Source organism: Myotis myotis, unplaced genomic scaffold (genome assembly GCF_014108235.1).
Source record: "Myotis myotis isolate mMyoMyo1 unplaced genomic scaffold, mMyoMyo1.p scaffold_m19_p_3, whole genome shotgun sequence".
Taxonomy (NCBI): domain Eukaryota; kingdom Metazoa; phylum Chordata; class Mammalia; order Chiroptera; family Vespertilionidae; genus Myotis; species Myotis myotis.
In genome coordinates this window covers 147,151,549-147,223,637 of record NW_023416335.1, presented here as the reverse complement: position 1 = coordinate 147,223,637, position 72,089 = coordinate 147,151,549, and the positions used below count along the sequence as shown (strand labels likewise).

At 39.3% G+C, this 72,089-nt stretch overlaps 1 protein-coding gene, 1 long non-coding RNA gene and 1 pseudogene across 8 annotated transcripts; all 3 read left to right on the top strand.

Annotated features, from left to right (window-relative positions):
- Positions 1-7,744: 7,744 nt before the first annotated feature.
- Positions 7,745-14,541, top strand: LOC118650618 (annotated as a pseudogene).
- Positions 14,542-30,884: 16,343 nt separating this feature from the next.
- Positions 30,885-70,928, top strand: CPSF6 (cleavage and polyadenylation specific factor 6). 7 transcript variants are annotated; one of them, XM_036298065.1, is made up of 11 exons: positions 30,885-31,034; positions 43,951-44,160; positions 47,051-47,154; positions 50,834-50,979; positions 51,889-52,062; positions 52,192-52,302; positions 52,752-53,256; positions 54,418-54,533; positions 55,019-55,172; positions 58,648-58,837; positions 66,098-70,928. In XM_036298065.1, the coding sequence occupies exons 1-10, from the start codon at positions 30,975-30,977 to the stop codon at positions 58,832-58,834; spliced, it is 1,767 nt and encodes a 588-aa protein (XP_036153958.1). In that variant the 5' UTR covers positions 30,885-30,974; the 3' UTR covers positions 58,835-58,837; positions 66,098-70,928. The 7 variants fall into 7 exon arrangements, with proteins under 7 accessions (XP_036153958.1, XP_036153955.1, XP_036153956.1 ...); XM_036298062.1 differs by having other exon boundaries at positions 58,645-58,837; XM_036298063.1 differs by lacking the exon at positions 66,098-70,928 and adding an exon at positions 65,849-66,091 and having other exon boundaries at positions 58,645-58,837.
- On the top strand, positions 41,500-43,636 carry LOC118650146. The gene is made up of 2 exons (XR_004965882.1): positions 41,500-42,561; positions 42,965-43,636. It is a non-coding gene; the product is annotated as an uncharacterized LOC118650146 (long non-coding RNA).
- Positions 70,929-72,089: the final 1,161 nt, after the last annotated feature.

Genomic DNA, 72,089 nt, shown 5'->3' with positions numbered 1-72,089 from the left:
ATGGAGAGGGAGAGACAGAGAAATATTGATGTGAAATCGATTATTTACCTCCCACATACACCTGGGGCCAGGGATGGAGCCTGAAACTGAGGTACGTGCCCTTCACTGGAATCGAAACAACGACACTTCATTCTGCGCCAAATTGGCTAGACAGGATCATTCTTTTTGCTCTTTTTAATATATTTTTATTGATTTCAGAGAAGAAGGGAGAGGTAGAGAGAGAAACATCAATGATGAGAGAGAATCATTGATTGGCTGCCTCCTGCATGCCCCACACTGGAGATGTGCCCTTGACCGGAATCGAACCTGGGACCCTTCAGTCTGCAGGCTGACACTCTATCCACTGAGCCAAACCAGCTAGGGCAGTGATGGTGAACCTATGACACGCGTGTCAGAGGTGACACATGAACTCATTTTTTTGGTTGATTTTTCTTTGTTAAATGGCATTTAAATATATAAAATAAATATCAAAAATATAAGTCTTTGTTTTACTATGGTTGCAAATATAAAAAAATTTCTATATATGACATGGCACCAGAGTTAAGTTAGGGTTTTTCAAAATGCTGATATGCCGAGCTCAAAAGGTTCGCCATCTCTGGGCTAGGGCAAGACAAGATCATTCTTAAAGGCTTGTTCTGAGCCTTCAGTAAGTGAACAAATTAAAATCCCCCCACATTTTTATCATAGAGCATAGACAAGATGACTTAGGATGGAAGATTTTCTAAGAAGCTTTTATCAATCACTCACTACAGATGTAGAAAAAGCTGCATAAAGTTCCCAAGAAAAGTCCAGTTTTGAGCAACATTGAAGTCATTCCTAGTTCATGCCTCCATCAGGGGAAATGCAGCCAGATCATCTAATAGTTTCCTGCCAGTCAGAAAGCAGTTAAAAAGAAAGTGTGGGAAGGAGGAAGAACATAGTGCTGCTTTAGACCCCTCAATATAGATATCTGGTTTGCCAGGAGACAGATCTGTCAGAAGACTGATACCAACTCCTGCTGAGATACTAAAATGTAGTTTTGGTTTAAGAACCAATAACTAGGAGTTAATACTGTGCTCAGGAAGCTTAACCTAGAGCAGGGGTGGGCAAACTTTTTGACTCGAGGGCCACAATGGGTTCTTAAACTGGACCGGAGGGCCGGAACAAAAGCATGGATGGAGTGTTTGTGTGAACTAATATAAATTCAAAGTAAACATTACATAAAAGGGTACAGTCTTTTTTTTCAATAGTTTTATTGATTTCAAACGGGCCGTAGTTTGCCCACGGCTGACCTAGAGTCATTCTTGTTTAGGGGTAAAGGCAGAGAAGAAGTATGTTGTTTGAAAAAAAAGAAAACAGCTCTATATTCATTTATTTAAGTTTTCTTTTTTTTTAAATATGTTTTATTGATTTTTTACAGAGAGAAAGGGAGAGAGATAGAGAGTCAGAAACATCGATGAGAGAGAAACATCCATCAGGTGCCTCCTGCACATCTCCCACTGGGGATGTGCCCGCAACCCAGGTACATGCCCTTGACCGGAATCGAACCTGGGACCTTTCAGTCTGCAGGCTGACGCTCTATCCACTGAGCCAAACCGGTTTCGGCCATTTATTTAAGTTTTTAAGTAATGCCTATTTAATTCCAAGAATGTGAGGTCACTAGCAATCTATATATATAAAAGGCTAAACAACTGTCTGACCATCCAACCGGTAGCTATGACATGCAATGACCACCAAGGGGCAGGTGCTCCAACCTGTAGCTATGATGTGCAGTGACCACCAGAGAGCAGACACTCAACGCAGGAGCTGCCGAGCTGTGGTGACTTGGCAGTGGTGGTTCTCAGGTGATACACCTGGAACCAGAGAGGAGGGAGCCCGATTCCAGGGTGCATCACTGGAGAACCACCCTCTCCCAATCCAGGACCCCTCGGGGGATGTCGGAGAGCTGGTTTCGGCCTGATCCCTGCAGGCCAGACCGAGGGACCCTGCTCACTCCGTAGACGCCAGTCAAGCTGCTGCACCCAGGTGTGGACAGCTGGGGAGAGACCTCAGGAGGTTGGCTCCAGGGTGTGTCCAGCTGTCTTGCCCAGTCCCACCCCACCAGCCACCTTTTAATTAATTTCCTTTTAATGTGCACAAATCCGTGCAACGGGGCACTGGTCTATTATATTATTCTTGATAATTGTTTTCATTAGATAATAGTAGAGTGGCTGTGCTTGAATCTCCACTGAAGCTTGTACAAAATAATCGGTACAGAAATCCTCAGCCTGACATACTAGTATTTTAAGGAAGAACTAGGTATAAAATTTAAGTGAAATGCTTAACAAACAGATGGGTCTACATTTTGGAGGAAGTAATTTAGAACAGGCTTTGAATAATTTTTATAGCAGAAAGTCTTTACCTGCTGCTTTATTTAAATTAAACCTTCTAACCAGTTAAAATACATGAGGGGATATTCCTGAGTAATAACGAATGAAGACTTTAGGAACTACAAATTTCAATGTAATCTTAGGATGATGCCAGCAGGAACAGAGGGAGGCCTCCCAGTTGTCATCTGAGATTTGTGCATATCTGTGCTTAGCATAAACAATTATGACTCCAGATCTCTCTTCTTTATTGACTCTGGCAGTAAATACCCATTTCCTACACTGCTCATGAAATTGAATTTTAGGCAGTGGGCTTAAATTTGAGGAGATCCCGTCCAATCCTTCTGCATTCTTTTTACACACCACCGCACCAACCCAAGGAATGATCAGAAGAAAACTAACTAGGATTTTGAGCTCCCAGGATTCCAGCCTCCCACGTGGAGGCACTGAGAGAGTGGGTGCTCCTTAGACCCTCCTTTTTCAGAGGCTCAGAGGGAAATGCACTCCAGTTAGGGTGGGAAGACCAGGAACTCTGCGCTCAGACCTTCTGGACTGGGCGTGGCAGACACTGCTTATTTATTGCTTACCCAACAGTTTCTTGAGAACAGAACCCCCTTTCTCAACAGAAACTTTGCAGGCCAGAAGGGTGTGGCAAGAAATATTCAAAGTGATGAATAGCAAGAACTTATAACCAAGATTACTTTACCCAGCAAAGCTATCATTCAGAACTGAAGGTCAGAGAAAGAGCTTCACTGATAAGAAAAAGCTAAAGGAGTTCATCACCACCAAACCAGGATTATATGAAATGCTGAAAGGTATCCTTTAAGAAGAGGAAGAGGAAGAAAAAGGTAAAGATACAAATTATGAACAACAAATACACATCTATCAACAAGTGAATCTAAAAATCAAGTGAATAAATAATCTGATGTACAGAATAAACTGGTGAATATAATAGAATCAGGGACATAGAAAGGGAGTGGACTGACTATTCTCGGGGGGGAAAGGGGTGTGGGAGATGCGGGAAGAGACTGAACAAAAATCGTACACCTATGGATGAGGACAGTGGGGGGGGGGTAAGGGCAGAGAGTGGGGTGGGAAATGGGTGGAGGGGAGATATGGGGGGGGAAAAAAGAGGAACAACTGTAATAATCTGAACAACAAAGATTTAATAAAAAATTTAAAAAAAGAACAAAACCCCCTAGTGGTCCTTTAAAAAACAAACTAACAAACCTTTTATAGGGGGATAAAACACATACACACCAAAACACGTTTCTCTCTCTCTCTCTCTCTCTCCTGTTAGCATTTGAGTGAGGCAAGTTTTCATAGGGAAACTTGAATCCACTCCAGTTTTTATTTTAAGAATCAATTATTTCACAAACTTTAACATTTTACAAAATACTACGAACCTAAGTACATGGCTTGATGAATTATTGTACATGTATACGCTTGTGTCATCGCCACATAGATCAAGGTATAGAAAATTTCCAGTACCTCTAAAGATTCCCTACCGATTCTTCCCAGTCGGCACCCCAACACCACTATTCTCACTTCTAACATCATTGACTAGTTTTGCCTGTTCTTAAATTTTGTATAGTGAAAGCATACATATATTCTTTTAAATCTGGCTTCTTTCATTCAACTAATAAGATTCATCATGTTGTTGTATGTTCCAGTAGTTTGTTCTTTCTTATTGCTGTGTAGCATTCTATTTTTTTTAAGTATGCCTTCATTGATTTCAGAGAGAGGAATGGAGAGGGAGAGAGAGAGATAGAAACATCAATGATGAGAGAAAATCATTGATTAGTTGCCTCCTGCAGGCCCCCTACTGGAACCGCCCCATGACCTCCTGGTTCATGGGTCGATGCTCAGTTACTGAGCCACACTGGCCAGGCTCTATTTTATGCATACATCACAGTTTATTTATTCTTCTATTGATGGGCATTGAGTCATTTCCACTTTGGCTAATATGAATAAAGCTATGATGAATATTCTTATTTATGCACATTCTTTGTGGACATATATACTCATTTTTCTTGCATAAATTTCCAGAACGAATTGCTATCATGGCATCTGCTGCATTTAGATTTAGCAAAAAATGCTAAATTGATATACAAAGTGGTTACATACCATTTTAAACTCCCATCAGCAATGTATAAGAACCTCAGTTGTAGTGATATTTTGTTGTGATTTAATTTGCATTTACCTAATGAGTAATGATGCTGAACACCTTTTCACGTGCTTATTGGATGTTTGGATATCTTGTTTTGTGAAATGCCTGTTCAAGCCTTATGCACACTTTTAGCTGAGTTGTTCTTTTTGTTATTGTTGTTGTTGCTCTTGTTAATCCTCACCAGAGGGTATTTTTCCATTGATTTTTAGAGAGAGTGGAAGGGAGAGGTAGAGACAGAGAGAAACATCGATGTGAGAGAGAGAGACACATCAATTGGTTGCCTCCCATATGAGCCCTGACCAGGGCCGGGGAGTGAGCCTGCAACCAAGGTACAGGCCCTTGACTGGAGTCAAACCCAGGACCTTTCAGTCCCAGGCCAACACTCTATCCACTGAGCCAAACTAGCCAGGGCTCATTTTTTTTCTTATAGATTTTTAGAAGTTATTTATTTATTTATTTATTAAATAATTAAATCTTTATTGTTCAGATTATTACAGTTGTTCCTCTTTTTTTCCCCCATAGCTCCCCTCCACCCGGTTCCCACCCGCCCTCTGCCCTCACCGCGCCCCCGCCACTGTCCTCATCCATAGGTGCATGATTTTTGTCCAGTCTCTTCCCACATTCCCCCCACCCCATTCCCCCCAAGAATAGTTAGTCCGCTCCCTTTCTATGCCCCTGATTCTATTATAATCACCAGTTTATTCTGTTCATCAGATTATTTATTCACTTGATTTTAGAAGTTATTTATGTATTCTGAACATATCCTTTGTCAGAAATATGTATTGGGAGTATGTTCTCCCAATGTGTAATTTGCCTTTTTATTCTATTAATGGTATCTTTTCTTTTTTTTTTTTTTTAATATATTTCATTGATTTTTTACAGAGAGGAAGGGAGAGGGATAGAGAGTCAGAAACATCTATGAGAGAGAAACATTGATCAGCTGCCTCCTGCACACTCCCCACTGGGGCTGTGCCCACAACCAAGGTACATGCCCTTGACCTGAATCGAACCTGGGACCCTTGAGTCCGCAGGCCAATGCTCTAATTAATGGTATCTTTTAATGAAATAATGTTATTGAAGACCAACTTATCAAGGTTTTTCTTTTTATAGTAATGATTTCTGAGTCCTGGGTAAAAAAAAATTGTTGCCTATCCCAATGTCATGGTACCAGTCAAGTGGGTTTTAACTAGAGAAGCACAACAGCTAGATAATATATAATTGTATTAAGAGCTTTATTGAAAGGAAATGTCTTATGTAATTGGGGGGGGACCTGCTAGACAAGTTCGAAATCTGTAGCACAGGCTGTCAGAAAGGGCATGATAGAACTCTTGGCATGGGTTGAACCTGCTATATGCAGGCAAAATTTCTTCATCAGGAAAGCCTCAGCTTTGCTCTTTTTTTTTTTTTTTAATTAAATCTTTATTGTTCAGATTATTACATTTGTTCCTCTTTTTTCCCCCCATAACTCCCCTCCTCCCAGTTCCCGTCCCACCCTCCGCCCTCACTCCCCACCCACTGTCCTCATCCATAGGTGCACGATTTTTGTCCAGTCTCTTCCCGCATCTCCCACACCCCTTCCCCCCCCAAGAATAGTCAGTCCATTCCCTTTCTATGTCCCTGATTCTATTATAATCACCAGTTCATTCTGTTCATCAGATTATTTATTCACTTGATTCTTAGATTCACTTGTTGATAGATGCATATTTGTTGTTCATAATTTGTATCTTTACCTTTTTCTTCCTCTTCCTCTTCTTAAAGGATACCTTTCAGCATTTCATATAATCCTGGTTTGGTGGTGAAAACCTATTTGAAGAAATAATGACAGAAAACTTCCCCCACCTGGGGAAAGAAATGGACTTACAGGTCCAAGAAGCACGGAGAACCCCAAACAAAAGGAATCCAAAGAGGACCACACCAAGACACATCATAATTAAAATGCCAAGAGCAAAAGACAAAGAGAGAATCTTAAAAGCAGCAAGAGAAAGAAACTCAGTTACCTACAAGGGAATACCCATACGACTGTCAGCTGATTTCTCAACAGAAACTTTGCAGGCCAGAAGGGAATGGCAAGAAATATTCAAAGTGATGAATACCAAGAACCTACAACCAAGATTACTTTATCCAGCAAAGCTATCATTCAGAATTGAAGGTCAGATAAAGAGCTTCACAGATAAGGAAAAGCTTTGCTCTTAAGGCCTTCCTTCCACTGATTGAATCAGACCTAGCTCAATTTTGTAGGACAGTGGTCGGCAAACCGAGGCTCACGAGCCACATGCGGATCTTTGGCCCCTTGAGTGTGGCTCTTCCACAAAATACCACGTGGGGGCGCACACGTACAGTGCGATTGAAACTTCGTGGCCCATGCACAGAAGTCGGTTTTTGGCCTGGGAGAGTCTATTTTGAAGAAGTGGTGTTAGAAGAAGTGGGGGGTGTCAGTCGGTGGGGCGATGGGAGACGCGCCGCTGCAGGCGGGCCGCGGGATACGTGTGCGCGATTCATGTACGAGTTGAGTGAGCCAGTCAGCAGTCTCATTGTGCAGTGGTTAGTGCTAGTTGCGTCCACAAATCGCGTGTGGGTGACAAAAGTAACTACTCGAAGCATAAAGTTACCTGTATTTTTCCAACCAGCTGCAAATCCTACAGGTATTTTTGTCATCAATTTAAGAATTGTAATTATTTTGTGTTGGTGGCTTTATTATTATAAAATGAAACATTTTTTTAGGTGCCCTGTTTGACATGGCTACAAAGAAGAAGCAAAGAAAAACGGAAGACGAAAACCGTGAATGTAAAGTTGAATGGACCGAGACTTTGGCGTTTATTCAAAACTTAAATGGCCTGACCTGTCTTATTTGTCAGGAAAAATTGGCGCATAACAAGAAATCAAATTTGGAGAGACACTTTACAACTAAACACATGTCATTTAGTACTAAATATCCTGTTGGTGATGCAAGGAAGAAAGCAGTTGAGGAACTTCAGAAGAGTCAAGAAAAATCAAGTCTGTATTTAATTACTGGATGCAATCTTCCAACAATGTTAATATTGCAAGTTTTGTGGTTAGTCAAGAGATTGCTAAGAGAGGAAAACCATACACAGACGACAAATACATAAAAAGTTGTTTTATAAATGCATCCGAAGAGCTATTTCGGGATTTTAAGAACAAAGCAGATATTCTAAAAAAAATTAAAGAGTTACCATTGTCTGCTAAAACAGTGAAAGATAGAACAGTCAAAATGTCTTCGAATATAACCAACCAACAAGTCGAAGATCTTAAATTGGTTTCAGCTTTATCAATAGCAGTTGACGACGAGTCTTGTGACATAAATGATACAGTGCAAGTTTCACTTTTTGTATGGTTTATTTCATCTACAGGTCCTAAAGAAGAACTTTTAGGATTATTGCCACTCAAAGGTCAAACACGTGGAGAGGATATAGCAAATGCTGTAATTGAGTGCATTGAAAAATATCATATTCCACTCAATAAAGTTGTCTCAATTTCAACAGACGGGTTGAAAAGTATGACCGGCGTAAGAAACGGGTTTGTTGCTATTTTGAAAGAAAAAAATTAATCATGAGATACTTACTTACCATTGCATCATTCATCAAGAAGCGCTTTGTGCACAGACATTTCCAAAAGAATTTTGCAAAGTTATGGAATTGGTGATTAAGATTATCAACTCCATTATAGCTAAAGCTCTTAATCATCACCAATTTGAAGAATTTTTAGTTGAAATGGAGAGTGAGTACGCAGATCTGCTGCATAACAAGGTACGTTGGTTATCAAGAGGAAACGTTTTGAAACGTTTCGCTTCCTTATTAACAGAAATTAAAGCATTTCTCCTTGAGAAGGGCATTCACTAACCAGAACTAACGAACCATCAGTGGATCCAAAATTTTATTTCATGGTAGACGTTATGTCTCATCTAAATCAGCTTAATCGTAAACTACAGGGGAAAGGAAGCACAATTTTTTTGATGTTAGAAGAAGTTATTTCATTCAAAAACAAATTATCTTTTTGCTCAAGATTTTGAAAGAGAATCTTTGATTCACTTTCCAAGCCTGTTGAAACATCGCCAAGAAAATAATTCTGATATTGACATTTGCTATTTCAAAACAACACTTTTAAATATGAGGGAAGCTTTTCTCAACAGGTTTCAGGAATTCAGAAACAGCAAAGCGACATTAGCCTTTGTTTAAAAACCTCTCAATGCTACTGTAACAGAATTAAATTCTTCTCACTTTAATATTGACATAGGAAACTTTGAAATGCAATTGCTGGATTTAAAAAACAAAGAACTGTGGAGCTCGAAATTTGAACGTCTTTGTGCTGATATAGAAATATTGGAGAAAAACAAATGTGAACTTAGTTCCCAGCACAAGTGGTCTGCTTTGAAAGACCTGGAGAAGGAAGATTTGTTAATTTTTAACACCTGGAATAGTATTCCTGACTCATGTAATCAACTGAAAAAACTAGCATTTGCTGTTCTTTTCTTATTCGGGTCTACATATTTATGCGAACAATCATTTTCAAGCATGAACCTTATCAAGAGTAAATTGAGAAGTTGTCTTATTGATGAGAACCTGGAATCATGCCTAAAATTAAAAACAAAACAAAAAAAACCCCAAAAAATAAAAACACACAAAAAAATTAAAAACAACAACATACAAACCTGACCTACCCAAACTTTCCAAGGAGATGCAAGGCCATTGTTCACATTAGTGTTTGTCAGTCATTGTCATGATTTAATTTTATGGATATTGTAAGGTAAATTATAAGAAATTTAGGAGAACCAAGATGGCGGCATAGGTAAACACCGGAGATTGCTGCCTCGCACAACCACTTCAAAAATACAACTAAAAAACGGAACGGACATCACCCAGAACCACAGGAAGGCTGGCTTAGGGAAAATTCTTCAACTAGAAGGAAAGAGAACAGCATACCGAGACTCAGAGGAGGCGCAGTGCGGAAAATACAAAGGTGCGGAGGTGCGCGCGGAGTGGGCTGGCAGCTGAGGGCGCGGTTGTCCTTTTCAATCGGGAGGAAGTCTCAGGCTCTGAGCTCCAGTTCTGGGCGAGTCTCTAGGGACCCAGACTCAAACGGGAGAAGTGGGACTGTCTGGCATCGGTCGGCACTCGAGGGCAGCTTTCTCTCCGAGGTTTGCAGTGGTTGCTGGGACTCTGAGAGGCAGAGCCTCTGGGGACAGGACTGAGAGCAGCCATAACTGCTCCCTCCGCCTGCCCTGTTGATCCCGTGTGACCCGCCCCGCCCAAGCCCTGCACAGAGCCATTTGCCGGATAGCCTCAGGCAAAGGCTAGATTAGCACCTCCCCAGAGGACAGAAGTTTTCCCACTGCAGACACAGCTGACTCTCACAGCCAGTTGGCTCGGAGGTCAAATCCCCCCAGTATTAACTACAACAATCAAGGCTTAACTACAACAAGACTGCGCACAAAGACCACTAGGGGGTGCACCAAGAAAGCATAAAAAATGCGGAGACTGCCGAAACCGGTTTGGCTCAGTGGATAGAGCGTCGGCCTGCGGACTGAAGGGTCCCAGGTTCGATTCCGGTCAAGGGCATGTACCTGGGTTGCGGGCATATCCCCAGTAGGAGATGTGCAGGAGGCAGCTGATCGGTGTTTCTCTCTCATCGATATTTCTAACTCTCTATCTCTCTCCCTTCGTCTCTGTAAAAAATCAATAAAATATATTTAAAAAAAAAAAAATGCGGAGACAAAGAAACAGGACAAAATTGTCAATGGAAGATATAGAGTTCAGAACCACAATTTTAAGGTCTCTCAAGAACTATCTAGAAGCCGCCGATAAACTTAATGAGATCTACAAGAAATCTAATGAGACCCTCAATGTTATGATAAAGAACCAACTAGAAATTAAGCATACACGGACTGAAATAAAGAATACTATACAGACTCCCAACAGCAGACCAGAGGAGCGCAAGAATCAAGTCAAAGATTTGAAATGCGAAGAAGCAAAAAACACCCAACTGGAAAAGCAAAATGAAAAAAGAATCCGAAAATACGAAGATAGTGTAAGGAGCCTCTGGGACAGCTTCAAGCGTACCAACATCAGAATTATAAGGGTGCCAGAAGATGAGAGAGAGCAAGATATTGAAAACCTATTTGAAGAAATAATGACAGAAAACTTCCCCCACCTGGCGAAAGAAATAGACTTACAAGTCCAGGAAGCGCAGAGAACCCCAAACAAAAGGAATCCAAAGAGGACCACACCAAGACACATCATAATTAAAATGCCAAGAGCAAAAGACAAAGAGAGAATCTTAAAAGCAGCAAGAGAAAGACAGTCAGTTACCTACAAGGGAGTACCCATACGACTGTCAGCTGATTTCTCAACAGAAACCATGCAGGCCAGAAGGGAATGGCAAGGAATATTCAAAGTGATGAATACCAAGAACCTACAACCAAGATTACTTTATCCAGCAAAGCTATCATTCAGAACGGAAGGTCAGATAAAGAGCTTCACAGATAAGGAAAAGCTAAAGGAGTTCATCACCACCAAACCAGTATTATATGAAATGCTGAAAGGTATCCTTTAAGAAGAGGAAGAAGAAGAAAAAGGTAAAGATACAAATTATGAACAACAAATACGCATCTATCAACAAGTGAATCTAAGAATCAAGTGAATAAATAATCTGATGAACAGAATGAACTGGTGATTATAATAGAATCAGGGACATAGAAAGGGAATGGACTGACTATTCTTGGGGGGGAAAGGGGTGTGGGAGATGCGGGAAGAGACTGGACAAAAATCGTGCACCTATGGATGAGGACAGTGGGTGGGGAGTGAGGGCGGAGGGTGGGGTGGGAACTGGGAGGAGGGGAGTTATGGGGGGAAAAAGAGGAACAAATGTAATAATCTGAACAATAAAGATTTAATAATAAAAAAATTGTAAGGAATTTCATTTTATCAATAAATATCGTTATTAAGCATGATATCAAGTTTTATTCAACGTACCTATAGTTTAACTAAGACTTAAAACTTTAAGTAAAGTTTATTAAGTTAATTTTAGGGAACATTGTGGAAAGAAGATGTAGTGTCGAGGATTGAGAAAGGTATGTTGAGATGGTTTGGACATATAGAGAGGATGAATGAAAGGCGATAGACGAAACAAGCATACAAGACGAGTGTGGATGGGAGAGTTGGAAGGGGTTGACCTCAGTGAACTTACCTCAATCAGATTGAGGATGTTTTTAGCAAAGGCCAGCTTAGGAGTACCCTAATTAAATTAATAACAATGTACCTACCTATATAGTTTAAGTTTAAAAAATGTGGCTCTCAAAAGACATTTCAATCGTTGTACTGTTGATATTTGGCTCTGTTGACTAATGAGTTTGCCAACCACTGGGCTAGGATGATTGAATGTGGGAAATACATAAATGCACAGACCCTGTGATGGGAGTTACTATAAACAGTACAAGGAATGGACAGAGGGGGTGTGTGGCTATAGAGAAGAGGTCTATTGAGAGAATAAACCAAACAGATCACCCAGGTTTGGACTATGTGGGGTTTTCAGCCATGGTCCAGTAAGTCACTCTCTCCCAAGGGAAACAAGTGAATAGAGAGAGATTTACACCAGACAATGGCAACAGCTGAACATTTTAATTCTCTAGGGTGCTATATCTCAGAAGAGCATAGGGCAGGAATTCTTGTTCCAACCAGAGTCTGGGTCTAACTCGAGGGAAAGTACCCAATAGCTATGAGAAGAAAGACAGTACACAGGTGACACACTAACTTAGCTATGTGACTCTGAGCAAGTCATGTCCCCCTTCTGAACCCCACCTCCTCCTCTAGCCACCAAGAATTTGGGCCCAATACTTCATAAGAATTTGTTGAATCTTTGGAGATAAATAGACTCACTTTCCAGCCATGAGCTTTGTCTAGAGTGGAGCTATTATTTTTCCCCTTTAAAAGGTCTCTTGAGCTCTAACCAGTTTGGCTCAGCGGATAGAGCGTCGGCCTGTAGACTCAAGGGTCCCAGGTTTGATTCCGGTCAGGGGCATGTATCAGGGGCATGTACCTTGGTTGCGGGCACATCCCCAGTATGGAGTGTGCAGGAGGCAGCTGATCGATGTTTCTCTCTCATCCATGTTTCTAACTCTCTATCGCTCTCCCTTCCTCTCTGTAAAAAATCAATAAAATATATTTTTTTTAAAAAAAGGTCTCTTGAAATACAAGAACATCATTTAAAAGTGAGATCTTGCTGTAGAGGGATATGTTCCAGTATTAGATGAGAAGGAGAATAAAACCACATCCATTTAAAATCTGACAGAGGACCAGGGAGAATAAAACCCTCTTGGTTTAATGACAGGACTAAATTGGGTTCTGTTTCAAGTTGCCATTGAGTTTCTGAGTTCTTTAGAAGGAAGATAAAACAATCTCAAAAGGAATGATGTATATAATCGATTAATTTCCAGAGCATTCACAGATGCCATTTATGTTGCAAGTCTTCCTTCCTGAATTGTTTTCAATTTTCAATTGAGGGGTTATTTTAAAGCAAATAGATGAACCCGGTGAAAGGGAGAAAGAGAGTGAGGAGGGAGTGTGGGAAAGAGAGGCTTTGTAATGACTTCCATGTGAGGACAGCCTGGGACCCCTTTCTCCAACCTCATCTCCTTCCATCCTGTCTTTCACTTTATGGTTGGAACACATCATAATTCCCCAACTTGTACACTATTTCAAGCCTCTGGGGTCTTATTTGGACTGCTCTTTGTCCAAGTGGAGTTCTTTATCCCTCCTTTTGGTACGGATTCAAAACCCTCTGAGAGAGAGAGGAGGAGGGAGAGGAGGAGAGAGAGGAGGAGATGGAAAAACTCCCTGCCTTGCATATGGGAGTGCATGGTATCATGGTGTTTGGTGCTGCAGCAGCCATGTTCTAATAAATACTTAGGGTAGTACCCAGAGAATGACAGAAAGCCAACTCAGAGCCCTGCCATCTGTGAGTTCCTTTATTAACCAATTTTCGAATGGCCTATGTTCATGTTTATTGCGTGACATAATTAAATATCCTATTGTTTAAGCCATACTGGGAGATTCCATTACTTGTAGCCATTTGTATGTAGATTTCTTGCCATGACACCAATGCTCTCTAACACATGTGCCATAACTCATATCAGTGCCTTCCATCATCCAGCTCCAGCCTTAATCTGCCTTTCATCTTAGACACTGAAGACCTCCTCCAGCTCTCTTTCTAACTTGCTTTGGCATTTAATAAACTAAATTGGCCCCTACTCCTTAGGTTATTCTGCCCCAAAGTTTCCACCTCAAAACTTTATCCACCTCAATTTTCCTGCTATGCCCATCTTTCCTGTCCACTTTGATTTCTATCTCCCCAACCCCACATATAACAAGCTCCAAATGAAGAGGTAGGCACTAGATTACGATTATGTAGTGTTTGAACTAGAAGTGGTGCATTTTTTGATGCAAACCCACATGAAATGCAATGTTATGAAGGAGCAAAAAGTAAAGCCTTGTGCAGAAGCCAGACTTCAGAGACTGAAGTGGGTATATAGAAGAGTTCAGGGAATATGTTGTCCCAGAGAAACAGAAAGAGGTAGCTGTCTGACAATTTCCAGTTACCATATGGCCTGACTATACTTAGCTGCAATTGAGTTCCTTGGAAGTTCCCTATCTTCTCATAATAAAACTCTTTAAGCCACATTTGTTTCTTGCAAACAAACCACCTACACTGTGATTTTGCAGCCCCAAAAGAGCCCTTATTCTTTCAAGTGTACAATTGTCTCTGTTAAGGAATGTTACCAAGTGTTTGAAAGTTAAGCCAGGTATCTCTCTGTTAAACACGCTTCCAAGTTGTCCACCAATGTCTTCTGCAGATTCTAACCTAAGATTCTGAAAGCCATTTGCAATCCTTCCTCAGGGTAGGTTCCTAAGTTCCTAGAGTTCCCTTTCTTGGAAAGTTAGGGGAAGCATTTAACTCTTCTGTTTTAATTTGGGCTGTTTTCCCCAAAGCAAAGCCTGGGACAAGGCCTTGAATTAAGGAAGGAGCAAGCAGAGTGACACAGGAGAGGAGGAAAAAGTCAGTAAGTGGTGCACTATTTGGCTTATTACAACTACAGGTGACTGGGGCTCAACCCACTGAAAACCCAGGTAGGATGTGTCTTAGAGTCCACCTACTTTTCCCACTATTAGTTGAGGTTGTGACAAGGGGGTTAATTTCCCTGTACTTTTGGGTTATTCTGAAAAAGGGATGGAGCTCTGTGGCTTCAGAAAAACCTCAGAGGCAGATGGCTGAGAAACAGGGGCACACAATGTGGGGCACTGGCAGTGAGCCTGGGAACTGTTCACCGTCAGCTGAAAACAGAGGTGGGCTGAGAGGATGTGTCAGATATCATCTACTAATCTTCTCTTTGGGGTAAGGGTTTTATCATTAGACCTGACTGTAGGTCCTGAAAATCAGGAATTCTGAAGTATATATGGCAATCCTCTGTGGCAGAGCTATTATCTGCTAACTGAAAATCCCTATTTTCTTCCTGGGTATTCTGCTGGCCTATATTTCCCAGCCTCCTGTGCAGTTAGGAGTGGTCAACTCACTGAGTTCCAACCAATGAAATGTAAGCAGAAATGATGCTATCACTATCAGGCCTGGCCTTTTAAAACCCCTCCCAGGCATACTTCTCTATGTTCTGTCCATTTCTGCTGTCTCAGTGTTGATTCTTAGGTGACCTCTGAAACCACATGTTAAAGATAGCAGAGCCTCTGACAGCCGGGTCCTTGAATAACTGTTCAAACAAAGCCTCTCTTACTCCCTCTCCTCTCATTCCCCCAGTCTCCCCTCACCCCTGGAACTACCCTGCTCTGAGAGAGACAAATAAACTTCATCTATGGTGTTTGGGCCATTATACATTTGGAGGTTATGTTATTACAGGAGCTAGCCTACCCTAATTTACCCACCACAACACCTTACCATTGCCCAGACACAGAGATTGTTTTCCAGGTGTCTCTGAAGTTTAGGAAGACAATTATAAAATTAATATATGGACATGTAAAAAATTAAAAAGTATAGCCCAGCCAGCGTGGCTCAGTGGTTGAGCGTCAACCTAGGAACCAGGAGGTCACGGTTCAATTCCCAGTCAGGGCATGTGCCTGGGTTGTGGGCTTGATCTCCAGTGTGGGGTGTGCAGGAGGCAGCCAATCAGTGATTCTCTCTCATTATTGATGTTTCTATCTCTCTCTCCCTCTCCGTTCCTCTCTGATATCAATAAAAATATAAAAATAAAAATAATTAAAGAGTCTAATCAAAGTAAGTCTCCTGTCTGCCTTCTCACCCAATTTCTAGCTTCACTCCCATTTGGTAACCACTTTTAAACTATTTCTGCCTTTATTTTTCTGACTGCTACCTCTATATAATCTATTCTGTTTTGTCAATATTAAAAAAACATTTAGTGACATCTTACTATGAAAAATGAGTAGTTACTAAAGATTTTTTAACCTAGGAAAGTGAAAAAAGTACTAGGCAGAAGAAATCATGTGGTGGTAAAAAGGACCGCACACCTACTTTAATTATATGAAGCAGCAGCAATGTGAGGCAAACACAAAATTTGAACTCAAATTTGTGTGGAGTTCAGCTTTCCAGTATAGTGCTTATTAATCTTTTAGGATGCTATTGCAAGAGGAAATAATGCCACTGCAGGAATTGCTTATTATTGTTATTATTTATTGATTTTAGAGAGAGAGGAAAAGAGAGAGAAACATCAATTTGTTGTTCCACTTATTTATACATTCATTGTTGATTCTTGTATGTGCCCTGACTAGGGGATTGAACCTGCAATCTTAGCATATGGGGACGATGCTCTAACCAACTGAGCTGTCCATCCAGGGCTTTAAGGTGTTTTGCTATGGGTTCATCTCCAGAAATATTTGTGGGGGTCTTCACATACCACCACACTGCATGGTGGATGCCAATTAATCTTACTGTCAAATCTTATAAATCAAACTATTCTGGAGGTAATCTTTATGGAGCTAAGTGCCTTGGACATCTATTATTAGATAGATATTGGGCTAGAGCAGCGGTTCTCAACTTGTGGGTCGCGACCCCTTTGGGGGTCGAATGACTCTTTCACAGGGGTCGCCTAAGACCATCGGAAAACACATATATAATTACATATTGTTTTTGTGAGTAATCACTATGCTTTAATTATGTTCAATTTGTAACAATGAAATTGGAGGTCACCACAACATGAGGAACTGTATTAAAGGGTCGTGGCATTAGGAAGGTTGAGAACCACTGGGCTAGAGAAAAACAATTCCACTTGAGCCAGCACCTTTTGCTCCAACCAATAGAGGACAGTAAGAGACACAGAGTTGGTTTGCTTTTAGAGTAAGGTAAGTCTTTCTTAGAAACCAAGACAAAGTCAAATTTGAATTGTTGTCAACCTATCAAAGTGTTGGCCAGAAGCCCAGAAGTATATAAAAATCATCTTTCCCAAAGGACAGATCCATCAAAAACAACTTGAGCCAGCTTAGCTCAGTGGTTGAGTGTCCACCTATGAACCAGGAGATCACAGTTCAATTCCTAGTCAGGGCACATGCCCAGGTTGTGTTCTCGATCCCCATTAGAGGGCGTGCAGGAGGCAGCTGATCACTTATTCTCTCTCATCATTGGTGTTCTAGCTCTCTCTCCCTCTCTGAAATCAATAAAAATATGTTTTTAAGAAACTTGAAAAAACATTCAGCAGATTTCTTAAAACATCATAAAATAATACAAATCCCATACTAATTTAGAAATAACTAAGCTACATATTTAGATACACTACTCAACCATCAGGTATCATGAGGAAATTATTGTCCTGTTGGCAAGGTGTTCCTATATGAGGAAAAGAGCTCATTTTCTTGTTCTCCATACTATGTCCAAATTGATTCTTCTGCTGATTCATGTTACTCACTAAACAGATGACATCACCTAAAATCTACCTCAGAGCGTTCTTCTTTAGTGAAACTCTTCTCCTTCATTCTGATTAAATATTCCACTATGGAATTTTTCAGATTGAAAAAAAAATGAACTCCTCACTGACTACTCAGTAATGGAAATTCTCATAAATCCTTAAATTGTATGAATAAATCATGGAGAGAGTCTGTCTTATACCAGATGTGGTACCATGGATCAAAAGATAAATGTTAGGCTTTCAGAGGTGGAAAAGTAAGTCACTTTTTCTATTGCTACTAGATCTTACAATTTAGATACATTTTTATTAACTCCAAGTTTAGGTGGGAGGGTAACATGGGGAGTAGGTAAGGGAAGAAGGAAGATGAGAATATGCCTCAACATCATTCTTTTAAAAAATTTTTTTAAACATCATTCTTTTTTTTTTTAATATATTTTATTGATTTTTTACAGCGAGGAAAGGAGAGGGATAGACAGTTAGAAACATCGATGAGAGAGAAACATCGATCAGTTGCCTCCTGCACAGCCCCCTCCTGGGAATGTGCCCACAACCAAGATACATGGCCTTGACTGGAATCGAACCTGGGACCTTTCAGTCCGCAGGCCGACACTCTATCCACTGAGCCAAACCAGTCAGGGCCCATTCTTTTTTTAAAAAAATTACTCTATTATTTGTTTGTTTTTCAACATTATTCTTAAACTTCAGCCTGTGGGTCGATGCTCAACTACTGAGTCACACCAGCCAGGCACTATCTTTAATTTTTTTATGGTTAAATTGTCTTTTATCTGATATTAATATAACTAAGCCAGCTTTATTTTGGCCTGTACTTACTTTCTACACCTTTTTGTATTCCTTTATTGTTAACCCTTCTCTGAGTCTTGTTTAGGTATGTTTTCTAGAGTACAATTTCAAGATCATATTAACTCTACTCTGACAATTGAAGTCTTTTAATTGGTGAGTTTAATTTGATATGCACTGGGTATGTCCTGAAGTTTTGGACATAAACTACCCTCTTATTTTGTGTTTTCTATTTATACTTTTGTTCTTCTTTCTTTTCTGTTTTCCCAGTTCCTGTTAGATTAACAAAAAATTTGTATCTCCCACCTTTTTTCTCCCAGGTGTGAAGGCTATGTATTACATCTCTCTGACTTTGGAGGTTACCTTTAATTTTTCAAGTAGCATATTTAACATATATAACAACTTAACATATGTTTTTTTTTTCTAACAATGTCTGAAGTTATTCAATAGTTCTATCACAGGCTACTTTCTTTTTAAAAATATATTTTTGTTGATTTTTAGAGAGAGAGGAAGGGCAAAAGATAGAAACGTCAATGTCAGAGTAAACATCAGTTGGCTGCATCCTGCACTCCCCCTGCCAGCCCCCCGCCAGAGATCAAGCCCACGATGCAGGCATGTGCCCTGACCTGGAATCGAACCGGCAGCCTTTCCATGCATGAGACGATGCCCAACCAAGTGAACCACACCAACAAGGACAGCACAGGCTATTTCTATCTATTCTACCATCTTTATTATGCTGGCTTTTGACATCACATTTATTGCCTCATGGTTGCAATATAATTGCAATAAACTTCATTAGGTATCATATTTATATTTTAGGCAGAAAAAAAGGAATGGGGTGGGGAGAAAGGTTATAGCTATTCTATTGATTAAGAAAGTAAAAATTGTCCCATATTCTACTAGCAGGATTCCAACTAGATTGCATTGACCAGAACCAAATTACAATGCTATCCTAGCCACAACAGAAGCTAGGAAAACTAAGGCAACAAAGTGTTTACCAGTAGATGAGGATTCCTTCGCACTTCTGGCAACATTTGAAAATGGCTCAGAAAGAGGGAACAAAATTCATCCCTTCTAACTATGATCTGGAGCAAGTCACTTCCCTGCACTGTAAAATTAACACATTGGATTAGATTATCTTTGTTGATGATGTGTGGTGGTGAAGGCCTGGGTTAGGACAATAATAGTAGAGTAGAAACTATTTGAGAAATATTTAAAGGAAAATGCAACAGGTTTGAGACTGAATGAGCCCAGGCTTTTCAGTAATTTGCATTTTTCTTTTCACTTTTTTCAACCCTTCCTAGTAAATACCTATGTCTCAGTTCCAATTGCTTTTATTCGAAGATTTGTGCGGTATGACCAGCATTACTCTACCACCAGCTGGTTTAGGATTCATTTTTTCTTGTGCAAAAAAAAAAGCGGGGGCGGCGGGGGGTGGGGGGGAGATTTGGATTCATTGGTCCTTTTGGGTCTGAAGTTTATTGGTTTTTAACAATTCCATTCAGCCAGCATTCATTAAATACTTTATACAACTAAGGCATCCTTACAGATGCTATGAGAACATAAAGATGAGAAAATGTGTTTACTTACCTCAAGGGATTCACAGTATAATAGTGTGATACAAGGGTTTATCATCATCATCATCATCACCTATGTCCTTTTTTTCAGGCCTGCTTGCCTCCAAGGTTAATCTTAACATAGTTGGAGCCTAATGCAGAGATAGTTTGTATTTTCACACTAGGAATTTCCATTCCTGGCTCCGTGTATTCCCTTAGAGAAGGGAGGCAGCATATAGAAAAATGAGTGAGTGGGAGCATTAGCTTCATTTTGGGAGAGTCTGTGAAAATCAAGCGGAATTGGGGGTTCAGTAACTTGCTAGTCAGATCCCATGTCCCATAATAGCTTACCTAGCTCTTGAGATGAAACATTTCTTCTTCACTTTGAGTGATGAGGGGACATTTTTAAAAAATTTGTATGTGTCCCTGGCCAGGTAGCTCAGTTGGTTAGAACATCATCCTGATACACCAAGGTTGCAGGTTCAATCTCTGTCTGGTCAGGGCACATACAAAAGTCAACCAATGAATGCATAAATAAGTGGAACAACAAATTGATGTTTATCTCTCTCAAAAATAAAATCATTCAAAAAATTTAAAAAAACAACAACAAAACTATAGCCATCCTGGCCAATGTGGCTCAGTTGGTTGAGCACTGTCCCATGCACCAAGGCGTAGCTGGTTCTATTTCCAGACAGGACACATGCCAGGATTGTGGGCTCTATCCCCAAGAGGAGGCATGCAGGATGCAGCCGATTGATGTTTCTATCTCTCCCCATCCCTTTCTCTCTCTCTAAAAGAATCAATAAAATACATATTTTAAAAAAAAAAACATAGCTGCCAAAAAAAAGAAATAAAGTTTTTATGTGCTCACTATTGAACAATTTAATCATTGAATTGGCCATGTAGAGGCTTGGTAGAGTTCATTCATACATACACTTTAATCTCTTTACTCTTGAGCTAGAATTAAGAACAAGGCAGGTTCTGAAGTAAGCCTAGCCTGGAAGATCCCTTCTCTGGAGCCCCTGGTCTCCAAAAAGGTGTATTAAAGCTTCTTGATCCCACAAATGAACATACAGGGGAAGTAACATTTGCTCAGTTCTACACTTTCTGTGCTAACTAATCTTCGCCCCTCCATATTCTTTCCACCATCTCCACTCTGCTCTCAGCCCAGTGGGAGGACCATATCTTCCCCTCTGAATTCCATTTGAGTTCAACCAATGGGAGGCCCTACTAAGAGATCTAAGATCAATAGCCCTAGCCGGTTTGGTTCAGTGGATAGAGTGTTGGCCTGCGGACTGAAGGGTCTCGGGTTCAATTCTGATCAAGGGCACATGCCTGGGTTTCGGGCTTGATCCCCAGGAGGGGGTGTGCAGGAAGCAGCCAATCAATGATTCTCTCTCATCATTGATGTCTCCATCTCTCTCTCCCTCTCCCTTCCTCTCTGAAATCAATAAAAATATATTTTTAAAAAGGAGTAATATCAGCTCTGGCTAGTGTGGCTTAGTTGGTTGGAGTGGCGTTCCTATACACCAAAAGGTGGCAGGTTCGATTCCTGATCCAGGCATATACCAAGGTTGCAGGTTCAATCCGCATGATAACGTTTAATTTATAAATTAGGCAAGTAAGAGATAAACAATAATAAAACTGAACAATTTAACAATATACTATAGTAAAAGTCATGTGACTGTGGTCTCTCTTAAAATATCTTATTACACTGTATTCACCTTTTCACTTAAAAGAAGCACTTGATGACTTTTCTTTGGCATATCCAAATTGCCAGCATCAATACTCTTGCACTTTGGGGGTCATTGTTAAGTAAAATAAGGGTTACTGAAACACAAGCACTGTTATACCATGACGGTCAATTTGCTGAGATAACTACTACATGACTAAAGGGTGGGGAGTATGTACAGCGTGGATACACTGGGCGAACGGATGATTCACATGGTGGGCTGGACAGAGCAAGACTGTGCGATTTCATCACACTACTGACCACGGTGTGCAATAAAAACTCATGAAGTGTTTATTTCTGGAATTTTAAATTTAATATTTTCATATTGCAGTTGACTGCAGGTAACTGAAACAGCGGGAAGCAAAACCAAAGAGAAAGGGGACTACTATATTCATTTTCTAGGCTTTGTCCGCTGTCTGCCTCTCCTGAGGCTGCCGCTGAGTCAGGTGGCCTGTGTTACAGTTACAGCTTTCTCTCTGAGCTTTAATAACTGGTTGCTCCCGTGGTCCCCTCAGGCTTACCCTACAGTGCTTCAGCATCCCTTCTTTATTAGTTTCTCTTAACCCTGCTCACACCTTCATAACGGTTACTCCACCAAATTCTACTTCATTTTCCCTGTCGAGTGTGCCATTTCCTTCCTGCCAGATTCTGATGGAGACACACCTTTCCAGAGAATGCCAAAGTAATATCTGTGCTTCTAAGAACTACCACCTCCCACATTGTATGTACACTTTCTAATTCAGTCTGATGCTCACAAAGCATTTACCTCAGGGATGGCACATATTACTATATGCTGGCTCCTTTCCATTTCTCTCACAAAAATAGATGGTATTGACCCAATTTATTTATTTTTTTTAAGAGAGAAAGGAAGGGAAAGGGAGACAGGGAGTGGGGAAGAAACATTGATATGAAAGAGAGACATTGATTGGTTGTCTCCAGTATGCACTCTGACTGGGGATCGAGCCTGAAACCTGGGCATGTGCCCTGATTGGGAATTGAACCAGAGACCTCTTGGTTCATGGGTCAATGCTCAACCACTGAGCAACATGGCTGGGCACAACCTTATCTAATATTTAATATAGGAATTGACCTTAGTGTCCTCACTCAGTTCATATGTCAAATGGTTTTATGTCACTAAGGTTTGTGGCAGGCATGACTCTAGGTTTTCTGAGGCCTGATATATCTATATTTTGGGAGCTTTCTTAAAGGGACAAAAATTTATGAATACAAAATATAATGTATGAAGGCAAATTGTTATTTGGAAGATGAAAAGAAACAGGAGTTTAAATTTCCTATGATTTTCTCATAAAGAGAAAAAAGGTATAGTGAGTTGATAATTGTATATGCCTCATTATTTAGTGTTTTCCTGCCAGTAGTCTTCCATTTCATCTAGCCATCAATGAGAACCAAATCTTCCACTTATAATTTTGCCTGGCTCTTTAGACTAATTTCCTAAAGAACAGCATCTGATTTCATAGATTTCAAACGTCGTTTCTCTTCCACTACCCACGTACCTCTAGTGCCTAACATGATTGGACTCACTTAGATCACAATATGAACTCTGGCCTTGCATGTTTGTATCAGAAGCTAAGTAAGTCATAACAGCAGCAATAAAATATTCCTGGAAAGCATTCCTACATTCCTATACTAGGTTGACTAACAATACCTTACACATAAGTATTTTTCCATTACACACAAACTAAATATACCCCTTCATTCCACTTCCACTTCGATCCAAAAATTGGCCAGTATACTCCAACCCCCATCTGACATGAGGCAGGGGTGGATGACAGAAAGGAAAGTGGTGGAAAGGAATAGTGGTCTCAAATAAGTTGTGCAAGGAGCCCATGAAGAGGGGGGGTGGTGGGGGGGCTATGAATCATTAACTTTTTTTGCTTCCCACATAATCCCCCTTGTTGGGGCAACCCAGAGAAAGAGGGGGATTTCTTCCCCAATGGAGAGGATTCTAAAGGGAGTACCTCACACAGGCACTTAACATACTTCACTTGCAGTTTATGCGAGCCCCGTTACATAGGCTTACAGATCTATTTTCTAGCTTTAAGCTAACCATCACAAAATGCCCAAGTGTCTTAAAAAGAAACCTAAGAAACCCTGGTTCATAGCTACTAGTAATAATGTGAGTACAAGTGAAAGATAAGAAAATGGCAGAGCCAATACTATCTACTTCTAGTAGTATGAATTCTTGTTAGCCACATAAGATGAAAATAATGATGATGTAATCAGACCTGACAAGAGTTGGTCCCAAAATTTCAAGAGGTCTATTTGAAAATACACATTTATATCTTCTAAAGATTACATGAGGTTATGATTAGCAAGACATTTAAAAATCTTGTTTATTTCATTCTCTAAAATTTTATATTTGTATGTGTATTCATGGTATGAAAATGTTAATAAAAATACTTCAATAAAGTAATGCCTACATTTACATATGACTACATGTTTATAAATATTATACTAATGGAGGTGAGTATATTTAAAAGTCTTGCCCTACGTGGTTTGACTCAATAGATAGAGCACTCGCCCACGGACTGAAGAGTCCCTCCGTTGCAGGCTCAATTCTCAGCCCCGGTCAGGGCGCATGCGAGAGGCAACAAATTAAATGTGTCTCTCTCACATAGATGTTTCTCTTTGTGTGTCTCTCCCCCTCCTTCCACTCTCTATTAAAAAAAAAAATCAATGGAAAAATATTCTCAAGTGAGGATTAACCAAAAATAGATAGATAGATAAATAAATAAATAAGTAAATGTCTGGGGACCACATGGCTAAACTATAGCCTGTAGTGGGTTAGAACCAAAGTCATGTTCCTACAGAGATTATGGCATTTATTTATTTGGAATAATTTAGAATGATAGCATGTGTTAAATATTTGTGGATTATAAATTTTCTCCAACCATCAGGCCTTTGTCTATGTGTTGTCATCCAATAGCTCAAAGTAACCATCTTTCACTGACAATTTTCTACCCTTTTAAAATTCAGAATAGATTTTGTAAACCATGTTTTTACTCTGTGACCCTTAGACCAGTGGTTCTCAACCTTGGCTGCACATTAGAATCACCTGGGAATCTTTTTTTTTTTTAAATAAATCTTTATTGTTCAGATTATTACAGTTGTTTCCCTTTTTCCCCCCATAGCTCCCCTCCACCCAGTTCCCACCCCATCCTCTGCCCTTACCCCCCTCCCACTGTCCTCATCCATAGGTGTACGCTTTTTGTTGCTGGGTCATACACATGGAAAATGTAGCTATTTCCATCCGCGAGACGTGTCCCTGTGTTCGGCCACACAGGGACCGTTTCAGCCTCACAGCTGGGAATCTTTTTAAAATCCTGATTTCTGGGCTTCATCCTCCAGAAATTCTGTTTCTTTGTTATGGGGTGGGGCCACAACATTAGTAACAAAGAAACAGAATTTCCGGAGGATGAGGCCCAGAAATCAAGATTTTAAAACGATTCCTAGGTGATTCTAATGTGCAGCCAAGGTTGAGAACCACTGCCTTAGACAATCTTGATTGGACTAAGAATAGGCTTCTATAAAGACTAAGTTGCTGCCCTGGCCGATGTGGCTCAGTTAATTGAGCATTGTCCTGTGCACCAAAAGGCTGCCTATTTGAATCTTGGATAGGGCACATGACTGGGTTTTCAGCTCGATTTTCAGGAGGGGGAGGGGCAGGTGGTAGGCAGCCAATCAATGTTTCACTCTCACATTGATGTTTCTCTCTCTCTTACCCCCTCTCCCTTCCTCTCTGAAAAGCAATGAAAAGTTGTTGTTTTTTAAAACTGAGTTGCTTTGCTGAACCGGTTTGGCTCAGTGGATAGAGCGTCAGCCTGCGGACTCAAGGGTCCCGGGTTCGATTCCTTCCGGTCAGGTGCATGTACCTTGGTTGCAGGCACGTCCCCACTGGGGGGCGTGCAGGAGGCAGCTGATCGATCTCTCTCATCGATGTTTCTGACTTTCTATCCCTCTCCCTTCTTCTCTGTAAAAAATCAATAAAATATATTTTTTAAAAAAACTGAGTTGCTCTCTCTTTAGATTTTGTAATTTAAACTAAGACAGATGGCCATTTTCTTGAATGGTGGCAATTTAAACTCTGGAGCATAGCCATGTGCATGAAAAGGAGAGATAGTTCCTCTATACAGAGAAATAGATGTACAGAGAACTTTAGGACATTATTTACCACCTTTCCAACTCTTTTACTCCTCTTTTTAAATATTTTGATTTTATATTGTTTATATTGTTGAAGTGATGCAATTGTGGGAAGGGGGCCACAGCCAAAGAATGTGAACCACCTCTTCCTCTAGAACAGCGGTTCTCAACCTGTGAGTTGAGACCCCTTTGGGGGTCAAATGAACCTTTCACAGGGGTCGCCTAAGACCATCGGAAAACACATATATAATTACATATTGTTCTTGTGATTAATCACTATGCTTTAATTATGTTCAATTTGTAACAATGAAAATACATCCTGCATATCAGATATTTACATTACAATTCATAACAGTAGCAAAATTACAGTTATGAAGTAGCAACAAATGTAATTTTATGGTTGGGGGTCACCACAACATGAAGAACTGTATTAAAGGGTCGCGGCATTAGGAACGTTGACAACCACTGCTCTAGAAGCTGGAAAAGGCAAGAAAATGGACCCCCCTCTAAAGCCTCCAGAAGCAGTGTAGCCCTGCCAACACCTTAATTTTAGCCTAATTCGATCTGTTTTCGACTTCTGATTTCTGGAACTCTTAAGATAATAAATTTATGTTGTTTAAGCCACTAAATTTGTGGTAATTTGTTACAGCAGCAATAGAAAACTAATGCAAGTGGGCTAGAAGGAAATTCCTCTGCAGCTGTCGAATTCCTCCCAAGGCACTTTGGACTTCCAATTCTAGGTAGATTTGAATAATAGAATTTCAGAATTGAGAGGGACCTTCATGGAGGACTTGAGATAAAGAACTTGTCTAAGGTTACTTGGCTAGTCAGTGGTAAAGCCAGGACAAGAACCCAAGCCTCCAATCTTTCATCCATGTGCTTTACTGACTATAAGATGACTATAACAAAAAGGCTAGTATGTAGAAGGTATTCAATAAGTGGTAGAGTTTTTGTTGTCATCATTATGATTATACGTTATTTTGTAATCTATATTTCATTTTTAAAACATTGCCAAGTAAGGAGGTACCATGTGTTAAAGAACCAAAAATTCAAATGAGTAAATTTAAAGACCTAATTGGCTTTATTGAACGATTCATGAATTGGGGAGCATCTCATCTAGTAAACAGAAAGGTGTTCCGAGGAGCCGTATAAAATGGGTGGCTTGTATAGGCAGAAATGGGGTGAGACAAAAAAAAGTTAGAGTGAATTATTTCAGGCAAGGTCACCTCCCCTTAGCAGAAGTAAGAGGATCTCTCAGGCAGATTACCTCATTAGTGCTAACCAAGAAATTCCAGACTGACTTAAAATTCCACTCCTGGAAGAGACTGAAGCTGCAATTAGGTTAGGTATCCAGTCTTGGTAGGACTACAAGTGACTCCATTTGGGGTCTGTTACCACATTCAGAATGCTTTTGCCCTCAGGGGCATATTCAGATTCAAGCAATATGGTTGAGAGGTTGAGCTGCATTTTTGACTTCTAGGAAAACAAGATATGGAGTCTGGGACCTATCAACGGTAGTGACTTTGGTAAACCATGCTTTGGGCTGGTCCTCAGAAGAACAGCACCCTGGGAGGTAAGGGTGAACAAAGCTACATCAACCACGTCCAGGGTTCCCAATCATCTAGATTAGGGTGATCCTGTTTGTTGGTACCCGAAGATCCTGCCAGAAGAAACTGAAAATTATATATATATATATGTCTCCCATAATGTCTCCCATAATTATGTCAAGCACATAGTCAGGTGACAAGACAACATGATAGAGAATCAGCATAAACAACAAATAACTAAAACAAAAAACTAACTATAGACCCAAACATTAAAATAAATAGCAGCCCTAACCGGTTTGGCTCAGTGGATAGAGTGTTGGCCTGCAGACTGAAGGGTCCCAGGTTCGATTCTGGTCAAGGGCATGTACCTTGGTTGCAGGCACATCCCCAGTAGGGGGTGTGCAGGAGGCAGCTGATTGATGTTTCTCTTTCATTGATGTTTCTAACTCTCTATCCCTCTCCCTTCCTCTCTGTAAACAATCAATAAAATATATTAAAAAAATAAAAATAAAAAGCAATACACTTCTAAACATACATAGTGAAAGCCTTGGTGGGTTAGCTCAGTTGGTGGAAGCATCATCCTGATACACCAAGATTGCAGATTCAATCCCCGGTCAGGACACATAGAAGACTCATCCAATGAATACATAATAAGTGGAACAAATCAATGCTTCTCTCTGTATAAAAATCAATAAAGCCCTGGCTGGTGTAGCTCAGTTAGTTGGGCAAAAATAGAATATTGGGTACTAGCTATGGTTATGGAAAATATTAATCATGCTTTGTTAACCATGATTATCTTGTGTTGGTTAAAGAAAGGACATTCTGACCTGGCTGGGAGTTAGTTGTATGTCGCCAGGACCTGGGAGTCAACCTTGGGCCTGGGAATCAACCTTGGAACTTCCCCATGCCTGTAACCCTTACTTCCCCATGTAATCCTTGTCCTACCTTATATAAGCAGCTGGTTTGTGGGGGGCTGTAGAGCAGATTTGTGTGGGTGACCTGCTGCTCTCTCATACGACCAGCAGTATTAGAATAAATGCTCATATATGATTCAACCCTGTCTCTGCTTAATTGGCTCAAGTAGTGACAGGCAGCGCAGACCCATTGATTGTCCAGTTACAGTCCTGTTGCCAGTTCAATTGCAGGTCAGGGCATATGCTGGTTTTGGGCTTGATCCCTAGTTGGGGAGGTAGGAGGGAGAGTACAGGAGGCAGTGGATTGATGTTCTGCTCTCACATCAATGTTTCTCTCGCTCTCTCCCTTCCTTTGTCTCTAAAAAATCAATTTTTAAAAATCAATTAAAAAAACATAGTAGAAGAGCAGAAAACCTAGTTCTAAGAGGAAAAAAAAATCTCAAAAGCAGCTAGAGGGGGAAAAAAACACCTGATGACCTTCAAAGAAACAGTCACACCAACAGCTGATTTTTCAAAGCCAACAACAGAAGTCAGAATTTTGAAATGAGTTTTAAGTGTACTGAAAGAAAGAATAGCCCTAGCCTGTTGTTCAGTGGTTAGAGTGTGGGCCTGCAGACTGAAGTGGCTAAATTCCGGTCCCGGGCAAGTACCTCAGGCTCGGTCTGGTCCCGGGCATTAGGCGGTCTGGTCATGTGAAGGAGGCACCAATCCATGAGACTCTCCCATCAGATGTTTCTCTCTGTCTCTCCCCTTTCCATTTCTCTAAAACAATCAAATAATGTCCTCCAGTGAGGATTAACAAAAACAAAACAAAAACATAAATTGCTTCTGTTGCCGAAACCGGTTTGGCTCAGTGGATAGAGCGTTGGCCTGCGGACTGAAGGGTCCCAGATTTGATTCCGGTCAAGGGCATGTACCTGGGTTGCGGGCACATCCCCAGTAGGAGATGTGCAGGGGGCAGCTGATCGATGTTTCTCTCTCATCGATGTTTCTAACTCTCTCCCTTTCTCTCTGTAAAAAATCAATAAAATATACAAAAAAAAATTGCTTCTGTTATCAAAATCCCCTTCTCTGACCCTTCAGCCATTTTTCACTTGTGACTACTATGGACCCACCAAGAAATCAAGGATAATCTTTTCTCCAATCAGATCAGAAAAATCCCTGTTTCATCTGAAGCAGTGGTTCTCAGCCTTCCGAATGCCGAGACCCTTTAATACAGTTCCTCATGTTGTGGTGACCCCCAATTTCATTGTTACAAATTGAACATAATTAAAGCATAGTGATTAATCACAAAACAATATGTAATTATATATGTGTTTTCCGATGGTCTTAGGGGGCCCCGGTGAAAGGGTCGATGGACCTCCAAAGGGGTCGCGACCCACAGGTTGAGAACTGCTGACTGAAGGTAGCATATGCACAGGTTCTGATGATTGGCCTATGGCCATCTATAATGGGCCATCTTCGTGCCTACCACATTACCATCCTTTATCATAAAGTCCCAGGAAAAAAGAAAATCAGCACAGCATTGCCAAGAAGCAGGAAAGGATAGGTAGGGCATTTTGCATACTACCTCATTCAAAACTACCATCAACTTTGACCTTGGTGAGGTAAATGTGATCACCCCGATTTTAAGGGTTCTGAGACTGAACCTGAGAGAAATGAGGTGACTTGACTGAGGTCATTATAGTCTGGCTAGAAATTGGTATCCAGATCACCAGATTGGTCTCTGTGACGCCAACCACGCTTTCCCCGCCATACCCAGAACAAAATATATCAATTCTATGAATGATTTCTGGCCAGTCGGGATCTTAGGTAAACACACTTTAATTTGGTGGGAAGGAAGGAAAGAAAGAAAGAATGGGGGAAGGTTTCAAACTGCGACAACATCTTTGAGTTAAGTATTGGTGATAACAGCTTCCTTTATGGACCACGATGCCAAACCCCTTCTATTCTGTTAGGCCTCCTCTCCCCCATCCGTACATGGAGGCGTTTGGACCTAAGAACACCCTTCTCCGTGTCATTCCCCGTCCCTCCCCCCACGCCGCCCCCAAGGGGAAGGGGCATTCTAGGGTTCCAGGGAGACGCCCCGGGCCCGGGATGCCTCCCCCTCGTCGGGCGGGCTCTCGGACGACTGCATGCAAGCCAGAGGCATCCGCCCTCCTCCGAGGAAAAATCCACCGCAGACCTAGCCAGGAAAAAGGACAGCGGGCAATGCACGGGGGAAGAGGAGGTGAAAGACCGCGGCGGCAGGAGCTGGGGCTGGGAACATAAATAAACACAATGCACATCACCGCAGCAGCACGCAAATGATTAAAGATGACAACCGTCCCTGGGGACCCCCCAGGGTGGACATGGCAAACGAAACGCTGTTGGTGTGAGCGAGGGAGCAGGGGGAGGACACTGTTCCCGCGCCCCGGCGCTAACACCCCTGGGCTACGCTCTGCACTGAATCGCGGACGGACAATTCCCGCCTTTCTAGGAGTCCTGGCTGTGAACCACGTTAAGGAACATGGTGCAGCCCAAGTACCGCAAAACGTCGGCGTGTGCGGGGCAGCGAGGACACGCCGCCTCCGGAAACAGCCCGGGCGCCCTCCACCGCCCGAGCCCCCCGCAGACACACAAACACACAAAAGAAACCGCCTCGGGCCTCCCAGACGCGGCGTTTCGCTCCCGCCGCCCGCGGCCCGGGCCCCGCCCCCCGCCCGCCGCGGAAGTGACGCAGCGCGCCCCGCCCCCGCCGCTAGTTCGGCTGCTGCTGCCGCTGCGGGTGGACCTGCAGGAGGCGGCGGCGGCGGCGGCGGCGGCCGAGGCCGAGGGAAGATGGCGGACGGTGTGGACCACATAGACATTTACGCGGATGTAGGCGAGGAGTTCAACCAGGTACGTGAGGGCCCGGGCCCCCGCCGCCGAAGCGGGCGGCGCTGCGGCCCAGACGCAGGCCCTGGGCCCGCCGCGGGCTGCGAGCCGGCACCGCTGCAGACCGTGCGCTTTTGCCGCCGTGGGCCGTGCCCCCGACCCCGGCGCGGCGCCCCCCTCGCCCTTCGTTCTACCGCGTCGTTTCGCGGGCCGCGGGGCCGTGCGACCCGCCGCGGGGCCCGGATCGCGGCCGCGGGCCGCAAGGCTGCCGCCCCTGGCTCCTCCCTCGCCGCCGCCTCGCTCCCCATTGTTGGCGGCGGCCTGCGGGCGCTTCCCGCCGCGCTAGGCCCGGACGGGGCCACCGCGTGTGTGCGGCGGGGAAGAGCGGGCCGCCGCCGCGCCCCCTCCCCTGTCGCGGGCCGAGGAGGAAGCCCGGCGAGGCGCGCGCCGCCCGCCGCCCCCCTCCCCGGCCGCGCCGCTCGGGCTCCGATTTCTCTCTTCGCTCCATTTTGTCTCCTGGCCGCGGACGGTCGCCTCATGGAAGGCCGCGTTCACCGCCCTTTGTATCCCGCGCGCCGGGCTTCCCGGGCTCCCCTCGCGTTGGCGGCAGGTTTCGGCGTGGCGCCGGCCTCCCCCTTCCCTCACGCTTGGCGGCGGCGGCTTCGGTGTGGGAGCGTTTGCAACAAGTCCTCTGACTTTTGGACCCGTGGGTCGTGTTCAAAGTCGGTGCGCCAGCGGCGCCCATGGTGGTCGAGGGCTGGCGGCCCGGCCGTTCGTGGCCTTTTCGGTGAAAATATCGGGAAAGATACGCGGTCCGGGCCAACAGGAAGACTTGGAAGCGGGGTGGTTGGATGGAACAAAAAAAGATGGTAGCTCACCAAGAGATCAGAGGAGGGGTTAAAAAACGTTCCCCTGAAATCCTGAAGATATTAAAAATAGCGGGTTGTTAGGTCCCGTTTTTTCCAAACAAAGCAACGTGCGGAATGCCCTCCGAGAGGCCTGCTTTGTGTTTTGCAGGGTTGGAGAAAGGGGGTACACGCTGGCCTGCAGCTGGCGGCGGATTTAGGATGCCCGGTGCCGGGCATCCTTGCAAAAGGTCTCGTTTGTGTTGGGAGTCGTGCCGTTTCAGCTGTAGGCCGGCGGTTCACGTCTCCCCTGCCTCTTAGGTAGTAACACATTTTTGTTTTTTATTGGTTTTGGGGAGTGCTTTATTAGAGCTGGGGACAGTGAAACAAGGGTTTAGGGTAGAAGCAGCAACAGGAGGGAGCCTGGGTGGGCTGGGCTGCTTGGCCTCACTGAGAAGTCGGAGAAAAGGGGGCCTTGGAGACAGGGTCAGGGGGCTCTTCGCCCTGGGCGAGCTGCACTGCCCCTGAGTTGCGAGTCTTGGGGGGGGGGGGGTTCCCTGAGAATTTAGGAGAGGCAGGCCTGCGAGGGAAGAAGGGGGGCAAAGGGAGGGGAGCACGCTGGAGTAACACATTTAAAAAATCAAGTTGTCCCTAACTGCAGTGTATCTAAAAGCTTTATTTTTATGTTTTTCCAAGGCTGTATGAGAAACTTAATAAAATTCTACTGGTTAATGTGTTTGATTTTTTTCCCCCTCCCTCCATTAGGGATCTTATGTGAGAGTTTTTGTTTTTTTTTTAAATTGGGAAAGCTAGAAATCCGTATCCTGTTTTTTTTTGTGTGTGTGTGTTTTTCAGGAATGACTATGTGCCCCTGGTTTCAATATTAGGGAAAATAAATTTTAGTTAACTTAAATGTTTCCTATGTTAAAACTGAATATGCTTAAATGTAAACCATTGTAATCAAACGTTAAGTTTTAAAATTGTTCTTTTTGTTGTGCTTATATTTTGAATATATGATGCCTTAGTTGTCAGTGACTATTATCTTGAGTGCTACACAGGCAGATCTAATGCTTTTAAGGTCAGTAGATAAAGACCTCCAGAAATTTTCCCCCCCTTTTATCATTTAATCCAAAAGCGGGTCATACTTACAAGTAAGGAACAATTAAGTGTTCAAAACTGTCTTTATTAGCTTTTCTTACAAGAGTATACATTTGTCCCGCCTGGTTTGACTTAGCGGTTGAGCATTGATCTATGAACCAAGAGGTCGCCACTTGGATTCCCTGTCAGGGCACATTGCCTGGGTTTGGGGTTGGATCCCCAGCTGGGGGCGTGCAAGAGGCAGCCGATTAGTGATTCTCACCATTGATGTTTCTATCTCTCTGTTTCCCTCTCCCTCTGAATTAAATAAATTTTTTAAAAAGTATACATTTGCTTTGTTTTTCTACACCCAATAAAGAATTGGTGTGCGATTTTAGAAATTGAGCTTTTCTTCAAGGTCTCTTTGAGAAACATATTTTAGACATTCGCAGACTTAATTTGGTTATGGACATTTCTCTAATTCATATAGGATGAAGTGATACTTGTTTATCTCTGCTATAACTAGTGTTAGCTGAGCAGGAGGTAAGAAGAGATTTAAATTTTGTGGCCCTGATGTGGAGCTATTTGATAGTATTATTTTTAAAGTGTAACTCTTGACTTGTACCTACAGCATTTTATCTCACACATAGTTGTATAATTTTATCAGTAAAGTAGTTATACTTTTGAATCAATTAATGGGATTAAATCGAAGCCACAAAGGATAGTTGGTTTGCAACATTTATTCTGTTTTTTAAAATGTTAGTATTATTGACTTTCTTTTCCTGAAATTTTACCAGAATTTTAGGCAACTACAAAATCACTACTGATTTATTTACTTTGCCACTATATTATTAGCTAGTGCCATTATTTGTATTGGTTGCTGTAATAAACTATGATTTATTTTGTTGTAGTTGAGGAAAATGTTTTACTAAGTATAAACAGTCTTGACTATTTTAGCTTTTAAACTGCTGTAAGCATTTACAAATCTTTGTTCTTTAATGGAAGCTGCAGTTTTCATTGAATTTGTGTACTTTAAAATTCTTCATGGTCTATGTATTTCCTATTTCTTCCATTTTAAATAGTCATACTTTTATGAAGCACTTTTTTTTTTTAATGTGTGTATTTTGGAAAAGCACAGTATGAAATGTTAACTGTTAGGAGAAACTTCAATTTGGACGTAGGGTAAGAATAAATTAATGAATCTATAGTAGAGTCCCTTCATCAGAAGAATTTTAGAATAGAGAATAAAGTTGAATGGGAGAAGCACAAGGGACTGGGCTATTCTCTATGCATACTTAAGTTGAAGGTCTTTGGATGTAACCAAATTGAGAACAGTTGCTCCAATGGAAGGAGAATTTGAACTACTTCCAAACCTCTACATTACTTGATTTCGGAGTTGAGAAGAAAGCGGTTTTGTTTTAGCCTGTAGTGTGTATCAGTTGAATTTAAACTGGGATTTGTACTCAAATATAGTGTTACTAACCTAATATTTAATAATTATAGACTTCTATTTTGACTGAAATAATTGAATTTTTAAAAATTCAGTTGCTCAAAATACATTTCCTGAGTTTTTGTTATATGCCAACAAGGAGGGATACAAAGTTTAGATATAGTGCACTGGTGTTACACATAATTGTAACACTGATAGGTTGTGTATTGTAGAATCTACTCCTTCATCTGTAGAATTATTGTTGGTAAGGAAGAGGAAAGTCAACAATACTCTGAACTTTAGGAAAGCTGGTACTGTATGCATTGAAGTAGTGTGTATTTTGCTTTTTTGGGGTCAAAAGCTAATGTAGAATTAAGTTATTGATCTGACTACTGAACTTTAAAATGAAAATGTGCATAGGTAGTGGCCAGGAAAAAAATTCATTTAGAAGTTATGGACCTAGACATCCTTGAAAGTCAGTTTTATTTCATGAATTATTATACTTTATATCCTATATAATAAAAAAAGCCTAATATGCTAAGTATCTTACCATTCAACCAGTCGCTATGATGCGCACTGACCACCAGGGGGAAGATGCTCTGACCAGTAGGTTAGCTTGCTGCTGGGGTCTGGCTGATCGGGACTGGGCAAGATGGCGGGACATGCCCTGGAGCCTTCCTGCAGTCCCTCCCCAGCCCAGATCGTGCGCCCATGGGGTCCCTCTGCCTGGCCTGCGCCCTCACAATCCGGGACCCCTTGGGGGATGTCGGAGAGCCTATTTCAGCCTGATCCCCACAGGCCATGCCTAGGGACCCCACCAGTGCACGGATCCGTGCACTGGGCCTCTAGTTTAATCATAATGTATATTTATTCTAGCCAGTTTTGGAAAATGAGTTTATTAGAGAAATATCAGTGAAACCTTATTTCTGATAAATTTATATGTAATAAAAAACCCTCTAAGATAAGGGTAACTAGGGTAGAAATGTTTAGGGGAGCTAGAACTCTTCTCACTCAATTTTATTATTTATGAGTGTGATCCATTCAACTGCCTATAAATTGTCCACTTTGTGGTTTATGTGGCATGTTTTTAGTAACAAGCTGGCTTCCTTACTATTAGTCGAGCTTTTTACAGGAATTACGAGCTAGTTTTAATATATACTCAGAACATAATTAGACAAGGTCAGAATATGATGTATTTTCTAAAAAGATAAATACATATTGGATTTATCTGATGGGATTTTGTTCCAGCAGTTTTCTTTTTTGGTATAGAATACATTTTTTAAGTGGAAAATATAAATTTTCCCTGCTTATATTTCTGTAAGTGGAAATGACTATTAAATTCCTTTTATTTGTTTATTTATTTTTAAATAGAGGAGCTTTGAAACAAATGGCCTTTGCTGTGCCGTTACTGGTAGTATCATATGCAGGAATGATATTACTACAATTTTAGGACCAGAAGCAGCAGTCTTGGTCCTATCAGGAAGAATGAAGAGTATAGCTGTACTAATTACATAGTACAGCTATACAATGTCATCCAAATAATGGTATTCAGTATATATAGTATATCTGATATTAAGATTTTATGGGAGGTGATTAGGGAAACTATTTCTAAAAATAACTTTGGAGGGAGGGGGTGGTGCTAATGAAAAATGGTCACGAAACATTAAAAAGGAACTGATAAAATTTTGGTTACTTTACTAAGTTAATTTTTAAGTGTTTTCTCTGACTTGGCAGCAACTACTTGTATATCATGTAGAACATAATCTTGAAGTGTAAAATCTCTAGGAGATACCTAGCCTTTAGAATGATTGTAGTGATTTAGAATGCAGGGAATGAAAAAAAAAAATTAGTGCATTTTTTAAAATAAATCCTAAGGGCTGTTAATTCTTGGAAGTTATATATAATGCACAACTCTATTGGTGATTAGCTACTATGAAAAGTTAAGATTGGGCAGCATTTGGTATCAAACAGTCAGGGGGGTAATGTTGATATTTTCTTGTTTTTAAATGTTACTAAAATTTCCTAAAGATGATTGAAAAGATTTTGCATAGTAGCACCTGACATTGTTGACTATTTCTCTTTGACAAAGTAGAAGGCATTCTTTGTTCAAATAGACTTTCAGAACTTTCTTTAATGTATGATAAACATTTTGCATAATTTCAGGATATGCTTGTCGTCTCCCCCCTTTTTTTTTGAGGACAAGGTTTATGAAAAATATATTGGAAAAATTCTATGTTATATCTTATATATCACACTAAATTGTATGGCTTTACTAAATTATTTTTCTTTTTTTAATTTAAATCTTTATTCAGATTATTACAGTTGTTCCTCTTTTTCCCCCCCATAGCTACCCTCCACCCGGTTCCCACCCCCCCCCCGCCCTTACCCCCCCCCACTGTCCTCATCCATAGGTGTACGATTTTTGTCCAGTCTCTTCCCGCATCTCCCACACCCCTTCCCCCCGCCCCGCCCAGAATAGTCAGTCCACTCCCTTTCTATACCCCTGATTTTATTATATTCACCAGTTTATTCTGTTCATCAGATTATTTATTCACTTGATTTTTAGATTCACTTGTTGATAGATGTGTATTTGTTGTTCATAATTTGTATCTTTACCTTTTTCTTCTTCTTCCTCTTCTTAAAGGATACCTTTCAGCATTTCATATAATACTGGTTTGGTGGTGATGAACTCCTTTAGCTTTTCCTTATCTGTGAAGCTCTTTATCTGACCTTCAGTTCTGAATGATAGCTTTGCTGGGTAAAGTAATCTTGGTTGTAGGTTCTTGGTATTCATCACTTTGAAAATTTCTTGCCACTCCCTTCTGGCCTGCATAGTTCTGTTGAAAAATCAGCTGACAGTCCTATGGGTACTTCCTTGTAGGTAAGTGACTTTTTCTCTTGCTGCTTTTAAGATTCTCTCTTTGCCTTTTGCTCTTGGCATTTTAATTATGATGTGTCTTGGTGTGGTCCTCTTTGGATTCCTTTTGTTTGGGGTTCTCTGTGTTTCCTGGACTTGTAAGTCTATTTCTTTCACCAGGTAGGGAAAGTTTTCTGTCATTATTTCTTCAAATAGGTTTTCAATATCTTGCTCTCTATCTTCTTCTGGCACCCCTATAATTCGAATGTTGGTACGTTTGAAGTTGTCCCAGAGGCTCCTTACACTATCTTCATATTTTTGGATTCTTTTTTCTTTTTGTTTTTCCGGTTGGGTGTTTTTTGCTTCTTTGTATTTCAGATCTTTGACTTGATTCTTGCGGTCCTCTAGTCTGCTGTTGGAACTCTGTATAGTATCCTTTATTTCAGTCAGTGTATGCTTAATTTCTAGTTGGTCCTTTTTCATAACCTCAAGGGTCTCACTAGATTTCTTGAGGGTCTCACTAAATTTATCGGCAGTTTCTAGAAAATTCTTGAAAAACCTTAAAAGTGTGGTTTTGAACTCTATATCCAGTAGTTTGCTTTCCACTATTTCTGTCATTTGTGACCTGTTTCTTTGTCTCTGCAATTTTATGCTTCCCTGTGTTGATAGAGTGGCTTTGTGTGCTAGGTGTCCTATAGGGCCCAGTGGCTCAGCCTCCCCAATTACCTGAGGTGGATACTCTTGGTGCACCCCCTTGTGGGCTTTGAGCACAGTCTTGTTATAGTTAAGCCTTGATTGTTGTAGGTATCACTGGGAGGAATTGACCTCCAGGCCAATTGGCTGTGAGAATCAGCTGTGTCTGCAGTGGGAGAACTTCTGTGCTGAAGACACCCTTCTGGGGCAAGACTTGCTTCAGTGGGGCTTTGGTGCTCACTGAGTTTGCCCCCTGAGTGTGTTCCTTATGGATCTGAGGAGTTGTAATCTGGATGGTCCCACTCTGACCACTGGGTACACTGGCTCTTGGATCTAAGGAGGTGCTAATTTAGCCTCTGCCTGAGGCTACCCAGCAGGAGCTATGGAGAGATCTGCAGATTCCTCTTCTTTGTTTGGGGTTTGGAGGTGCCCAGATGAGGCCCAGCTGTGAAGCAGTGCAAGCTGCTGTGGGGCCTTGGGCCTTCTTTTGGATGTTCTGGGTCTCTCTGACCCAGCTGCAGTTTATTAGGTAATTATCAGATTGCAAAGGGCCAGGCCTTTCATATGCAAAAGCCTCTGGGCACAGCTTGGGTGGGGCAGGGTCTCAGGGGATCAACAGGGCGGAGCAAGCAGCTATGGCTTCTCTCAGTCCTACCCTAAGAGGCCCTGCGTCTCAGTGTCCTGGTAATCGCTGCAAGCACCTTTGAGAGAAAGCCTCCCTCAAGTTCCGACTGTTGCCAGATAATCCAGTTTCTCCCCGTATGAGTCTGGGTCCCCAGAGATTCGCCCGGAACTGGAGTTCAGAGCAGTTGGGAGCTTGAGACTCCCTCCCGATTGAAAAAGACAACCGTGTCCTCAGTTGCTAGCCCTTTCCACGTGCACCTCTGTACCTCTGCACTTTACTTCTGCACCTCCTCTGAGTCTCAATGTGCTTTTCTCTTTCCTTCTAGTTGTAGAGTTTCCACTCAGCCAGCCTTCCTGTGGTTCTGGATGATGTCCGTTTTGTCTTTTAGTTATATTTTTGAAGTGGTTGTGAGAGGCAGCAATTTCCGGTGTTTACCTGTGCTGCCATCTTGGTTTGTTTTTTTTTCTCCCCTCTTTTTAAAGTGGGAACAAAAAGTAGCATATGTGCCCTAGCCGGTTTGGCTCATTGGATAGAGCGTCGGCCTGCGGACTGAAGGGTCCCGGGTTCGATTCCGGCCAAGGGCACATCCCCGGGTTGCAGGCTCGATCCCCAGTAGGTGGAGTGCAGGAGGCAGCCAATCAATTCTCTCTTATCATTGATGTTTCTATCTCTCTCTCCCTCTTCCTTCCTCTCTGAAATCAATAAAGAAATATATTTTAAAAAGTAGGATATGTTCTATATATTTCTTTTAATGTGTGATACTTAAGCTGAAAAGGAAGATTACTAATACTACAAATGAGTATGCGCTTTGAGCTGAATTTTGGTAAGAGCGACAAATGTATTTAGATGCATTAGTATTTTTTCATCATATCCAAATGTGTACCTTTGGGGCTAGAGGGTCAGTCTGTGGCCTTGAAATAGAGCAAAGTTAACTAGTCCATGTGGAAATCGAACCCCAGGACCGTGGTCTCAATTAGCATCATACTTCAACCAATTGGAAGCAGTCCATCCAAAGTGGCAGATCCTAAAATACTGGAAGTCATATCAATATGGAAAATTGGTTGGTTTCAACGTAGGAATTCATGGAAGGACAAAAATAGTAAGTGGTTGTGATTCACCAGGTTAGTGTAGCTGCAATTATGCTTGTAAGGAATTTTTTGTTTATGTTAACATTTTCCTGGATTTACAACCAATGAAAAATCAAGTAATGTGTTAACATGTTTAGTGAAAGTATAAACTTATTCTCTCTCAGGCCTTATATTGTGATTATAGTCTCTGCTGAGCAAACACAACTCCCTTTGTATAATAACAATACTAATGTTATTATTATTATTACTAGAGGCCCGGTGCACAAAAATTTGTGCACTCGGCCGGAGGGGGTCCCTCAGCCTGGCCTGGGACCCCTCGGGAGATAAGATCTGCTGGCTTAGGCCCGCTCCCGGGTGGCAGAGGGCAGGCCCAGTCCCTAGGTGCTGCCGCCTGTCATGTACAGAGCAGGGCGGATCGGGAGGTTGTGATGCCACCCTCAGTCACGCTTAGGGTAGGGCCGATTGGGGGGTTGGGGTACCACCCCCTGTCACACTCAAGGCAGGGTCGATGGGGAGGTTGTGGCGCCACCCCCATCACGCACAGAGCAGGGCCAATCGGGGTTGGGATGCTGCCCCCTGTCACTCACAGAGCAGGGCCCATCAGTGGGGTTTGGCTCCGTACCCTGTCATGCACAGAGCAGGCGGATCAGGGTGTTGAGGAGCTCCCCCCTGTCCCGCACAGAGCAGGGCCCCTCAGGGGGGTTGGGGCTCCGTACCCTGTCACTCACAGAGCAGGGCCAATCATGGGGTTGAGGAGCTCCCCCCTGTCACTCACAGAGTAGGGCCGATAGGGGAGTTGGGGCACCGCCTCCTGTCACACAGAGCAGGGCGGATCAGGGGTTTGGGGTACCCCACCCTGTCACACTCAGAGCAGGGCCGATGGGGAGATTATGGCTCTACCCCGTCACACACAGAGCAGGGCCCGTGGGGGGTGGGTGGGTTGCGGCTCCGCCCACTATCACCCACAGAGCAGGGCCGATCAGGGGGTTGGGGCGCCGCCACTGTCACACTCAGGGCAGGGCCGATGGGGAGGTTATGGCTCTACCCCGTCACACACAGAGCAGGGCCCGCGGGGGGGGGGGGGTGTTGGGGCGCCGCACCCTGTTACACACAGAGCCGCATGGTGATCAGGGGGTTGGGGAGTTCCCCCCCTATCAGGCACAGAGCAGGGCTGCTCAGGGGGTTGGGGTGCTTTCCCCTGTCACGAACAGAGCAGGGCGGATAGGGAGGTTGTGGCCCCGCCCCCTGTTACACACAGAGCCGCAGGGTGATCAGGGGGTTTGGGCGCTGCCCCCTGTCACACTGATCCCGGTGCTGGGAGGCCTCGTGGCTCCACTGATCCTGGTGCTGGGAGGCATATTACCCTTTTACTATATAGGCTAGAGGCCTGGTGCACGGGTGGGGGCCGGCTGGTTTGCCCTGAAGGGTGTCCTGGATCAGGGTGGGGGTCCTGCTTGGGTGCCTGGCCAGCCTGGGTTAGTGGCTGAGGACTGTTTTCAGGCTGGTGGGTGACTGAAGCTCCCAACCACTCCTTTTTTTCTTTTTTTCTTTTTTTTATTCTGGGCCAGCTTTAGCTCTGACGCTTGGCTCCAGCTCTGAGGCCGCGGCTGCTGAAAGCCGGTATTTGGTTTGTTTGGGTTTTAGAATCGAAACACTGTTTCAACTCCAGCTCTGAGATCCCGGCTGGCTGAAAGCAGGTTTCTGGGGTTTTGTTTAGCTTCTATATTTGTAACATTGTTTCAAACTGCAAGCTCAGAGGCCGGCAGCGGCAGGCGGGGAACGTTGGGAGTCCTCCGTCACTGAAGCAAGCAAGCCTCATGTTCGCTTCAAGCTGCCTGGCTGCCGGCTGCCATCTTGGCTGGCAGTTAATTTGCATATCGCCCTGATTAGCCAATGGGAAGGGTAGCAGAGGTATGGCTAATTACCATATTTCTCTTTTATTAGATAGGATTATATTTGAGGTACAGAACTGGATTGCAAAAGAGTTTACAGTGCCCACAACCTCTTGTGGGAAGCTTTTTAGTATCTCAGGTGTATGGAACCACTGCCGCAACTATGTCACCTGAAGCTTCAGCTACACTGAAACTTCATTACAAAATTCACCCTCCTTTTTTCTGTTACTGCAATTTGAACATGTATTTTAACAAAAACTCAGTTCTGAAAGATTATTTTGATGTTGCTGTACCAACAAATTTATGGCATTATTCTGTGACTTGTCTTAGTTTCTGCCTATTGCTAAAGATGGCTTTGTTCGTTGACCTACCTTAAGATTTTGGGCCCCTTATTAAATGTCTTACATTCTGCCTCATAACAAAATTGTTATGTAAAGATTCTGTTATAGAATTGGTAAATTGGTTAACTTTATCATGCAGAAGATTACCTGAAGACGACTTGACAAATTTCAGGTCCCTTTGGCCATGTGTCTAAATGGTATTTCCCTGTCTAGGTTTTCTTTTTCTCTTTAAAATTTTGCTCTAGCTTCCTCTGAACAACAAAGTAATAGCTATGTTCCTATGGGGCCTATAATAACAATACTTTGTTAATCTGTTTACAGTCATTTTACCAATGCTCTTTAGGTCATTCTCTATCCATGTAATAGTCCCTAAACTTTGCTCCTCTTAATGTGCCATTTGTATAACAGTTCATCCTTAATAAATTGTATTAATGGGAGAGGATATGAGTTATTATGTCTGCATTTGTTGTTTTGTAATTGATTGCCTCTCTTTATTGTCACAGATACGGGGTGTGGCAAAAATAGGTTTACAGTTGTGAGTTCGTGAAAGGTTTTATGGTATTGATTAATTACTATATTTTTCATACAACACCTATAAACCTACTTTTACAGCATTCTACATCATAAGAATAAAATAGTTCACATTGATTTTAGGTACTTGGTGGAAAGGCAGAAAGATGGAAATACGTTTTCCTCTGATACAGGTTAGTTAAGCCTGTGGCCCAATGATGGTTACCAAAGGCAATTTTATTTTATTTTTTAAATATATTTTTATTGATTTCAGAGAGGAAGGGAGAGGGAGAGAGAGAGAAACATCAATGATGAGAGAGAATCATTGATTGGCTGCCTCTTGCACGTCCCCTACTGGGGATCCTGGCATGTGCCCTTGACCGTAATCGAACCTGGGACCCTTCAGTCTGCAGGCCGACACTCAGTCCACTGAGCCAAACCAGCTAGGGAACCAAAGGAAATTTTAAATGGTGTTGAGTGTTCTGCCAATAGCTGCACTTAATTGGGGATGCGGGGGGCTTATTTAAAATTGAACCCTCCCTTTTTGTTTTTCTCTTTATATATGTTTCTTTTTTTCCCTCTTCCTTGCTTATTTAGGCATGTAAGTGGCATCCACTAGCATTGCTTTAATTCTGTTAGTGATACAGCTTTCCAAGGTCCGTTTTCTCTTGCTAATTGACTAGCTAATCTAAGTCAGGTAAGCATTAACTCTTTGTTGACTGAGAATAATAAAGCTATTGCTAGACAGTAATTTGTATAGCTTTACTTGTGTTTTATGTATTGTTTATCTTTCCCTTGTTCATTTGTTATAACTTTCAGAATTATTTACATGCCCACAGTTCATCATTCCTTCCCTATGGCTTAGCTCACTAAACTTTTCCTCCAAAACTAAAAGATTTCGCAGGGCTAGGAAAAAAGATCTTGAATACCATCAAAAATAATAGTTGTGTTTTTCTTCAGTTAAATATTTGTAATGGCTCTGATATTTGTTTTTGATATTTTTGTGTCGATTTTTTCTTTTTTTGTCTTTTTTGTGTGTGTCAATTTTTTTTAAAAAAAGCTCATCTATTTGTATTAATTCATGTATTATTACTTTCACTTTCAGAGTATTTTACTTCTAAGGAAAGTTTTACATTAGTACTTTATTATGAGTCCATGTCATTCTTTTCCAAGAGGAACATTATTTTCCATGTTATAATAAATAGTGGAAAAATAGCTTTCACCGTATAGACATTTACTTTATAGGTACTGTTTAAGAATACAAGTTTGGCCCTCGTTGGGTAGCTTTAGTTCACTGTCCAAGGTTGTGTGTTCAATCCCCAGTCAGGACACGTACTAGGAGCAATCAATGAATGTATAAATAAGTGGAAATCAACATTTCTATAATCAGTAAATTAAAAAACAAACATGTGGCATAAAGTTTTTGGCCTTTTTTTTATTATCTTCTACAAGACTTTAAAAACAAATAGTTGAATTAAATTGTGTGTTTTTTTAAATTAATAGTTGAATGAATTTATATTCAAATCTCTTTAGTGTAGTAGTCTGACTATTGTATGACTTAAAAACATTATTTTTGTATCCAGGAAGCTGAATATGGTGGGCATGATCAGATAGATTTGTATGATGATGTCATCTCTCCATCCGCAAATAATGGAGATGCCCCAGAAGACCGGGATTACATGGATACTCTCCCACCAACTGTTGGTGATGATGTGGGTAAAGGAGCAGCACCAAATGTTGTCTATACATATACGGGAAAGAGAATTGCATTATACATTGGAAATCTAACATGGGTAAGTAAACTTACCATATGAATTGGTAATTGATTTTGAGCTATTCTAGCAGTTAACTTTGAAGTTACTAAAGTGATTTTTTTCTATGTGCTTGCTTATACAATTAGGAGAGCAATAATAGTAACTTTAAAACAAATTTCAGATCTTCTAGTTTTTAATTTGGTAGTCATTCAACTTATTTTGGTAGACATCCCAATTAAATATAGTTCAATTATTTTGTCTTCAAATCAGTTATTTTTACCTATTCCTAAATGTCGGCTATCTCAATTTTACAAAGGAAAAATGTCTACATAAGGTCTCAAACTAGGATTCAGAACTGTAAGAGAGAAAGAAACACAGTATGACTCCTGGTTTTAAAGTTTTCATTATCTAATTCCTGTTACAAACTTTCAGAGTTTTAATTTCTGCTCTCTTCTTATTTTGAGTACATTTATTAAAGCTGGGGACAGTGAATCAAGGAGGGGCTTAGGATAGAAGAAGCAACAGGAGAGAACCTAGGCTGGGCTGTTTTGGTTCATTGAGAAGTCAGAGAAAAGGGGCTTTGGGGACATGTTCAGGGAGCTACTCCTGGACGAGCTGCTGCTGCCCTTTGCTCTTCTGGTTGCAAATCTTGGGGAGGGTCTCTTAGAGTTTAGGTCCCGTAGAGTTTAGTAGCGTGTGGGGAAAGAAGAGAGAGAGAAGGGGAAGATGCTGGAATACTCACAGAATGGAGAACATGCTAAATTCTGATCTTAAATTTTTTTTAAATGTTTAATTTCTAATTGCTGGTTGCTAGTATACAGAAGTACAATTTATTTTATTTTATTACAATTTTTTTTAATCCTCACCCAGGGATATTTTTCCATTGATTTTTTCTTTTATTTTTTAGAGAAAGAGGGAAAGACAGAGAGAAATATTGATGTGAGAGAAACACATCGATCGGTTGCCTCCTGTATGAGCCCTGACCAGGCCCCAGCCAGGGAGAGCCCTGCAATCAAGGTACATGCCCTTGACCGGAATTTAACCCAGGATCCTTCGGTCTGCAGGCCGATGCTCTATCCACTGAGCCAAATTGGCCAGGGCTTCTCTTAGCGTTTTAATCTTATTTATGGAAATACGGCTATCTGTACATTCTATCTTAATTTGCATTTATGGGACTTTAAAATTAGTGGTTCGGAGTTTCATTAACTGGATGTTTAATGTAGCTATTTATAATTTTATTAGCATTAAATACTCACTAGAGCAGTGATGGTGATCCTATGACACGCGTGTCAGAGGTGACACGCGAGCTCATTTTTTTGGTTGATTTTTCTGTTAAATGGCATTTAAATATATAAAATAAATATCAAAAATATAAGTCTTTGTTTTACTATGGTTGCAAATATCAAAAAATTTCTATATGTGACACGGCACCAGAGTTAAGTTAGGGTTTTTCAAAATGCTGACATGCCGAGCTCAAAAGGTTCGCCATCTCTGCACTAGAGCAAGTCTATAGAATTTTTATCTCTACTTTGAAATGTGTATTATACATACTGGAAAGTTTAAAAAATTGTCTAGAAATCAAAACTTGTCACTCCTCAGAAGAAGACTTGACTTTGGGTGGTGAATACATAATACAATATACCAGAAATTTTCAACAAGAATATTGAAACATACAGTACCCGATTATTTAGTCAGGTGCACTGACCTCTTTTCCCCTAGATTGTCAAAGGAAAAAAATGACAACAGCCAACACAACAATAGCCATCTGGTGTGAATGAACAAAAAAATACCCTTTTTTGGTCAGATCGGCAAAAAAGCATATATTTTGGTATGCTATCGAATTCTGGTAGTTTATGAGATGAAAAAGGTTGAAAATCATGGCAATATACAGGTGATGTATTACAGAATTGTACACTTGAAACCTGTATAATTTTATTAACCAATATCACCCCAATAAATTCAATTTAAAAAAAATACTTGTCACTCTTCAACTTCCTTAATAGCATTTTCTTTTAAAATATTTATATTAAAACACACACGAATTGATTGGTCTTCTACCACCCAATCTGAGAAGTTTTATAATATTGGAGACAGTAACAGTACAGTAATGGAGAGTGGTTGATAATTACACCTTTGAATCTGGACTCCTCCATTTGTTAGTTTTGTGATATTAGGCAAGCTTGTTAACTTTTCTTTCATCGTATGTGAGATGGGAATAATAATAGGACTTATAAGACTGTTTAAGAGTTAAATATTTGATATAAAGTACATGGTAGGTACTCAGTACATGTTATTTTTTTCTTTTTATCATATACATACATATATATAATAAAATAAAATATATTTTATTGACTTTTTACAGAGAGAAAGGGAGAGGGATAGAGAGTTAGAAACATTGATGAGAGAGAAACATCGATCAGCTGCCTCTTGCACATGCTCTACTGGGGATGTGCCCGCAACCAAGGTACATGCCCTTGACCGGAATCGAACCTGGGACCTTTCAGTCCGCAGGCTGATGCTCTATCCACTGAGCCAAACCAGTTAGGGCTATATTTTTAAACGGAATTTATTTCCCCAAATGGTTGCCTTTAAGGAGAGGAAGTGACAAGTGATACTAGTTTTATTTAAAATATTAAATCTTTGCAATTTAATGTTGGAAGAGACCAGAAACTTTTTAAGATAAAAAAAAAAAAACCTACTATCCTATCTCTAAAGATATGTATCTTCTAATTTCTGAAAATTATCAAGGAATGCATTTTGCCCTCAAGTACTTTTGTGCTATTTAAAAATTGAAGACTAATTTGCAGCAACTGCACTTAGATTTGAACTGAGCATTAATTTTCTTTATTGTGAGTTTACCCTTAAAAAAATGAAGCAGTAAAAATCTTGGATATGCTTTAATGGTTAACGAGGGGGAAATGTCTTGCAGTGGACAACAGATGAAGACTTAACTGAAGCAGTGCATTCTTTGGGAGTAAATGATATTTTGGAGATAAAGTTTTTTGAAAACCGGGCAAATGGCCAATCAAAGGGGTAAGATGTTTTTCCCCTAATATAAGTTAGTATTTTTGGTGTTAAAATTTTCTTCAAGTTAATGCTTTCTATTCACATGTGTAGGATGCTGTGTTATCCACATTGGCAGGAGGTTCTTGGGCAAAGATTTGTACTCCATTTGTCCTGTGATATAGCTCACTAAAACTAGTGGAGCTGTAAGTGTGAACAGATTGTGTCTATTCTTTAATTTTCCTGAGTTTTCTCCATCAGTGGTTGAAATTATTATTGAGATGACAGTTTCAAGAAATGTTATTATCCCTGGGATTAAAGGGTCGGGGAAGATGGGCAACAGGAGAGTAAGTGTAACTTGGATGTTTTGCTTTATTTTTTTAAACTGTTAAATTATACACATGAGATAGGAACATTATACAACACATATTCAAAATTTAAAGAAAGCCATAATCTAACCATCCATAGATTATCACTCTTAACATTTTAGTGAATATAGTTTCAGGTTTTGTCATAGCACTTCATGTTTTTATTGCAAAAAAGAACCTAGATTACAATTCATGTGTTTTATAACGTGTTTGATACAAGGAGTAAAAAAAGCATTATAAATAAGTACATATTCTCTTCTAATGTCTAATTCTTTCCATACCTTGTATGCTTCTCTAATTTATTTTACCATTATTATTTTTGGTTATTTTGGTTGTTTCCAGTTTTTGCCTATTATACCTATATTACAGTAGGAATCATTTTATATAAAACTACCTTCTGAACTTTTGCAGTAGTCGCCTATTAGGTGTTCCTGCTTTCACCCTAATCTCCTAAAGTATATACACATAGAAGTTGGAAAAAAGTGGCACCAATATTAGTCTACTCAGAATCTTCTAATAGCTTTTATCTCCAGTGAAAGCCAGAATCTTTACTATGGCCTACAAATGCTATCTGATCTGTTTTCCCACAACCTCTCTGACATTCTCTCTTAACCATTCTTTGCTTCCTTATGCTGTTTCAGCCATAGTAGTCTGTTTGTTGTTCCTCAAATACATTCCTACGTAGGACCTTATACATGTGATTCCTCTTCTGGTTTACTTTTTCCTGCAATGTTCATATGGATCTCATTTCCTTCAGAACTCTCTTTTAAAAGAGTTCTCTTCCCAACCATCTTGGTGCAAAATAGCACCCTCTCTTTCCATCACTCTTTCCTGTCTTTATTTTTTCTGTTACTATTGTATTTTTACTTGTTTATTACCCTGTCTCCCACCACATTATAAGATTCATGCAAGCAGAGATTTTGTTTTGGTCAACTATTGTATCCTTAGCCTTAGTATGGTGCCTGGTATGTAGGAGTTGGTGTATTGCTCAATAAATACATGTTAAATTAATGAATTCATTAAATTGTTGCTAAATTTAATCTTGACTCACAACAGCAGAATTTTTGACAACAACAACAAAAAACTGGAATAGGGGTTCTAGTTAACAACCATTTTGAACATTAGGGAGAAAAGGGTTCCAAGCTCCTGAGAGTCCTGATAATTTAAAATATCCTATAGCTGTGCAAAACTGTTAATCTTTTTTTGTTTTAAATGTATTTTTTTTAACTGCTGTGTAATTCACATACAAAAAATTCACTTTTAAAATCTTCAGTGGTTTTTTAGTATATTTGCAAAGTTGTTCAACTATTACCACCGTTTTATTCCAGAACATTTCATCACCCCAAAAAGAAATCTCATACCCATTAGCAATCTATCTTTATGGATTGGCTTATTCTGAACATTCCATATAAATGGAATCATAAAATAAGTGGTCCCATGTGACTGACTTCTTTCACATAGCACAGGCTTTCAAGGTTCATCCATGGTGTAGCATGTATCTGTACTTAATTATTTTCGTGGCCACGTATTTCATTATATGGATGTACCCTCTTTATTTACTTGATGGACATTGGGGTTGTTTCTGCTTTTGCTAATTGTGAATAATGCCCCTATGAATATTCATGTGCCAGCTTTGTGTGAACATAGATTTTCAATTCTTCAACATATACATATACCAGGGACCCAGTGCATGAATTCATGCACCTTGAAAGGAACTGTGGGCCGTGAGGCTGTGTTGGACACAGGGGCAGGTCTCGGTCCAGTGTCTGCCAGCATCCCCGCTCCCGCACTCCCACACACTGACAGCGCCGGCCCCACTCACACCCGCTGACGCGCAGAGCGATTGGGGTCAGCGCCAGCAGTGGGTGCAAGCAAGGCTGGCACTGTCAGTGGGTGCAAGCGGCGGCTGCTGCTCCAATCGCCCCTCAGGAGCAGGGGGAGGTAGAGAAGCCCTCAGGGGCGATAGGGGCCAGCAGCCACCGCTTGCACCTGCTGACAGCACTGAGTGATCGGAACTGGCGCCGGGCACTGGCAGTGGGTGTAAGCGCGGTTCTGGTGCCAGCAGTGGGTGCAAGCGCCAGGCAGGACCAGGGTGTGTGGGAGCAAAGAATTTTCGGTAACCACCAGAGGCTCGCCCCGATGACAGCGACGAGCGCCCTGCCTTGGTCTGGCATCCCTGCTCACCTGCTTCACCATCCCACTGGGCCGACATCCGCCATGTTCCCCGCGTGCCCCGGGTGGTCAGCGCATGCCATAGCAACTGGTTGTTAGGTTGTTTGGTTTGTTCTGCTGTTCGGTCTATTTGCATATTAGCCTTTTATTTGTTAACTCTGTATTTAATTTTTTGAGAAACTGCCTGATTGTCAAAGTGGCTGTGCCATATTACATTACCATCAGCAGTGTATGAAGGTTTCAGTTTCTCATCCTCACCAAGACTTGTCTTTTTTATTAAAGGTAGTCTAGTGGGGCCCAGCTGGTATGGCTCAGTGGTTGAGCGTCAACCTATGAACCAGAAGGTCATGGTTCGATCTCAATCAGGGCACATGCCTGAGTTGCGGGGCTTGATCCGGTGTGGGGCGTACAGGAGGCTGCCAATCAATGATTCTCTCTCATCATTGATGTTTCTATCTCTCTTTCCCTCTCCTTTCTGAAATCAATAAAATTATATTTTAAAAAAAGAAGCTATCCTAGTGGGTGTGAAATGGTATCTTATTGTAGTTTTGATTTACATTTCTCTGATAGTTAATTATGTTGAACATCTTTTCGTACTGGCATTATTCATAATAACCAAAAATTGGAAACAACTCAAATGTCCATCAATGAATAGATTTTTAAAATGTGTAGTATTCATATAATGGAATATTATTCAGCCATAAAAAGAAATTAAGTACAGAAACATACTTATATTATGCATAAACCTTGAAAGCATGCTAAGTGAAGGAAGCCAGTCACAAAGGACTACATATTGTATGGTTCCATTTATATGAAATGTCCAAAATAGGCAAATCCATAAAGTCAAAGTGGATTAGTGGTTGCTTAGGGTTGGGGGATGAAAGGAAATGGGAATGAGGCTTTATGTTGGTGTGGTGAAATGTTTTAAAACTGATTGTGGTGATGGTTGAAAAACTGGGAATGTACTAAAAATCACTGAACTGTACGCTAAATGAGTGAATTGTATATGTTATTTAAAAAGTTAAAGATGAAAGTATGAACTTATATAGTTTTAATTTAAGTATTTTGTTTTCTTAGATAAAATTGAATTCAGGCTATTTTCTTTTAATAATAGTAACATTATTAATCTCTACTCACTTTCTATTCCCATCCCCTTAAACATCTTTTAGGTTTGCCCTTGTTGGTGTTGGATCTGAAGCATCCTCAAAAAAGTTAATGGATCTGTTGCCTAAAAGAGAACTTCATGGTCAGAATCCTGTTGTAACTCCATGCAATAAACAGTTCCTGAGTCAATTTGAAATGCAGTCCAGGAAAAGTAAGCAATTCCTCTGAGGCTTTTATTAAAAGATGTGTATTTTAATCAATTTTGCTAGCATTTATTAGATATTATACTAGAAAAGTCACCTTAATATTTAGTTTGTTGGAGAATCCATTTTAGAAAGTCCATGCTTTGCATTTGATTTAATTACTGGTTATGACTGTGATCCTGTATGCTGGAAACCTACTCCCATTTTTCTCTAGGTGTCACAAACCCATTATTATTCAACAGTGTGCAAGTTCTGTAGCCCTGCCATTCTTGTCCTGTCATTCCCATCCTAGAGAAAGGAAGAAACTACATTCTAATCCTTAGATTGAAGGAAACTTATGTGGATGTGTGTTATGGTGGTGGAGAAACCACTGATAACCAGAAAATATTCGTTGATTTCTGCTTGGCACCAAGACCTTTCACCACTTGGTAAAGTGACTATAGAGAAGATTTGCCATTGCCCACTTATGAATGCTATCACTTAAAGAGATAAGATGGATGATCATGTATTAAACAGAAATTCAAGTGGTTGGTATTTTTTTAATGTTTTAGCACTTAAGGCTTAATTAACAAGAATATGTTACAAAATTTAAATGATTTATGCTTAGTGAAATTTGGATTTCTGTTGGAGAATTTGGTCTTGGCTGCTGCAGAGAGTACTGTATTTTGAAAGTAACTCATAACTTATTCATTGGAAATACATATGTGCCTGGATATTTTGAGACTTCAAAAGAACGCAAATAAATGTGAATGTTTTCCTAATCAATACTTCTCAAGTAGTTTGGAAAGACCCAAGGCATCTGCAAGTTAGTATATAGTATAAATGATCTTTGAAATGTGGTTGTTTCTAATAATAATGGTTACATTTCAGAGAACTATTTTAATAAATGCTATTTATGAGTATTTGGATATTTGCAGCTACACAATCAGGACAAATGTCTGGGGAAGGTAAAGCTGGTCCTCCAGGAGGCAGTTCACGTGCAGCATTTCCACAAGGTGGTAGAGGACGGGGCCGTTTTCCAGGGGCTGTTCCCGGTGGGGACAGATTTCCTGGGCCAGCAGGACCAGGAGGGCCACCCCCACCTTTTCCAGGTAAATTTTTTCTTAAAATTACCATGGATAAAATGTGTCTATCTAATACCTCTTTTCCTTTTCTCTCTTTTCAAGTAATGCATTATTGATGTGACTTACTCTCCTTGTTATGCTATTTTTGGAATCCAGGAAATTTGATCAAGCATCTTGTTAAAGGAACTCGGCCTTTGTTCCTGGAAACTAGGATTCCATGGCATATGGGGCACAGCATAGAGGAAATACCCATTTTTGGCCTAAAAGGTCTTTATTTTTCTCCAAACTTGCTTGACTTATATATAGAATATTTACATCCGTCTTATTTTCTTACCTCTTAAAAAATTCTTTCAAGACAATTTTTCCTTATTTCACTTTCTAGCTTGGCATCAGAGTAGAATATAAGGTGGGTGATTTCACTGTAAGAAATGTGTGTATGCTGAAAGATGGAAACTATCGCTAAGTATAATTGTCTTTAGTAAAGTTTTTGTTTCAATAATTTTTCTTAAGCATAAATTGAGGAAGTTAAATTTGTAAGGATATACTTTATCTTTGTAATTGTTAGTGTAGCATTTACCATACGGGTTTTATTTAACAAGAAAGAATATTGGTCTATGAGTTATGCTTTAAAAGTATAATCTTGGCATGAAGGTTAAAATACTTTATTGAAGTGTGTTTTTTGTTTTGTTTTGTTTTTCCTCCCCTTTATTCTATAGCTGGACAGACTCCACCACGTCCACCCTTAGGTCCTCCAGGCCCACCTGGTCCACCAGGTCCACCTCCACCTGGTCAGGTTCTGCCTCCTCCTTTAGCTGGGCCTCCTAATCGAGGCGATCGCCCTCCACCGCCAGTTCTTTTTCCTGGACAACCTTTTGGGCAGCCTCCTTTGGGTCCGCTTCCTCCTGGTCCTCCACCTCCAGTTCCAGGCTACGGCCCCCCTCCTGGTCCACCACCTCCACAACAGGGACCACCTCCACCTCCAGGTCCCTTTCCACCTCGTCCACCTGGTCCTCTTGGGCCACCCCTTACACTTGCTCCTCCTCCGCATCTTCCTGGACCACCTCCAGGTGCCCCACCGCCAGCTCCACATGTGAACCCAGCTTTCTTTCCTCCACCAACTAACAGCGGCATGCCTACATCAGATAGTCGGGGTCCACCACCAACAGATCCATATGGCCGACCTCCGCCATATGATAGGGGTGACTATGGGCCTCCTGGAAGGTAAGTTAGTATGTATCTTTGAATGTAGACTTCGTATATTTTGTAGAAGATATTCTACGTTCCATCATTGAAGTTTTTAAAACGTTATGGTCTTTCCCCAGATACTTATAATTTTCTGTGTTATTTTCTCTTCTTATTATAAAAGGCAGTATGGTATGGTAAAAAGATACACAGAACAGGATTAGGAATAATCCAGCTCTGCTACTTGCATAGCTGTGTGATTTTGGGCAAGTCACTAAATCCCTGGGGATTCATTTCCTTCATATATTTTTTTAAAAAATATGTTTTTGATTTTTTTTTTTTTTTTTTTTTTTAGAGAGAGAAGTGGGGAGAGGGAGCGAGCGATAGAAACATCAATGAAAGAGAAACATCACTCACATCAATGGGCTGCCTCCTGCACACCCCCTAGAAGGGATAGAGCCCAAAACTCGGGCATGTGCCCTGACAAGAATTGAATCGGTGACCTCTCAGTGCATGGGACAATGCTCAACTAACAGCCACGCTGGCTAGGGCTACATGTACAGTTTTCAATGTTGTCAAGCAGCTTTAGAAAATCTTGGCATTTTACTCATTTTTTTAACCAATATTTGCACTGTCCAGCTATAAATTTGCAGTGCAATATTTGCACTGAGTACCTTTTATTTTCCAGATACTTTTCTAGGATTTAGTGGCAAACAGGATAGTCTACAGTCTTGTCTTGCCTGAAATTCTATTAATCAGACATTTATTATCCTTCAGTTGTGAGTTGGGCCCTCTGCCTGGAGTATCTAAACGTAATGAAACCAAATTACTGTCCTTGATTGTGTAGGCTTTATTTTTTGCAGTCAACATTTTGTGTGTGTATTCATCAAAAAATTTCTTACCTGTTTGTGTGAGAATTAAAAATGTTTTATTGTAGATATGTAAATATATCATTTCTGGCCTCCACAAAGAAGATTTCTAAGCTGCTACTTCGTTTTATCTGTAAGATCCTGATGTTAGAGAATTTTGCTTATTAGATTTGCTTTCTTAGTAGGAGAAAATAGCATGCTTCAATTTGGAAAAGTAAATACTTGTTCTAAGGCACTTGTCAAAACAACCAATATAAATTGCTTTATATACTGTTAAGACTAAGTTAGAAATATGTTGTGTATGAGTTAAAGTTTAGTCTGATTTTTATAGGGAAATGGATACAGCAAGAACTCCACTGAGTGAAGCTGAGTTTGAAGAAATCATGAATAGAAATAGGGCAATCTCAAGCAGTGCTATTTCAAGAGCCGTATCTGATGCCAGCGCTGGTTTGTTATTTCTTTCTGTATTAATACTTCTTAATTATGTTACTATGAATGATCGTTTCTATATAATAGTTATTTATATATTCCCACATCAATTTCTCTCCTTTATTTAAAAGGTATTGAAAAAAGCTGTATGTCACAGTGTAATGGAAAAGCCCCTAATTTAAAATTTTTAGATGTAGATTTAAATCTTAACCCTGACATTTAATGACTGAGGAGCCTTAGGACCACTCATTTATTATCATATTTACAAAACGGTAACGTGCTTCATATAGCTATACTAATAACAAAAAACTGCTAATTTTATGCACAGAAAAGCCTATTGCAAATGGTAAGATACTAAAAAAATAAATAAACCTTCTGTGGTCATTTTAAAGTTCACTCCTTGTGTAAACTGCTTTATATTTATACTCTTACTGCAGAGGTGGTTTGGTGGTATTTTGAAAATAAAATTTATTTGACCTCAACCCCTCTTCTTCCCCTCACAGGTGATTATGGGAGTGCAATTGAGACATTGGTAACTGCAATTTCTTTAATTAAACAATCCAAAGTATCTGCTGATGATCGTTGCAAAGTTCTTATTAGCTCTTTGCAAGATTGCCTTCATGGAATTGAATCCAAGTCTTATGGTTCTGGATCAAGGTAAAACTTTCCTGTCTCATTTCTATTTAAACCTGCTACTTTACATATGGAAAGAATATGTTTGGGACTTTAAAATAGGACTTTGATTATACTTACACTTGATCATTTCATTGTTTTTGTACTTGGTATTCTTTCTGTTAGGAGCCCTTTTCCTAAAAAAATGTTTGTATTGATGAGTGAGAGGGAAGGGGGGGGCGGGGGGAGAGAGAGAGAGAGAGAGAGAGAGAGAGAGAGAGAGAGAGAATGCGCGCGCGCGCGCGCGCGCACACACACACACACACACACACACACACACACACGAGAGCCTTCGGCTGCCTGCCTCCTGCACGCCACCTACTGGGGATTGAGCCTGCAACCTGGACATATGCCCTGATCAGGCATCATATGGGACACTGCTCAGCCAGATGAGCCATACTGGTAAGGGCATGGCTTATATTTTTCAAGCCTCAGCTCAGTCTTACTTATAGCAGGAGTCTTCTCCCAGGACATTTTGTCAGGTTTTGTTATTGCTTCCATAGTACTACTATAATCTATTCCTGTTTATTATTAATTCACATTTATTTTCACTATACATGTTGAAAGTTGGAAGGGGCCTTACCCATCCTATTCACTACAATATTCTTTTTTTAAAATAAATTTCTTGGGGTGACGTAGATTCAAGTGTGCAATTGTATAAAACATCATCTGCATATTGCATTGTGTGTTCACCACCAAAAGTCTAGTCGCCTATTTTTGTTTTTGTTTTTTTGCTTTTAAATATATTTTACTGATTTTTTACAGAGAGAAAGGGAGAGGGATAGAAAGTCAGAAACATCGATGAGAAAGAAACATCAATTAGCTGCCTCTTGTACACCCCCTACTGGGGATGTGCCCGCAACAAAGGTACATGCCCTTGACCAGAATCGAACCAGGGACCCTGCAGTCCGCAGGCTGACGCTCTATCCACTGAGCCAAACTGGTTAGGGCTAGTCTCGCTTTATCGCTATTTATTTGAACCCCTTTACCTTCAAAATCCCCTCACCCCCTTACCCTTTGGTAACCACAATACTGTTGTTTACGTCTGAGCTTTTTGTTTGTTCCTTTGTTGCTTTTAGTTTTATATCCCATGTCTGAGTGAAATTATGTGGTTCTTGTCCTTTTCTGTCTGGCTTATTTTGCTTAGTATGATACTCTCAAGATCCATCCATATTGTTGTGAATAGTAGTTTTTCATCCTTTCTTATGGCTGAGTAATATTCTGTTGTATCTATGAACCATATCTTTATCCAGTCATTCATCCATGGACACTTCGTTTTTTCCTTGTCTTGGTTACCATGTATGATGCTGCGATGAACATAGGGGTGCATATATCTTTACAAATAAATGTTTTCTAACTTTTTTTTGGTGTACCCAGAAGAGAGAGATTCATTCCTGGGTCATATGGTAGCTCTATTCTTAATTTTTTGAGGAACCTTCATATTTATTTTCCATAGTGGCTGTCACTACAATATTTCTAATGAATATACAGAATGGGTGTTAAGTAAACGTTTCTTGAACAAGGGAGTTAATGAATGGATTATCTATTCTTAGTTTTTTAATTAGGTAATTCCATATTTTAGCATTACTGCTTACCTTGAAATTTTTCATACTTCTGAATGGTAGATTTTTAATCTTCACATGATACTCTGAGATCTGTCTTTTGTATAATTTATCTGGTGGTAGAATCTTTTTCGTAAAGTTAAGGAAAAAGAGATTGTCATAGTCATGGTCCCCTACTTTATAATTATTACATTTTAACTCATTGTAAGGGCTTTTGTATCTGAACAAATTAGTCATAGCTAAAAACCATATCTCATACAGTCTTCTTTTAAACATTTTAAGCCCAAAGTAAGCACCTAATAATGAATTTCAAATTTAGAATAGAATTTTTAAAAGTATTTTAGGCAGCATACTTTGTTAAATTACCTGTGGTTTGTTTTTTTTAAGTGGTTCATGAAACATTTATCTTCATTAAGTAACAATGTAAATAATATCCCAGTCTTTACTAGTGGTCGTAATTAGTGGGTTTTCTTCTTTGCTTCCCACCACTCTTCTCAGCCTTCCCAACAAACATGTATATATTATTAGAAAGTTTCTTAGAGGAGTGACATTTTTTAGTTAGTTATAAAGGTAAAATTGATATTTATGTATGGGTTTAGGTAACCTGTGTTAATAGGTTGTAATTTTTTTTTTAAAAAAAGATGTTTTTATTGATTTTAGAGACAGGAAGGGAGAGGGAGAAAGAGATAGAAATATTAATGAGAAACATTGATCGGCTGACTCCCGCATATCAATGTACTGGGGATCATACCTGAAACCCAGGCATGTGCCTGACCAGTAATGGAACTGGTAGCCTCTTGGTGCATGGGATGACGCTCAATCCACTGAGCCACAACAGCCAGGCAATAGGTGGTAATTTCTTATATTTAAGTCCCATTGTATGTATATTGAGTGATTTCATGAATTTTATATCTACAGAACTATCTTCTGTATGTTCTTTAGCTTGAAATAGAAGTCCTTTGAAATTTTCTTTCACCTGTTTGTTTGTTTACTTATGTAAATTCTCACCCGAGGATATTTTCCCTTTGATTTTTAGAGAGAGTGGGAGGGAGGGAGACACACAGAGAGAAACATTGATGGGAGAGAGGCACATCGATTGGTTGCCCCCCACACAAGCCCTGACAGGGCTGGGGATTGAGCCTGCAATCAAGATGTTTGCCCTTAACCTAAATCAAACCCGGGACCCTTTAGTCTGCGGGCCGACACTCTATTTGCTGAGCCAAACTGACTAGGGCTTACCTTCCTGTTTATTATTCGGTGAACAATACATGTCTGTTTTAGACTACAAATTATCTATGTATATAAAAACCCAGCGACCAGAACGGCGGAAAAGCCAGAACGACCGGTGGCTGTGACGCACACTGTGGCAGCCAACCGGCTTGATGCAGGTCCTGATCGGCCCCAACACCCCGATCAGGGGTGGGGCTGGCTAGCCAACTGCCCACGACCCCTCCCCCCGCTAGCCCGGCCCCCATCTGGGTGGGCTGGCCAGACCTCACCTGTTCACGAATTTGTGCACCGGGCGTCTAATAATAGATAAAACATGATGTATGCCATGTTCCCAATATTTGGGTATTTTTAAAAATGGAAATTCTAGTTCATGATTATAGGTGTGTTGGTAAATCATTGATGTTCAAGATATCATAAGTCTGAAATAGGCCTATAAAATTTATTTTTGCCTTAGATATTTTTAAGCACCAGAATTTTTTTTTTTATTATAGCAAAGGTGGAAATTTATTGAAGAACAAGGACAGACTCCCACATGGGGAAGGGGAAAGAATCTCACAGCACAGACTCCCATGTGGGGAAGGGGAAAGAGTCCCCAAACACTAAATATTGAAAATCTTTTTAAGTTATCCAATTATGGAGAGCATTAATCCAGTAATTTCTTTTAGAAGACGTGAACGATCAAGAGAGAGGGACCATAGTAGATCACGAGAAAAGAGTCGGCGCCATAAATCCCGCAGTAGAGATCGTCATGATGATTATTATAGAGAGAGAAGCAGAGAAAGAGAGAGACACCGTGACCGAGATCGGGACCGAGACCGAGAGCGTGACCGAGAGCGCGAGTATCGTCATCGTTAGAAGGTGGGTATTCCTTGTCCTATTGTATTTAGTCTATGCATTATTAACAGTAATTATAACTCCGAGGCTATTGTTTATACAGTATATACCTACATTTTAAATGGTCCAACTACTTGTTCTGAATTTAATCTTCTGGAACCATCTGAGACAGATGACAGGTGAGTAATGACAGGTAAAAAATTTGACCTCTTACCTTTGAATATTGTATTGCTGAGTTACAACTTTTAGTTTTCAGATTGTTAAGAGTCTTAAGAAAGCAAGAAAATAATCAAGAGGACTCATTGTCTACTTCTAAAATCCAAAAATTGGAATTCTCTTAATCATATAATTTGCATATGACTTAAAATATAAAATACAAGGAATTATTTCTCATATATATATATATATATATATATATACATACATACATACATACATATATATAGTGCTTGGATTTAAAAAGTAAATTTTAAAGTTTCTCTTCTGGAACTAACTTCATTCATTCATTCCTAAAACTTAAAAATGCAGGATGGTTTCTCAACATTAAAAGAGTTTTTCTACTTAAAAAAAAAAACAAAACCCAATTTTTAGTAAAGACACTTTTCTAGCACCTGGTTTTTGTTTTTAAAAGAAAAACAAAACAAAACACAGTATTCTTTAATTTGCAAAGAAGATATGAACCTTAATTAAAATGGGTTCGGGATACTTCATATCTAAGAATTTTTAATTGTATCAAATTATTCATCCCAGGTTAGAATAACCATGGAATAATTTTCTTTGATGTTTCATTCATAACCATAATCATTGTCTTTTTTTCTGTACTTTAAAACTTTCTTGTGTACATTTTTCATAAAGCAGTAAGAGTTGTCTGTTTCTACTTCATTTTCACGTGTAATTTTATTTTTTATTGTGAACAGCATTTATTCATGTGAAAAGTGGGAGGAGGGCACTATAAATGCTTGTGCATGTGACACAAAGGTTATTCTGTAAACAAATATTTTTTCTTTATATGTTGTTGGCATACTCAGATTAGACTATAACTGTGTAACTACTCTTTACACAGTTATTTCCCATAATCATGGGGAATAATTAAGTGATGGTAATTGTTAGTATTTAAACTGTTATAGACAAAATCAAAGACTATCAATGTATAATTTTGTGTTAGAAGAGCAGTTTATTTAGCTAATAGATATGTTTTAGCAACTGATAATTTTTTTGATAATTTAGTAAATAAGCATGTCAGTCTTATTTTTATGGTACCTAATAATCTATTCCATTATTTATAGTTTTAAGAGCTCTTTGAAGTGAAAAGGCCAGTTTTAATACTTTTCCTTGAATTTCAATATCCTAACCCTGACATTTAATGACTCGGGGGTCTTAGGGCATTCCAGATATGTAGTATATTTATCAAAATTTCAATTTTAAAATATTCCTCCATGTATTGTATTATAGAACTTAATATAAATACTTCTCAAAACATTTCTTTAATGTGATGCAAAACATCTTTCACTTTTAAAATTAGGCTTATTGAAATAGGTACTGTTTTTCAGATGAGTAACAATTGAATACTTGTATCATGTAAATTTAAACATTAAATTTTAAAAGATACAGGTTTTGATACCCCTGGGTTGAACAGATCTTACTTCATCTTATGAAAAAATTCTCAGTGTCCATCAATTGCTTAAGATGAATTGTGGCCAACTTATTACTTGAATGCTTATCAGCCATTTCATTTTATAGTAAGGTATAGGTCCTACAAGTTATATTTTTAATGAGTTTTCTTACTGGTTCTATTTAAACTAGCGTAGTCGGCCAAGTAAACTCCTTGAAAAGTTTCTTGTTGATTTTAAATACTTTGAATTAACTAACATTACATTCCAGTAATGGGGTACACCTAACTATATCATGCCTTGAGTTTTGTTAGATTCAGACATTAACTATGAATTGCTAACTTGAAAACTATTGTTGACATTTTTCTTAATCACTGATGTGTAACCATACCAGAATCTTCATGTTTTGTTTGTACATTAATCAGAATTGAGTTGCAATATTGTTATGTGCCTTCATCCAAGCAATATTTTTACATAAGCATTTCTAGTGCAAAAATTTCTGTTATTCTGGAATATTATATCTTTGCTATATACCAAACTTATTGTTGATGTAGGGAGGGGGGAGTGGGATTAAATATAATCAAGTGAAAAACTTTTAAAAATAAACAATATCTGCATATTTAATCACCTTTAAGGTCTGTTGACCTTTTTAGAAGTTTTTAAATATGAGTCCTTTTGAGCTTTCAGGTAAATCTTAAAATTGACTAAATGGAATAAGAGTACCTTGGAAGCTGAAGTGAATGTCAGAAAGTCTGTATACAAATAAAACAATGTAATCTATTATTAAAATGATGATGAATGGCTAAAAGGGCAAGTTCTTAATTTAACTGGAAACATTATGATGTTGGCAAGCTGTTAATGTCTGTCCTATTTTAATTTTTTGTGTTTGAACTGTTGGTAATGTTAATTGCATTCTCTCATTAAAAAAAAATGTATTAGTTTTTCTAAAAGCATACAATATCTAGGTTCAAATAGATAATATTTCAATGAGAATATCAGTATTGTAAATTTTTGGTATGTAAATACATTGTGCTTTATACGCTGTAATTTCTGCCTGTTCTCAGACCACTCTGAGCAAAATAAAAGTATATCAGTGTTGTAAGATTGTACACTTACAGAAATAATTTTACTTTCATAGTTATTTTCTTTAGGTTGCATTCCACTTATTATTTCTGTTAAGAATTCAGTTTCTCTTTGTGTATTGAGGAGTTGAAACCAGATTATTATTATTATTATTTTTTTTAAATATATTTTATTGATTTTTTTACAGAGAGGAAGGGAGAGGGATAGAGAGTTAGAAACATCGATGAGAGAGAAACATCGATCAGCTGCGTCCTGCACACCCCCTACTGGGGATGTGCCCGCAACCAAGGTACATGCCCTTGACCGGAATCGAACCTGGGACCCTTGAGTCCGCAGGCCGACGCTCTATCCACTGAGCCAAACCGGTTAGGGCAAGATTATTATTTTTTAAAAAATATATTTTTACTGATTTCAGAAAGGAAGGAAGAGGGAGAGATAGAAATATCAATGATGAGAGAGTATCATTGATGGGCTGCCTCCCGAATGCCCCCTACTGGGGATTGAGCCTGTAACCCAGGCATGTGCCCTGATCGGAATCGAACCATGACCTCCTGGTTCATAGGTCGATGTTTAACACTAAACCACACTGATCAGGCCCAAATTATTATTTTTTTAAATAGTCTTTATTCATCTTTCCCTGATAAATGAGTTTCACATATTCTCAAATCATTACCCATTTCTTTGATAAAAATTTAAGCATCATGAATAGAATATGGTTTAAATAACTACACTTTTTGTTGAGTGATTACTTCTGCCATAATATCATGATCTTAAATGTTGTTACTGCATAAAATTTAGGGCACTTTGCATTTCTTACTCAGTTTGTAGCTTTTCATTAATTTGGGGAAAACAAGTTTCTTACATTAAGATGTTTCATCTTTTATTTTTCTTCTAATAATTTTTATTGATTTCAGAGAGGAAAGGAGAGGGAGAGAGAGGTAGAAACGTCAATGATGGACCCTAACCGGTTTGGCTCAGTGGATAGAGTGTCAGCCTGGGGACTGAAGGGTCCCAGGTTCGATTCCGGTCAAGGGCATGTACCTTCGTGTGGGCACATCCCCAGTAGGGGGTGTGCAGGAGGCAGCTGTTCGAAGTTTCTCTCTCATCGATGTTTCTAACTCTCTATCCCTCTCCCTTCCTCTCTGTAAAAAAAATCAATAAAATACATTTTTTTAAAAAAGAAAACGAATCATCAATGATGAGAATCATTAATCGGCTGCCTCCTGCACGCCCCTCCCCCTCACCCCCCGGGTTTGAGCCCACAACCCGGGCATGTGCCCTTAACTGGAATCAAACCCAGGACCCTTAAGTCCACAGGTTGATGCTCTATCCACTGAGCCAAACCAGCTAGGGCAAGGTGTTTCATCTTAAGAGTTAGTGTTACTTTAAGGCATATGTGGAAATTAAAATTCTCTTAATTATCTGATGAATGATACTGGTGGTAATGAAATTTAAAAATTATTTCTGCAACTCTTAAGTCATGTAAGGTCTGCCTTGTATTGTTCAGCCCTGTGTTTTCTTTGTGGTTTCCTGTATATCCTTACTGCTTCTTTTGGATATGCTAGTTCTCACTTTCACTCTGATTTTCTTTGCTTTTAGTATTATTTGTAAAACCTGTCTGACTACCAGCTGTCTAAAGTGCAAGAGGGTAGGAAGTGATCCCTTGGATATATAGTGTGTTTTTGCTCATTGTGGTTTAAGAATATGGTTGTTTACAAATAGTGTCCCTCTTTAAAAAAAAAAAAAAAAAATCCATGCCAATGTGAGTCACTTTGCTCTCTCTCCATCTTAGTGTGAAACTTATTATCATTGTTCTAGTTTGTAAATTAGATTGTTTTGAATGAATATTTAGTTAGCATTGTTTAACAAGAACTTATAACCAACAAAGGGCTAAGTTTTCCATATATGCTATCCAAATTTACTAATTTGCTTTCTGTGGTAGCATGTTTTAACGCTCACAGTGAATTCTAAATCACATAAGCTTATTTTGAAATGTCCATTTTGTGAACTTTTGAGGACAAAGCTGAGTTTTGTTTGTGGTTAAGTTCATTTCTACTATTTAGTGAACTGCCTAGAGTAACATCATATAAAGGTTTTATAGTGTTATAAAAGGCTTTAGTTTAAATGAGGTAAGTACTAACTCTAAAGGTAGAAAGCCAAAAATATGAAAGTTTTGGTAGTAAGGGAACTTTCTAAAAACATCTACAGTAGACAGAATTTTGTATAATATATCTATGTCAATGCAGGAAGGAATTTTGATTTTTAAAAGGATTTAACTTATATTTAGAGACTTCTTTTCTTCCCTTCATTTCTCTCCTTAAGGAGAAATTTTGAGGTAAAAGTGAATTTAATTTCACTGGGTTAATTAAAAGTACATCTCTAAAATTATATTAGCATTCTTTAAATTAAATATATTAATGTAAAAACGTATAAAAGAGCCATATCAAATACACACTTGAATCTTTTACTTGACAGATGAATTTGCCATGGGTTTAAGATACTGATGCTAACAAATTTGCTTAGTTTCTAACAGAAACACTCATAATTTGAGTTTTTACTATTGACTTAATTTTACATTAATCTCAAAATACAGATGCTTCTCTATTGAAATTTTATAACTGATAGCTAATAAAGCAAGTAATTGTTTTGCTTTGACATAAAAAGATTTGACCAAATGTTACTCTCAAAACAAAAGCATTGATTGTATTTGTCACTTTTAAGCTTCTTTGTTTATGTAGATGTTTACTTAGAAATTTGAGACTATAATATGGAATCGGATTATTGGAAATGGATTGTATTGCCTTCAAATTTGCTTTCATTTGGGATTGTGTATTTTGTATATCCAAATGGATAACTGTAAAGTGTTTAGAAATAGAAATAAAAACTGGATTTTATGTCTGTATGGTAAAATTGAGAAACTTATTAATAGTAAAGATCTAACTATAAAATATAATTATGCAAAAGATGAGTACATTCGTCCTAGATAAAGGTGTATGGTATAATTTCACGAACAGGATTTCCTGCATTAAAAGCAGTAAAATTCTCCATTGGAGTGATGAATAATACAAAGTTGCAGTGTATGTCGTGATTTTTGGAAGGGTTGGGTGTTTTTATTTTGTTCACTGTGATCTTCAATAATTTTTCCCTCTTAATGATTCATCTCTCCCAGCATAACAAAAATATAGGGTGATAGCAATTTTTTGCAATAAGATTTATTACTTTTTCAGTTATCGTTTTTTTATATTCCTTGTCTCTTTAGTACTGTGATACTAGTTTTTAAAAGTGCATTGCAAATAATAAAAATAAAACATTAAAGCTGCCTTTCTAGATTTTTTTTTCATGAAATAAATTCCATCAAAAGGTTCATCAACAATAAGATAAGGGTACTGTAACAGGTAACATTAGAAATGGCGTAATTATCTCTTTGGAAAACATGGGAAAATAGAAACTATTGAAAAGAGAAAGTCCAAGATTATAACATTGCTTTTTCCTTTTGCAGTTACACAATTCAGGTTTTTACTGCTAGGCAGTGTGAATGTGATATGTGTACTGATGCTCTTAAGATTCTTAGAGCCTAGTGGAGAGGAAAGGACATAAAAGATAAAATGTATAGTTTGATAGAATATTAAGTACTCATAATTACAGAGCAAAAATATTTCTTAACTTATGGCAAAATATCACTAAATATTGTGCTCTTTTGCCTCTTATTGAAGTGCTCTCTTGGGGTTTATATTTTAAATACTTGATGTTTCAGTGATCACTTATCCAAGTAAATTGAATGCCTTTTTTTGTGAATCTTTACTTGAAGTTTGCACATTTATGTATTCTTAAAATTTTAGTTTATCAAATTCATTGTTTTCTTTTCTCTTTATGTGAGTTTTCAATGAAATTTATTGTAGATTCCTATTTAGCTTGTTTTTGGTTAGTTTATTACATTAGATATTTAAATATAGGAGGATTAGAGTGAAAGTAAATGTTTTAAATTTGTATTACGTCTGAAAATTTGTACATGGATGTTATATTTATTTAAATGTGCATACTAAGCTATATATTCATAAATTTTGTAACATGGAGGACGCTTTGATTGATAACATTTGCAGAAGTTCCTGTATGCTGTCAAATAAATACAATTAATTTGTAAAATAATTTATTGCATTTTATATTCACTTCGCATTTAATTGTTAATGCATTCTATAGAATTGATATGTGTTTGAATGAAAATATTTACATTAAAATCAAGCATTTAAAAATTATTTTTGTAGTATGCATATTTTAGAAAATGACTTATGTTTCCATCGTCACAGAAACAGTAGCTGCTATATTTTTTTCTTTTCTGTTTCAGTCATTAAATGTATAAGACATTGAGGTCCAAAAAGAATGAAATCAGAATGTCTCAAGTTTTAATCATCACATAAATTGGGAACATTTCTCTACCACAAAGGCAGCTACTGTTTCAATTAATCCTTACTTTGTGTTAGAATACCTAACAGTGAAATAGATGCACGACTTGTGTTTGTATAGTTAAGCCAGCGTTTTTCTGTGTATTATGGGGAATAGCAAAATCTACATCACAAATTTTGACACATTACAGCTGAAGGAAGAGGAACACCTTCCAAGACAAAACAGTCTTCATGAGGGAAACATGACGCTTGTCCAGCAGTTTGCTTCTTGTGATTGAACTGAACGTGTAAGGATTCATGGATAAAATGAACAGGAATAGATCTGAATAAAGCAAATCTGCATAAATGGTAACCAGTAGCTCCTTTTCTTTTTTATGTTGCTTAACTGTTTTTATTTGAGGAAAACCTGTGTGATTTAAAAGTTAAAGCTTTTGCAACTTTATTACTGGTTATATACTTTTTGGCCATTATAATGTGCAAGCAATTGAAACAAATGTCAAGTAAATGCTTGTTTTTATAGTAGTTTGTTCTTGTTAAAAATGTTCATATGATAATGTCTGTAAACAGCACCACTTTGATTACAATAGATGTAGTGTTGTAATAAACTGTTTAATGGGGCTGATGTGTAAAGCTGTTCAAGTTATTTGATGTTTACACCTCAGGGAAAGTCTTGTGTTTAGCAATATCTAAAGATAATGTTACTATGACATTTATACTGTCCTCTAAAAAGGCGTTGCAATAGCATTTTTGGATATGCATCAATCTAATCTTGCATTCAGTCAATTAAACATACTAATTAAGTGTCTGTTGCCCTTGGTTTGATATTAGGATAGGTAATTACACGGATATTTAATATTTCTATATTTTGCTTTTCTAGCTCTTTTTACCTAGTTAGCTTGTGGTTTTGCTGAATGGTATGTAAACCTATAAAAACTGAAATTTCACAGACATAGCAATTCAGGCAGTGTGTTGGGGTCAAAACAATTTTGTGGTTTTAACAATTTAGTTAAAATCCATGCATTATTTGCTACAGTAATGCAGCTTAAGTCACAACACAAGTGTACTGAAATGCTTAATTGTAAACTTCCGGTATTGAAGAAATATTTTGACAATTTCTATTTGATGCGGCAATTACTTGTGGTTTTATATTGATAGTGCTTATGGTTAATTTTTGAAGCCATGGGCAATGTAAATACAGTCATGCAGCAGACATATTTGAGCAAAGAGAGCCTTAGTTTTATTTTCTGGTTACTATATAGATTTCTGAAGGGTGTGATGTTTATTAACATCAGGTTGTATTCTCCCAAGTGTGTAATGGGAGATTATAGGTATACCCTATCTCTCTCCATAGTTAAAGAATTCTGTGTATTTTTATGCAACCTGTTGATTCATGCTAGAGTTACTTGGTTAATCAAAGATTTTTTTCAAACCTGCCTTGTGTAAAGGCCCACAGTATAAGCACTTGCCTAGCATATGATCTTAATTGCAACATTAGCATAGGCAGTGTCACCTTGATTATCTATTTTATTGGAAGGTTATTCTGAATCACTACAGAAATTTGAGTGAAAATCCTTAAGCAGGTTATAAATTGTTTTTAATATTTTTAAGATCTGATTATCTTTGAGAGGTCTTCTGATAATACACATTGGTTTTTTTAAAAGTATCGCCAAATTTTAGGACAATGCTTAAAGTTTAGATACCCTAAGTATTATGTCATGTGCAACTTTAGAACCCTCCTGAGATTTGCACTGCAGTTCTTCACTTAATCTGTGTGATGTCACACTAGTTCTTTCAAAATTAACTGTTTCAAATGATTCATATTACTGCCAGTTTTATTTTGAAACATTTTGTTGAGTTTTCATGCATGGGATCATTGGTGTTTATCAGAACTCTTTGCTCTCAAATTTTTAAAGTGTTTTATCTTGTTGAAATGCACTTGACTTTTAAACATTATTTGAGAGTTGTATCAAAATCTATTTTCTTGTTTTGTATATAGGTGTTTTTTCATTTTTGTCATTTCCTAGTTTTTTATATTTTAATTATAATGCCCTAATGCAAAGTACAGACATAAATCTATTACAAGGGAAATTAGTTAATAGTAATCTTAAAAGGTAAGTAAGTATCCATGTGAATAAACATTTCTCTGAACAATGTTAAAATGGAATCAAAGAAATCTAACTGTTTGAACTTGAAATGAAACTGGAAATTTTATGCTAATTAAATCCTTCATTTACTTTCTCACTTTTTATCAGTGGAACCCTTTAATTGCTCATTCTATGTCACTCTTCTCCCTACATGGCTTATCTCATTATGTGACTTATTGCAGACAGTGTGAGTGTACTGGAATTGCTTGCTACTAGTTCATTATTTTTTAAGTGTCATCAGAAGGAAATAACTTTTTGGTTTGACTAATTAAATTTCACAGTCTTGTTCTACCTGATAACACATGAATGTACCGATGTAAAGGTGAAAATTGCAATCCTTGTTTTATTTATATCCAACTTCTGTTGTTTATGGGCTAATGTGATTTGAAAAAAAAATTTTTTTATGTATAAAAACAATCCAAAGAGATAAATCTTTATTTACATAGACACCAAAAAGAGAGAGAGAGAGAGAGAGAGAGAGAGAGAGAGAGAGAGAGAGAGACCGGAGACCTTTCAATTTTTTCTTAGTTACAGTGGATATGAAAACAAACGTGAGTTTTATTTTAAACCATAGCATTTATTAGTGCTATGCAGTCACATTCCTTTTAGTCAGTAAAGTTATGTGAGTGATACAGCACCTGAATGGTATTGCTTCTTGAAGCAACACTTTGAATTGAAGTGTGCTACTTTTAGTTAAAGGACATTTGTTGTAGGAAAGATATCCCAGTGTAAATTTGGAAGTGTTTATTTTGTCAGTTTTCATAAGATTTGGACTAAGTTGAGGTGGCTGGTGATCATAGTTTAGTCCATTTAATGTTCCCTTTACCTCACATATTCTTAAGCAGTTAACTACAATTTGGAGTTCACAAGTAACTTATGGATTGTAGCTTAAAGTATTTTTTTTTTTTTTTTAATTCTCCTGTGGAGAACATTGCTTTTGTTGTTGTTTTTTTTTAGTTTAAGGTCAGTTATTAAACAAAGGTTTTAATGAATGTTGTATAACATTTTATAGTGAAAGGGGAAAATTGTTGGAAGGGTAAAGACTTTCCCTTACATATTTAAATGTGCCAATAATTAAATAAATACATATTGTTTTATACAATGAGATGCTACTACAAGACTTTCTGTTGGAGTGCTCTCGACATTTTGGTTTTTATTACCTGAATGATAATTGCATTTTCTGTATCTTAAAAGATGGCCCCAATTTTGTGTTTTAATGTTCAGTTTGTTATTTTTAAAGAAAGTTTATGTTCTGAATCTTTACCAAGAATATAGTATTGAAATTCTTGGCGCTTTGCAGATACCTGCCCTTTAAATTTTAATTCACTAAGTTTATTTGCATCCCATAGCCTTCTGTGTTTCCCACAGTTGTATGTACTTAAATACACGCTTATCCATTGTACATATCTGACATTTTTGTGCTAAAATACATTAAGTGGGGATTTTGTAGCAAAGCATTCTATTTTTCTGTTCTTAAAGTATGTGTGTTGTTTTATTTTTTTCACATTAATCTTCAGTTTAAACACTGGTGTATTTTTTTTTTAGCAACTTGACTCTTAGAAGCCTTAGACTAATTTTTAAATAAATATTCAACCAAAAATTATAAATTTATTAAGATGTGGCCTTACATATAGCATTCCTTGTGTTAGTAATGTGAACGTTTTAATTTAGAGAAATCAGAAGATTCAGGATTAAAGTTTCATTAAGTTGAAATAGAAAATGTGCTAAAATGTCTAGGCTTCTGGGAGGAAGTTCTTAATATACTCTTCTTTCTTGGCATTAGAAAGAAGCAATGTGAATTTTTGTGAATATTCAAAATATTCAGGCAATTGTATCCTGTTCAGATTAATTTAGATTTGTCTTAACCAATGTTTCTTTAAAATTTCAGGTTTTTGGCATTCGCTCTGAGTATGCAGCTAGTATGGTTTTTAATGTTTTAAAGACTTCCTGCTATATGAAAATTGTAATGGGAGTCTTTTAAAATATTAGGTAGAATTTCATTGAAATCACACAAATCTTAAAATGTTATCTGCGGATAGTATATACTACAGAGAGTTTTCCATTCCATGTGTGAGTATTCTAAAACTCTGCCATGGGTGTAAATGTTTTACATTAATTTCATAATTAGACTCATAAATGAAATTAAACATTTCATTTTGAAGATTTTTCTTTCTTGTTACATTGTTACTACGTAACACTTCTCAGCATTTTGTAAGTTATTTTAAAATACAATGGTGGATTTATGTTTATTTTTTTATGTTGAAAATTGAAGTACTCAGGTGGTATTTAATGGGAAAGGAATCTTTGGGGTAATAGTGTATTCTAAGGAATGCATCTATAACATTGATGACTTTAGCCTTAAAAAAAAAGGTCTATTATTCCTTCTTCCTCTTCATTCATTGGTATATTAGCAAAGTAGTTTACAGCCTTGTACAGCCTTACAAAGTTGTTTTACAATTTTGATGGAAAAACCTTAACAAAAAAAATTGTATCATATTCCAGTATCCATGAATTACTGAATCATGGTTTGTAAATAATTTGTCTAATACCAGAAGGCCAAAGAAAGTCTTGAAATTTTAGCTATTGAGACTCTATGGTGACTTCACACAATAAGATTTCTGTGCAAAAGGTAAGGTAATCAAATGACATATTTTTGGTGTCCATGATAACTAGACTTCCATATTTGCTTCTACTAGAAAGCTCATTCCATTTTATTAAGATGTTTGTAATTGCAATTTTATGTTTAATGTTTACTTTCTTTCTTTAGCATTTAGGTGATTGTTCAGCAGTTTGCTATATGGCCATTGTTGGCCTTAAACTGCACTAGTAACAAGCATGGTATTTATCTTGTATTGAAAATAAACCAGTTTTGATAATACTTTGCAGTTTGTTCTTTTTGCTTGATTTATAATTTGTTAACCATTGGATAATGGTATCTATTGGCCATCCTATATAATAAGAGGCTAATAGGAAAATTGAATGGCGGAATGACTGGTCACTATGACGCACACTGACCACCAGGGGGCAGACGCTCAATGCAGAAGCCACCCCCTGGTGGTCATTGCGCTCCCATGGGGTGTGCCGCTCAGCCAGAAGCCAGGCAGCAGCAGTGGCAAAACCCTCACCTGCCTCCAAGGCAGTTGGACATCCCCCAAGGGCTCAGGCTGGGCTGGGCGCAGGCTGGGCTGAGGGACCCCACTCCCTGAATACACGAATTTCGTGCACCGGGCCTCTAGTGCTATATAAGTTGGACTGTGTCTGTATTTTGTCTTTAAGCCAGCCTCCTAGATAGTGGTTATTTTCATCTGTATTGGCATTTGGTGGTCCTTAAAGCAGATGGTATTAGACTGAAATGAAGATTTAGAAACCTAAAAGATTTCTGGGCTCTTTTATTGTTAAATATAAGATTCAGAAAACATTTGTCTAGTTTTAAGTGATTATGAATCTTACTAGATTTTAATCAAATAAAAATGTAGAACACAGCAAAAATATTTCACCAGCTAGCTTTAAAATAATATAGAATACTTTTAAAACTAACAAATTTGCCCTAACCGGTTTGGCTTAGTGGATAGAGCAGGGGTCCTCAAACTTTTTAAACAGGGGGCCAGTTCACTGTCCCTCAGACCGTTGGAGGGCTGGACTATAGTTTTAAAAAAAAACTACGAACAAATTCCTATGCACTCTGCACATATCTTATCTTGAAGTAAAAGAACAAAACGGGAACAAATACAATATTTGTATTTGCATGTGGCCCGCGGGCCGTAGTTTGAGGACCCCTGGGATAGAGCGTCAGCCTGCGGACTGAAAGGTCCCAGGTTTGATTCCGGCCAAGGGCATGTACCTTGGTTGCGGGCACATCCCCAGTAGGGAGTGTGCAGGAGGCAGCTGATCGATGTTTCTCTCTCATCGGTGTTTATCCCTCTCCCTTACTCTCTTTGAAAAATCAATAAAATATATTTTAAAAAACTAACAAATTTTTATTTCAGTGTGCATAACCCATGGATTCAGACAATAGCGCGGTAAAGGCCCAGGGAAAAGG

Bases quoted from the DNA above. Each gene is read 5' to 3' on its own strand.
- CPSF6 (XM_036298062.1), top strand. From the start codon at position 30,975: ATGGCGGACGGTGTGGACCACATAGACATTTACGCGGATGTAGGCGAG. The intron at 47,155-50,833 runs GTAAGATGTTTT...AACATCTTTTAG, and splicing joins GCAAATGGCCAATCAAAGGG to GTTTGCCCTTGTTGGTGTTG. The intron at 53,257-54,417 runs GTAAGTTAGTAT...TGATTTTTATAG, and splicing joins GACTATGGGCCTCCTGGAAG to GGAAATGGATACAGCAAGAA.